This window comes from Anser anser (assembly GCF_964211835.1).
Source record: "Anser anser genome assembly, chromosome: 1".
Taxonomy (NCBI): domain Eukaryota; kingdom Metazoa; phylum Chordata; class Aves; order Anseriformes; family Anatidae; genus Anser; species Anser anser.
Genome location: NC_139720.1, coordinates 110469692 through 110541780, shown reverse-complemented (window position 1 = coordinate 110541780; position 72089 = coordinate 110469692). Strand labels below are relative to the sequence as shown.

The window sequence follows — 72089 nt, the reverse complement described above, 5'->3', positions numbered from 1 at the left end:
TTTGGCACATGCAAACTCGTAACAAAATAGGGAGTTTGAATGCCTGGCTTTCAGTCATGCTGTGTATGCAGCTGTGTTCGTTCTGCCCATAGACAATGCAGGGAAAACCTGAAAAAAAAATGCTATAAAAGGAAGAAAAATTCCCTGACAGATTGGATTGAAGGTGAAAATGAATTAAAGCTACTGGCAGGTCTACATTAGTTATGCCAAGCTGGATACAAAGAGAGAGTGTTTTTTCACCAAACTATAGTGCAGACATGTATCTGGTTAGTAGACAGATAACAGAGGAGCAGAGGAAGTTCAAGTTTTACTGAATTTTATCAGTACATATGAGAAGACTTTGTTTCTTGTGCAATTAGCTGAGAGAAGAATATTCTCGTGAGCATATCTAGAATCTCAGCTTTATACAGGCAGCATTGAAAGAGAATCCTCTTAAAGAGAATTTGCTGAGAGGAGTTTATATTAGCTCCCTCTTGAATTGAAAGCTCTTCCACCTGCTATCTGGCAGAACAGCAATGTGCATAATTAAAAGCAGACATTTCCAAGACTATGAGTACCCAGCAGGGTTTTGAATGCTGGGAGTAGTGAAGGGTTCTACCTCATCTACACAGTATTTCCATGCTTTAAGGACTCTGGAGACATTAAATAGCAATATTTGGTTATTATTAATCCTTTTTACAATGGAAAGAGCATCTCAAATAATTTTTGATGCCAAGAATCTGTTGTTTCAAGCAATTCACTAAGCAGGCTCAGATACCATGATCCCTCCCTATTTAAAGCTTCTTTGGCTTAATTTATTCCAGAAACTGGACCAGAAGTAGCAGAAAGGTGAAAATTTAGTGTTTGGTGTCCAGTTTAGTGGGAATGAGAAGTTGTTTTTCTTTTCAGGCTCAGAAGATAATCTGATTGTCATAGAATAAATTCTTCCTAGTGAAAAGGGTCTATTGGTATCACAGTCAAATTTGCACTTCAGGTAACTAATTCCAAAATACTTTTTCTTCAACAAAACCACGTCATTAGAAACTACAGATTTGTAGTTATTTCACCTGAAATGTAATTTGTGCTTGTTCATAAATTATCTGTTCTGAATAACAGATAACATTGCTGAGCTGGAGAGTCTAACATGTTCAGAGAATATCTTTTTGAATAGAATAAGTAGTAGCAATTAAAAGCAAATAAAAATATAATTGCCTGCCCACTATAAGTTTTCCATACTGGAATACCCATTCAACAAAAATAATCTTTGGATCAGAAATGGAAAAGCATTGAGTACATTAAAAAGCCAAATATTTAAAGAAATTACATGCTGATGGCATCCTTTATTGGCCATATAGTAACAGACTCTTTTTCTTCTAAGAATGTGAGAACTAATCACCAACTAATAAAAGTGTATTTTATGTTAATAAACTTAATTAGCACCAGACAAAGTTTCCCTTTCGTTCTTTCTCATTACAATCTATAACCTCAATGGAGATGTGGAATGGATGACCACTTCATAGGTCTCCAAGGCTAATTTTTATGGCTTTAAATTCAAGTGAATATTTTTTAAAGTATTTTCCTTTCACCCCAGAAATATTATATCTGCACTGTTTTCCTCATATGAAAGAAATTCACATATAGTCTCCCATTTGGTTATTTGTCTGTAAGTAATCCTTTTCTGTCTTGAATATTTTATCTGCAAACAATACTGACTTTTTCTCAGAAGGTCCGATTCTGAAATGCATAAACCATATAATAAAAACCAGCATTGATTTTAAACAGTTATTCATATGAGCATATGTATTTCCATATGAAAAGGGTTGTAGAATCAGGACAGAATCATGCAAGTCACCACAGAAGGATGGATTATAGGATTGGAGATGGATAAATGCATAAACCTGTAAACCCTGTTGTATTTTTTTACTTTATTTTGAATGTCCTTTTGTATTAAAATTTTACAAGGTATAAAGACACCCTATGAGAATTGCTAGACAGTGCTTTAATAAACATAGATCCTGCCTGACCAACCCTTCTACACATGCATAAATCCAATTCATTTCCTCTAGTATCTGATTTCAACTGAAGTTGAAACCTGTCAAGGAACTAGCTAGCCCTCTGCACAACTGGGCCAAGAGAAATGAAACAGAGTACCTCTGTAAATGAGTAAGTATAATTAAACAGGTAATAGTATGCCTTAAATGGGTGATATACCAGAGTGGGACTTCCCTATTTCATCCTCTTTCTCTCCACCATCCTAGGTCAGCCTTGTTCTGCTACAGCCTTGTTTTTCTCCATAGTGTCAACATGGAACTCTCACATCTCCTGAATATTGACTTACAAGCAGCACAACTTTAAAACCTGCAAAGGTTCATTCCCTGCTCAAATATTAGGGAGCTATGAAAGAGTGGTCAGTGATGATGGAGAGAAGAGAGTTTCTCCTGGCAATTTGGGATTGCACTGAGCACTGTAACCACTCACAGAGGTCCTCTGACATCCCTGCCTCTGCTGCAATAGCACTGGGCAGTCAGCAGCCAGAGCAGCCCTTGGCAGCCTAAATGCCCTTAGACATATCCAACTGAGAGACAAGGTTTATGTAGCTGCACAAGTGGAAAGAGTGCTGATGTTTCTATTATGGCATACTTTAAATGTTGGGAGTTATTGCAAGAGTGATCTATTTCTCTATATATGTGAATAGTACATTAGTTGTCTGAATATGGCAGTCAAAAATAGGTGTCTGGCTAACAGAAGAGTTCCTGAGTTTTACGAGATCAATAAAACGTGTTGTTGCACAGAGCACTTGGCTTTCTCTGGTAGCCTCTTACATCATCTTTAATCAGGTTTCTCTCTGCATCATTGTGTGGGAGGCAGTACGATGAGTTTTTTCGACAGCTGTTACAGAAAGTCCAATGTGAGCCCAGGCTTAATGGCCCACTGGAGTGAACGGGGCTTATGGATGAGCTTGAGTGCTTTGCTGAACCAGGGCCAGCATGGGTGACATTACCTCACCAAGGAGCCAGGCGCCTGGTCTCACTTGCTTTGGAGACACTTCCATGGTATGAGGTTTGTTGTTTTTTTTTTTTTTCCTTTTATGGGTTTTTGTTTTGTTATTTTTTTTTTTAATCTGGAATAAGCTCTCCAGAATGAAAATGTGTGATATCCCCTTGTATATGGAAAACTTCATAAATAAAAACAGATGCTTCTCATGCAGAGGCATTATAAAGGCATTTCTTTAGAAAACAACAGTTAGAGACTCTTCATAACTCTCCTCCTTTTCTTGGATGATGAAATCGTTGAGCACTGAGACCTGAGGTGGGAAGGCCCACTAACCAGTTCCTTCCTCTATAAAACAGACACTAAAAGGGAATTTGATCCAGATCCTCTCTTTTGCACATACCACCACACACCTTGGGTCTGAGCTCAAAACCACTGAGGTCAACTGGATGACTCCTCTGGAGTTCAGGGAATATTGTATCTGGTGCAGACTTGGAAAAAATCAAGGAGGTATTCCCGGTTTTGCTAAGGATGTGGGTTGGTCTCATTAATCATGAACTCAGAAACAGACAATTGGTGCTACATTTAAAGTAAAAATTTAGAGAAAACTAGAAAAGAAGCAATTGGCCCATTTACATTCACATTCCGTTTTTCACATCACCAAAATATAAAGCAGGGCCTAAGGTGAAAAAAGATTTTGTACTTGCTTTCTTCTAACACAGCTGTGACAAATGGTATTATACCTTTTATTATTATTATTAAAAAAAAAAAAAAGCTAAAATGAGACAACAGGGAAAAAAAGATCCTTACAAATAGAGCTCATGATCTCCCATACAGTCTGCACAATGGGTGCCTCCCTTGTCCCTTGCTCCTGTAGGATGGATCCCCTCCAATTTCCCAGGTTACTTGTTTAAAAGAAAAAAAGAAAAATAAAAAGAAAAAGAAAAAAAAGAAAAAAAAAGAAAAAAAAGAAAAAGTAAGTAAGGAAGGAAGGAAGGAGGGAAGGTGGGAAGGAGGGAAGGAGGTAGGGAAGGAGGGAAGGAAGGAGGGAAGGAGGGAAGGAAGGAGGGAGGGAAGGAGGGAAGGAAGGAGGGAAAGAAGGAAGGAAGGAAGGAAGGAAGGAAGGAAGGAGGGCGGGCGGGCGGCAGGAGAGGAAGACCTGATTTTTGCAGCAGAATAAGGTTCTGAACAGGCTGGCATATAACAATGCCATTATAATTGGGTTTAAGATGATAGGCAGCAAGATGAATTCATTTACTGCATTATAATATAAAGCATAGTTCAGGTTGGAATGTAACAAGCTGCCTTCCGTTTTACCAAGGGAAAAACTTACATTTTGAGGTATATGAAAATTCTTCTTTTTAATGTTATATTACCATTAAAATTACCCTATTTAGCTGGATAAAGACTGTTTTAGTTGAAACCCGGGCTTAGGTGAGTCAGTAAATATTTGTATGACTAACATCAGTAAAGGAAAAATTATGCAGGGCAAGTTTGCTTTTGTTTAGGCAAACAGAATTATAAAAATAAAATTGTGTCATGTAAAATTAATGCTTTGTGAAATCTTACTTTTTCAATTGCTGTTATTAGGCAAAGCTGTAGATTTGTCTGCATAGTCCTAACATCAAATGCATGAAATAGCAGGACTGTTTTCAATATCATAGTGATAATATTAATAGGTTTTAGAGGCTTTTAGACATAAGTAAGAAAACTGTGCTTGAAATTGGTTGAGTACTAAAGAGCTCATCTGTTCCAAGATTCGAGAACAAAGTGAGGTAGAGGTGCAGGAGAAGATAAAATATGCTAGCTGAAGTCTTCTAGAACTAAAAAGACTAGCCTTTTCACAGGTTTTCCAAAATCTTCTGTGATTTGGAACAATAAATCCACGTTAATGTTTTTTTCCAAAGTATGTGATTTCAATGGATTGCTGAATGTATTACTAAATTATGTGGGGTTTTAGAAAACACCATAGCCATTTCTCAGTGACTTTCAATGGCATGTAGGACTTCCAGAAAGGCCTTAGGCCTGGAATCTGGAATGTGAGTTTGGAAACCTGTGGAAAAGATTTTGTTCAAATTTCCCAAAAGCTGTCATGTACATTATTTGCACACACTCCAGCTTATTGCAAATTTTAATGGTTTTGGTGTTTAGATGAGGTTCTGCCATGTTCAACATATCCTGAAAAAGTCCAAGAACAACAAGGAAAAATATATATATATGTTATGAGTTCTGAAAGATTCCTCATTTCTCACAGCTTCGAGGCCCATCAGCGTATCACCGTTCAGCCAGGATGTCCAGCTGACACTGTACTGGCCTGCCTCTCGTTTCTTTGTGCTTTGATCATCAATGAATCTGCAAGCCAGAAGGCCAAAGACCTGATCCCTTACATAACGAAACAGCAAAAGGCAACGCACAGAGCAGCGTGAAGTACTTGAAGGATTCAATCAGTGGTAAATGAGGAGACCAGAAGATCCTTCGAGGCATCAGCGTTGCCCTTTCACTGCTAGCAGGCAGCTGCCCTGCGTCTGCTCGGGTGCTGCGGCAGGGCGGGTGCAGCGAGCAGGGTGCTGGGGAGCAGCACAGCCCTCCCAGCTCCAGCACCTGCCGTTCCCGGGACTGCAGCCCAGCCTGCTCTCATTTCACAGCCCGTCAGCAGGTCTCAGAGGAAACAATTTATGATAATGGGGGTCACTGTGTTCCCAGGTCAGGCTAATGTATTGGTCCTTGGCTACTTGCTGCGCTTTTTGTTCCTGTTTAAATGAAAACACCTTTGCTGTTGGGCTTGCCTTGGCTCTAGTAGTTTGTTTCTCCAGCCCAGACTTTCCGTGTGACTCTGGCCACAATACCTGATGTTAAAATACCAGCTTTTCTCAGCTGCTTTGCTTCAAAAGGAGAGTAATGTGAATGTCCCTGTGGTGCAATGCCACACTGCAAGTGACTGCAAGAGTCTCAGATGCTGTGATAAAGGGGACCTTGGAAAAATAGATGCTGTTCAGGCTCCTTGCCTGGTGTCAGTCCCTTTATGAATAATTTCACCTGTTATTAGCCTGATTACATGTTTATCTACTGAATCTGTGCAGCTTCCTGCTGTGACTATTTGGTGTCCAGAGGAGTGGAGAAATTGGCAATAAAAGAGCATAGCGGTGATAGGGTATAAAAAGCTAGCTTTTGAATATGCTTGTTTACCAAGCATAGCACTAAAACCATAAAGTCTACAGATTTTTATGTATATTCAAGAGGCAGTGGATATTTCAATACCACTGTGCTGTGGGCTTAGAGAGTTCTCCAGCTTCCAGATCAAAAGCTGCTGTTTCTGAAATCTATAGAAGCAGACAATAGCCTTGCCAGGTACCAAATCTGTACTGGTTTTTAATCAAGGAACTTCTGTTGGTGTCATGCTAAACAAAAACAAACAAAAAACAACAACAACAACAACTGTGGCCATTAAGCTAAGGACAACTTCGTTATTTTGTGACAGCTTATTTGTTTATTTATTTATATTTTTTTATTGCAATTGGTCTCATTTAATTTCAGCTCCTGTTTCTCAACAAGAAGACGCTCCTGCCTCATCCCTGCTCCCTCCCCAGCTCCATGGCAGGGAAGGGCTTCCAGGCAAGTGAGAAGTCAACCTGGCAGCAGCCACCAGCCCTTCCCAGCAGGACACAGCTGGAGGCAAACAGCCTCATGGCCATTGGGAAAAGGTGGAAAGAAGCCACCAACCCACACAGCCAGGGCAGCTGGAGGCCATGCTACCGGCGTTGCCTGAGCAGAGGACACTGTGCCTGTGACTGAGACCAACAGGAATACTGAGGCAGTACCTGTTAGTGACATTTCTCAAAAGCGCTGCTGGCTGGAGGTAAGGGAGCTGGAAAGCACAAAGTGTAGCAAATGTAGTTTCACAAAAATCTCCCTGGCTTTCGGTGGGTTTTCATCCTTTCTTTATGGAGGCAGACAGAGGCAAAGAGGAGGGAAAGCAAATACAGGTTGAACATTCACAGTCACTAGATACTGCTAACAATCATTAAGCACAATCACCTGAGTCAGTAAAATACCTGTTGTCTCAGCCTCTGATTAAAATGCTACCTAACATCCTTTTGGAGTACACCCTTTTTACAGATGAGAGGTTTCATTCTTTTTGGTTTTGGTTTTGGGTGAGTTTTTCCAAAGCTGTAGGCAGCATCAACATAATGTAAAAGACAGACATCCATAAGTTTGACTTTTCAGGGTAAAAGAAGAAAAAATAAAAGCAGAGGAGTTATTCTGTACATTTTTTTAAGTGTAACAAAATTTTCATAATTATTCAGCAAACCTCATGTAGAAAGACTTCCCACTACCACTTTCCTCCTGCTCCTGTAAAAATGTTGTGAAAAAAAAAAAAACTTGGAAATGATAGATTTAAATTCCATTTTGATAAAGTAAGTAGGCTGCCAACGACAAGGAACTTTACCTAAAGTATCTTTCTGAGCCTCAAACAAAACAAAGACTATCTTATCTCCACATCAGTTTACATGCTGTAATCCAGAATGCTTCCATGTTTCATTTTGTTTGAAGTAAAAAAGGTTTTACAGGAATTTCCCTCATTTTAAAATGACCTAATTAGTCCCAAAGTTTGTGTAGATTTTAAAAAAAAAATGTGCAGTGAGACATGGTCATTCTTTGCTTTGTTTACCCATCTGTTTCTCTGCACTGGGAGTAAGGGGGGAATGTGGCAGAACTACTTAATGCAAATGGTACTGAGAATATGGAACAAGTTACCAGCGCTGGGAGTTCGTGAAGAGCATACATGTGTTCAAATTACCGGAGATTTGTTTCTCTGGTAGGGAGGATTGAGGGATGAAAACACAAAACCATAGGATTCAGCTAAACTAAACAAAGGAATTGATACTGTATTTTGGAACGGATGCCTTTTTCCTGAAAAGATTTTGCTTTCCAAATGATTCAGGTGCAAACTTGTTGTCTGCAGAGACCGAGAGCCTTTGATATTGTTTCTGGGTGTGACACGTGACTTCAGGCTAGGGTTTTTTTGTTGTGTTTTGTTGTTGTTTTCCCTAAAGCAAGGCTTACCATTCTTATCTGTGAAGTATGTGTACTAGGAAAGGAGTTCTACAAGCTTCAGTTGAGGACTGGATTTTGGCCAGGCGTGAGTGGGTACAAAGGAAGAGAAAGATGGGCTGGGGGTGGGGTTTGGTAGGGAGCTGCTTGATCTTCCCAGGAGAGGCTGCTGGGTGCAAGCAGGTACTCTCTGAAGCTGGGTGTATGCTGAGCACTGGTTCTGTAGAAAAATCTGTTGGGCAAGAGGAACGGTTATGTCATATGCATAACAGAAAGTAGAGAAACACGTATTCCCTTACATGTTTTTCTTCTGAGGCAAAATTCCTCTGACATCCATGGAGGCAACGTGCTCTATATCACCTGAGGACTGAGGTTTACCTACAAGGCATCATCTCAACCCAGATGATTGCAAGGACTTTGATATCTGCTCAAACACAGAACTGAACTAACATGTCTACAGGACTTCTAAATTAGAGCTGGCTCCTGTCCAGGCAGCTCGGAGCGTAAGCAAAGGAGCCTCAGGTCTGTCTGCAATGTCCGTACAGATGGATTCTCAGATAGGATGCTCTGAAGTGTTGCCTGTTGTGGTTACAGCTAGCATGTGGGTGGCTGAGCTCTCTGAATCACACATTGTAAAAACAGCAGTTTGACAGTCCCATTAACAATATAGATGGTTTTGGTTTCAGTATGAAAACCCTTCTTTCTGGAATTCCCCAGATCTGAGGAAAGGATTGAAGGAAAAAAAAAAAAATCTGATGCAGAACTTGAAAGGAATTCATGTCTTTCCCACAACATTTACTATTGGGAAACATTACTAACTTTTACTATAAGAGCTATTGACCAATAACTCTTCTAGCATTTCCCTGCTATCCCAGCAAAGTGTAAGTACAGAAGCTGGAGTGAGACAGATTTGCTTTCCAACACTGAAAAATAAAATCATCTCCACCATGTGCAGCCAAATATATACACCTACCTACTGCCTTCAAATCTGCAGAAACTCTGAAACTCAAAATAGTGGTTGAGCTTACTAAAATTCACCAGGCCAAGTGAACAGAGGGTGCTTACACCACAACATAATGAAAGCCATCAGAGCTCCAACTTCATGTGGCTTTCATGGACCAACAGTGTCTGCTTACTTTGTTTTGGAATTTTGCCTCTACCCCATGCATGTCACTGCTTCGAGAGAAATATGTGAAGGAGTCACTTTGGGTTTGCAGAGCAGGAGCAGCAGGAACATCTGAGCTGAGTTGTTCTGGGTGCTTGTAAAAACAGGTTTAACCAAATGAGGGAGGAGAAAGGTCCATAAGGGATATACAGCAGAGAACAGACAGTCTGATACACCACTGCCTTGTGCTTTTGTGCAGTCATTAATTTCCTCATGTGCAAACTGGGAGCAAGACTCTGCTGCATCGTAATTCCCTTGTCAGTTATAATCTACTCTGTATCACTGTTAATGAACATGCAGATTTAAAAAAATAAAAAAAAAAAAAAGAAAAGAAATAAAAAAAGGATAAAGGGCCTCAGCTTTGACTCCCTAAGGGAAAATTAAAATGGAGAATACAGTATATGCACAGTGATATGTATTAAGTCTTTTTATTGAGAATATGCAGATTTTCCTTCCCTCACCAAATGTATTTCCCCATAATTCTTAAAACATAACAGGAAGTGAGACAGCTATGCTGCCCTTCACTAGAAACTGGTCTGAGTTTGACTTAAGAGTAGAGTTAGGAGGTGAAGGTCACATGAAAGTGTAGACAGACCTTCTGAGTAAGAGAAAAACATCTGCAATGAGAAATTACCAGGAGGAGTTCTTCAGAAGATGCAGACAGGAAAATATGGGGGTTTGTGTGTCTCTGAGAGATACAGGAGGGAGGTGCTATTTGAGCTCTATAAGTAGAAGCATGTAAGTATGAACAGACAAAACAGAGTTGGAGTGAGGTCACGTCTTTGTCAGTGCTTCCCAGGAAGCATCACATTGCTCAGTGGGACCCCGGCAGCAATGTTCTAGACAGCAGCCATGGGCCTGAATCACAAATGCTCCAGCAGACAGAGGAAAAGAAAGTCACTGTAAGACAGACGGCTATTATTCAGCCTTATTACAGTGTAGTTAGTTGCTCAGTGTGGTTCATGTGGATTTGCCTACGCATAGAAAATATGCAGCAAATGTTGACTGTCGAAAACTGATAGACCTCAACATGTGATTGTAAAGAAGAGCTCATTATCAAGCCAGACTTTTCTGCTGCATACCAAAGACCATTGTTCTTGGCACAACACAATTTTGTATTTTTATCAGTAACCTAGAAATAGGCATAGAATCATAAAATAATTTCAGGAGGCAGTCTAAGATTTAAAACGGGCTGGTCGCTGACATGAATGTAGGATCCTGAAGAATAACTACTGGGCAAAGCAACACATCTGGAAACAAGGGATGTAAGCCCTGACCTTAGAAGAGGGACATGCTCTCCAGAGAAGCAGGAACTCTGAAGAAGCCCCAAGAGGAAGAGGCTGTGGCGGTTAATAGCTAATGTGAGCTCACGGTGTGATGCTCTGCCCAACGGGGTTACAGCAAGTCAAGCTGTATGTGTATTCTACACTGGCGTGAGCAGCATCACTTTATCCAGATGCAGTAGCTGCAGCTTAGAGAGGATTTGCTAAATTGAAGGAGGCTAAGAGAAGGAACCTGAGAATGACCGAAGTATTGAAAAATATGTTTGCATAGGCACAAGTTACTTATTGCATTGTAGCCTCACAAAGAAAAGGTTAGAGCAACATGGCCATTATTTGTAATTTTACAAACTTGGTAAAAAGTAGCAGATTCTTCAGACTGGCAGGCAAAAGATTTACAAAGTGTGATGGCTGAGCACTGAAGCTAAATGAATTCTGACTAAAAGTCAGCTGCAACTTTTAAATGGTGTAGGTTAATATGTGTGGGAACCCCAATGGCTGTCATCTCCTCCCTGGAAATATTAAAATTTTGTTTAGAAACTTTTTTAGAAATAATCTGTTCCAGCTAGGGACAAAATCAGAGAAGTCCAGTGGCATCATTAGGCAGTGGGTCAAGTTCTGTATTTTGGGTGTAAGCATATGGCCCCTCAAAACCAAACAGACACTATGTACACTCACCCACATAACCTGGAGGCTCAGCTTTAAGGCCTTCCCAGACACAGCAGAGGAAGAGGCTCAAGCACAACTACCCCTTAACACCCTCTTAACACCCTTCTGCCCTCTCAGTGCCTAGGGCATAAGGCACTGACCACATTAAAAGGTGGAAAGGCTGACAACAGGATAACTTAAAGTTGCCAAACACAAACACAATGCTAACTCTCATCCTTTCTTATGCAATGGCAGAGAGAACCTTGTGGTAGACCAGGTGATCACAGTGGTCTGGTTTCCTGTGTGAAAAAGTTGGGTTTTGGTTGGGAAGGGTGGGAGAAGAAGGTTTGTTTTGTTTCTTACTGTGTTTTGTTATGTTTTCTTTTAAAACATGTCACCATATGGTTTCTGTGTTTTGAAGTAGCAAACTCCTGCTCTGTGCAAAAGAGAATGGCTTTCCTACACAGGGGATGGGTGAGTTTTTATGAAGCATGGAAAGTCATGCTGTTCATTGGCAAGGGCTTGAGTATACACATTTTTCAGTTCATACTGGAGAATATAAAACCCCATAAACCTCAGGGAGGAAAGCAGGCTGTGTGGTGTGGTTATGATCTGGACCGTGACATGCACATTTCAAAATGTCCTCTTGGGAGAAAAAATATCTGAAAATATTACAGGCAGAGGAGCAGAGAAGCAGAAGGGTTCTGAGAGATGGTAGGTAATTTGGGAAAAAGCTTTGAAGCTATGATGAAATTTCTGTAACTCAGATTAAATAGGAGAACAGAAATTTTGGTTGATTCAGAGGTTTCTTGCCCTTGTCCTAATACCGATATTTTTATACTGTGTTGACAGGTAAGCTGCCTCCATGGGTGCCTGTCTTTTGCACACTGCTTTGTAGATCTATTCCAGGTCAGATGAGGTAGGAATGGCATTATGTAGAATGATGCATATTAAAGGTATGGTTGTTGTCTAGTGGACCTGCTCTGATTTTTCTTTCACTGAACTTCATGGTACATGGATTTGATACACTGGTTGCTCAGATCAACATAAGATCAAGCTATTCTTTGCTCTGCCCATATGATATATCTGCTGGTAACTCCATTTGTTTATTTATCTGCAAATTTATTTGCAGCATAGCAGCTGAAGTTTGTCAAGACTCGTATTTGATGACATTCTGAGTTTCCAGCAGAGTGGGGAATCATTTCCTGTGGTACATTACAGTATCATGTAATACAGCTCCAGTGAGATTTGCCCACTCCTTTAACACCCCACCCCCCACTCCCCCTGGAGCAATAGTGAAAATGGAGTCATGATACTTAGGGATTTCCACCATTTCACTTCCTGAAATGGAAACCATAATGAAATACCATGCATGCTATAATACCATATGATCAGGAAAACTAGACAAAGTCTTCCATTGTACCAGTCTGTTTGTTACTAGAGAGGATCTGCCCACTTCGGTGTAACAGGATGTGCTGCATATTTTGTAGTTTTGCCCAGTGCTCCAACCCCTCTGGGCTAAACCTTTTCAACACAAGCAATAAAAGAAGAAAAAGATTGAGGCCCTTCTCTTCTACCACTTTTATTTTAGGGGGATATTAAATACAAAGAGTTTCACTCTTGGTGGAAATTGTCCAAGTGACTCCAGGATACGGTGTAATCATTAGGAACTGGAAAAACTCAAACTGCCTGTCTGTAGTGGCTTGGATAAGACCTGCTGGGTGCATTCCAGAAATGAATACTGCAGCTGTGATGAGACTTACGCTAGGTCTCCTCTTTTAGGGTGTATTGTACCCTTATGCCCAAGGCCAATATGAGTCTTATGCACCTCTTGAGAACCACTTAAGCCCTCAAAATAAGACTAACATAGCATTTTCATGTTACATGGACCTCCTGGCCATTTTGAAGGGGGTGCATGCCTTACAGCATAAGTGCTAATCATTAAAATGTATGCTTTTCAGCATTAAAGATAGTAAAATATATTCAGAAGACTACCTCCCTGTCTTACGTATGTGTTCTCTTATCATTTCTTTGTGCAGTGTCCTAGCCTGCAGAAGTATCTAAAACATTTGCAACTGAGAAGGAATATTGTGCATCATTTGGCTGATACTGCAGCCTGTTTGAGTCCCTCTGATGTTCCTCAACAGTAGTAACAATGACTGTCTGCTTTAACGAGTAGTGCAGGTGGAGGAGGAGGAGTGCAGAATAGGAGAAAAGGTGGATTTATTTGGGTTATCTCTAGTGCAGTTCCGTGCCTTTTACACCCATTGAAGCATACCTTCTGGTTTAGTTTCATCCCAAATGGATCCCATTTGTGTGCTCGATGACCTCTACCTAGGGTACACCAGAACAGAGCAAGCAGAAATGACTGGGAGAGTCACTCCAGAAGCACATTCATGACCGTCCCACAGATGGCACGTGCCCTGTGCACACCCATGAGCCTTCTGAGACGAAGGACAAGACAAAGAAGTGCTCACAAAAAGCTCCCACCTGTAGGTTGCTGTTACAGACATTTCTGTGGGAGAGGAAGTAAGCTCTCAAACTCTCCCTTTCATGGGAGAGGTTGTATTTTGAGTGAGGACAAGTAACAGGGAGATCTGTGCCAGGCAGTGGTGCCACCTGACAGCGCTCCCCCCTGCCTCCTGCTTCAGAGGACCTGCAAAATGCTCTCTCCTCAAGTTCCAGGGCAACTGGGATTCAGATGGAAAAATCTGTGCGCACGGCAACCAGAACTTGATATCTTAAGTGGTGCCGTGTGTGTATTAATGCCAGGTGAGATCTGGCAATTGAATGTTTGTTTTAAATTTCTCTTTAATCACTCTTTCAGTTTTAACTTTGAAGTCTAAGGAAGTACATTTTCTGGTTTATGCCTCAGATGACATGGAAAAAGATATTCCACCTACAGTACTGGAATATCATTTATAGATGTGTAAATTCATAAAGCTATGCCTCTAACAGTTTGCCCACATGGAACTATCCCAATTTGTATTAACTGAGAACTTGACTTATGTTTTTTTATTAGTAGTATATTAAAAAAAAAAAAAATCAGTCATTTATTTTGTTGTAATTGCCCCAGTATTTCAGATCCAGCTATTTCAGGATATATGCAAGAACATATACCCAGCCTATGTGCAAAAAAAAGAATGAACAAGATTTGGGTAGAGGGGAGGAGAACAGGTTATTTGCCTGATAAATCGGTACTGAATTCTTTTTTGTTTAGACATGGCTCATTACAGCAGGGAGGACAGGGAGAAGCTGAATATACAAATCTTTGGAAAACTGTTTAAAGAAATAATCATAAAAAGGGGTAAGGTTTGGAGGGATACAAGTATACTTGGATTTATTTAAGTTCTGTTTTTCTACTACAGATGTTCTGCTAACTAGAGCAGAGATGTTCAGAGGCCACATACTGGCTGTAAAATTCTAGGACTGAGATTAATTAAATGTCTGCTGCTCTTCATACAAACTAGACTCCAGAGTTTTTCAGGCCTTCTAGTCTTCTGAAAGAACAGCTGTAGAATACATCATGTGCATGTCTTGCACTCCTAAAAGGTATTTTTATAACAAGTGTCATTTTTTTATAAGTTTAACATCTTACCCTTCCTCTGATTATGTTGCTGCTGTTCAGAAAAAAAAAAAAAAAAAAAAAAAAAAAGGATAAAAAGGATAAGGGTCTTATACTTACTACACTAACATCTGATACTTCCTGCAGAACACTACCTCCACCCAACATGTGTTTTTAAACAAAATTCACAGTAGGTTCAATGGTCACAATTATTCATTTATGTTATGGTTTATGTGAGTTCATTTCTTGCATCAGTTGTAGAAAGGTGAGGGACTCCATTCCAGTCTTTTCTCTAGGTCAGTATCTAGGAGATATGATTTGTAATTTGTGCCTTCTTTTCCTACTGACTGGACAATGTCATAGCTTCTTTCAATCAGTAAACACATCCCTCCTCCAGATCCTCCTATGCAGGCAAGAGACATGTTTTTATGATGCGATACATTTTTATATATGATTAATCTTACAAAAATCTTACTATTTTTTTCTTTTCCTCCCTATAAGTGGATACCTTAACAATTTGACTTCTAGCCAGGCCTCAGACAATTTCCTTTTTTTAATTTGATACGGTACCCACAAATTCACAATATTCTTGTGTTGTTACACTAAAACAATACAGCTATTTAAGCTGTGCCCAACCCAGCCTTAACACTACACCCCTTAAGGCTGCCTCCTTAGCCCTTATAGAGAAATGAAGCTGATGTCAAATGTAAAATTTTCAGCCTGCTGGAACTGTTATATACTTGATACATTACTTACACATGCCACTTATAAAAACATAAACCCCAAGCCAAAGGCGTCTCCTTTGCTCCCACATGGCTCTAGTTGAAGAAGATGTCATTGACCATAAAGAAGCAAGTAAAACATTTTGCCTTAAAGCTACAGTGCTTCACACCCAAAAGACTTACAATTTTTACCAAATACAACTACTTTAAGCTCATGATTTTATTGTAACTGAAGACATTTTTATTGTAAAAGTGGCCAATTAGAGCAACCACAGCTGCTGGTCATGTGCAGTGGTGGCTTGTCGGAGGCACGAATGCCATTCGGGAGCTCACACACCTAGGAACACCAGTCTGTGTGTTTTCATTATGAAAATACTTTCTAATTGTTTGAGTTTTCTGAAGTTAAAGTCTGAGTTTTCATTACTAGACCTTTAAATAAATAATTTAGGGTCTACAAAAACTTCGTCCTGGACTCCATAGAAATGACAACCACATACAGAGGAAATGCCAGCCCTGAAAATGAGACAACGTGCAGCCAAGAGCAAACTTCTCACTACTGTCTTTGCAACATGCAATATGAGAAAGAGGAAGAAGTTTGCTCAGTCTGCAGAAGCACTCAGTTCCCGACCCATCTGGTAAGACTGGTGGGAAGGTACACCAGTAATGGTGATGTTGGCTTATTTATCAACCACAATCCTACTTCAATATCAAAAAGCATGAGTTAGACTCAGTCAAAACAACTACCAGGAGGTCTCCATCCTGTATGGATTTCCAAAAGTATTTAAGCCACTTAAAGACACATAGTCCAAATAAGGGACACCATAGACTATGCCATTTTCCTAGGATAAAAGTCAAAAGCTGTATGGCTTATTCCAAATACCAATATATCTAGACCTTTCCAGAACATTAACCAAAAATATATATTTTCAGAAGTTCTTTGCAAAATGACTTATAATGAGTATTTTATTTAATAATGAGCAGTTGAGAAATAAATGTCTTCAGTGGTTTTAATGCATCACCATAGGAAATCTTTAAAATGAATAAACTTGACCATTATAATCATAATGTTTGGATTGCTAAAACTGCTGACAAGACCAATAAACCATGGTGAATTTGAAAGGTGGTTAAGTATCACTGATAGATTTGTGTGAGATAAAGACTGGAACAGCTTCTTGTCATGTAGATTTGTGTGAGATAAAGACTGGAACAGCTTCTTGTCATGTGTGACCTTGATCCTGCTGATATGCATATTTAAAATGTCCCATAAAGTAAACAGAGGCTTTCTATTCTCAGGAGAGACAAAGCTGTCCCATGTTAGGAAGCATGTTGCTGCAGATAGATGCTTGGATTGGTACTTGCCAAAACCTGGGTCCAGTTCCCACCATCAGGTTTGTGTTGATCAAAGTTGTGTTATCAAATGTTGCATGCTTTATATTACTTTAGATCATATTGAGCAGGGGATTTGCTTGTGTTTGATTCAGTCTTCCTATAATTTTATAGAAAAAAAAAATAGTATCCCCCGTATCAATTCATCTGTGCAATTACAGGCATTCTTAACACCTAAACAACAAAACCTGAAGAGAAATTAATTCCCCAAAACAAAGAGTTAATCATACTTAAGAATTAAGTTCCATGGACAAAACCAAAGGCTGAAATGCAGCCTTAATGAAAGCAGTTTGCAGAGTCAAGAGGACTGCATCTTTTTACATCAGGATTTAATTTGGTCCAAAGTGCACAAAACTTTCGTTGTGTCTTAAAGCTAATTGAGGATTTGTGGGTCTCTATCTCTCAGTTGGGAAAGGTCAGTTTTGTGATTTCCAGGTCAGAACTGTTTGACAAGGATTTAGTGCCATCCACAACTCAGGACATGCTAACAGGCTTTCTTGTTTAAAGGGTATGCTGTAACTGTAAAAAGAGGGCAAAACTGGGAGGAAAAAGAAGACAACTTGTTTAAGTGATTTATCCTTCAACTTCAAGAGTCTCAGACTAGAAGAGGCTTCGTCTTGTTATATGAGGCATGACTGACCTATCTTTCCACTGTTGCACTGCTGAGTTATTACAGTTTCGAAATGTAAATAGGAAATACTTCATAATCTATGGGGTAATCTGCATGGGTTAATTTGTATCTTCCTGGAAAACCTAGATCCTTGCCTGGCGAAACAGGATGTTGTGGAAAGTTAGCCAGCTTTTCATCTCAGTTGGGAAATCAAAGACAACACAGCAGACAAGCAATGAGACGCACCATTTAATTACCGTTAACTCATCTAAGCATTTCTCTTTTTCCTAGGCTATATAGCTGGACAGTTGGAATTATGCTGTAGCATAGGAGAACATTATAGTGGCCTCTTGTGTGCTATATGCCTATTCATGGACAAACTAACAGTTTTTTAATGAGAGTTTCTGAGGTTGTTATCCAAACTACATTCTGTATCCCAGACCTCATCTTTAGCGCCTCTCCCAGAGGTATTGGGCAGTTTGGACCCAAACATATATGTGAATCCAGGACTTGATCAGGTCCCACTGAAGTCAATAAAAATTTTGGTGTTGCTGCACACTAGGCTTAAATGAAAACTAAAAGCCATCCAAGAAAAAGTAGAAGACAAATTACAGGTTCTTCTTTTAATCAAAACATGTCTTATTCTTCTCTGTCTTTGCCTCCCTTTAGAGCGAGAGAGAGAAGAGAAAAAGAAAAAAAAAGAAAAGGAGAAAGAGAGAAAAAGAAAAAGAAAAAGAAAAAGAAAAAGAAAAAGAAAAAGAAAAAGAAAAAGAAAAAGAAAAAGAAAAAGAAAAAGAAAAAGAAAAAGAAAAAGAAAAAGAAAAAGAAAAAGAAAAAGAAAAAGAAAAAGAAAAAGAAAAAGAAAAAGAAGAAAAAGAAAAAGAAAAAGAAAAAGAAAAAGAAAAAGAAAAAGAGAAAAAAGGAAAAGGAAAAAAAAGAAAAAGGAAAAGACAAAAATATCTTAACTTTATAACTTTAAAATAACTGAGAAAATGTTTAAATTTGAAAAATGTTGAGTAGCGTTGGATCAACGCCCCAAAAATGTCATGTGACCTTCCTGATACATAACTGAGTTTTGGCATTTACTGACTCCAGTCAAGAACTTTGGTGATGGCAAAATGCTGAAATGCTGAAATGAAAAGAAGTACCAGAAGTCTGAGAAATGAACTTTTGTTTGCAGGTATCACTGTTTCCAGAAAAAAAAAAAATGGGAAAAGAAAAAAAGAACACCTGCAAAACTCTGGTGCGTTAAATATTTCATAAGCATAACCCCAGGGCGATCTAATTAAAGATTGGGTGTATGTTAATGTAATCTTTTACCCGGGAATATTATTTTTTGAAACGTTCGTGGCACCAGTTAACCTGTTCTTTGCAGAAGGGCTAGGCTCTGGAGGTAGAGCACCGGTGTGCCACCCCGGCGCACCCCACCACCACGGGCCTGGCCCCGCATCGCCTTGGCCCCACACACATCGGCCCCTTGCAGCTGGAGCCGTCGGGCCGGGGGGGTTTTGCAGACTCGGGCGAGGCTGAGAAGCTGCCTCCCTCTCGGAGTCCCGCAGCTACGGAGCACCTGTTCCCGGCACCCGGCTCGAGGCACAGCAGGAGCCGAGAGCATCCTTGTGCCTGCGGGGGGACAGAGGCACGGAGAGGCACCGGCTGCTGGGGGGTGCACCTCGGCGGGGGTCGTGCACCCCCTCCTCTGTCCTGAGCGAGCCGCTGCCCGTCTCCTCTGCCTAGGGGCAGTGCCAACGTGGGCAGGGCAGATGAAAAAGTCAGCCCGGACGTCTGCCCTTTGTGCTGTCCTGTCGGAGCGCGGAGCCGGGAGAAAGGGGGCAGGGGGGCACGGCGCGAGTGGACGCGTGTGTCAGCCCGCGGGGGATGATCTAAGCATCTGAAGTCATCCGTAAGGTCAAAGCGAGCGCTAACTCTTCCCCGCCCTCTCTCCTCCTCGGGGGCTCGGGGGAAATCACGGTCCGCCCAAACTAGATGACAGCTTGCCGGGACTTAATGACAGCCTGGGCGCAGGGCGAGCCGCGGCCGCGGAGACAAAGGAAGGGGACGACGAAGCTCGGCGCTGCCGCTGGCCCCGGCAAGGTGCGGGGGCAGGGGACGAGCCCGGGGGGGCAGCCCCGGGGCTGTGGGAGCCCGGGGGACCCCCGGACGGCTCCGGCCGCTTCCCGCCCCCCCACCCGGCAGCCGGGGGCGAGGCTGGCTCAGCCCCCCCCGAGGCTCCGGACGAGCGGCAGCGCCGGGAGGTAAGCACGGCCCGAGCGCCCCCGGCCAGTTGTGAAATATCAAACCGGCGGGCGCCGCTGCGGCTTTAAAGCGATTCAAAGGAAATCTGGTGTTTTCCGTGCACAAACATTTTCGGCCGCTCGCTCCTGCCCTCCCCGGCTTCCTCCCTCTCGCTCGCTCCCCTGCCGCCCTCTCCCTCGCTCCCTCTCCCTCCTCTTCTCCTCCCCCCGCGCCCCCCCCCCCCCGCCTTTCCCCCTCCCCTCAAGTTTCTCTCCCTCTGTCTGATTAAATGAGAAGGAAGTGTGGGAGTGGTGGTTTTGAAGCTCTCCCTTTAAGAGGCAGCCTGCAGTGACGAATTGTTGAAATTGCCATTGCAGGATGGCATTCCGCTATAAATTCATTGTTCCACCTCCTCTCATCTTCACATTTCTCTCCCTTCTCCTCTTGTTCACATCGGCAGACTGGGGATAACAACAACAACAACAGAAAAAGATAAAGGGAGGGGGCTCGCACAAAATTCCGGGACGTTTTCCGCTTCTTCGACTTTTTTTTTTTTTTTTCCTCCTTTTTAACCATCATCTCACCGGAGACGATCGAGACGACTTTTGGTGCCTGATTTTCTTCTCTCCCCTTCTCCTCCTTCTCTTCAAAACAAAAGGGGGCAAAGGAAGGAAAGGGAGCCACCGGAGCCCGAGAAAGTGCCGAGTCGCAGCAGACCTGCCCCCTGCCCCTGCCGCTGCCGCTGCCGCTGCTGCTGCTGCTGATGGTGATGATCCAGTGACTACAGCAGAGAAGTGCAAGAGGAGTGGGAAGTGCTTAAACTTCTCCGCTTGCCGGCTCCGAGCCTCCTCTCCTCCTTTTCCTCTCTCCCCCCCTCTGCCTGCCCACCAGCAGCGATTTGGGATTTTCGCCTCTCTCTCTCCTTCCATGTGCTCCCGGCTCTTCCCTGCAGAGAAACACAAAGTTCACACGCGAGCGGCTTTTGTTGACATCCTTACCTCTCCCACTCACACTTGACTCGCGCTCGGGAGGGACACCTCGCCTCTTCTCTCTCTCTCTCCTCTCCCTCTCCCCCTCTCCCTCCTTCTCCCCGCGTTCCTGTTATCGCCACCGCTGCTCGCTCCGCCGCCGCCGAGCCAGGCATGCTGCGGGGGCTGCTCTCCCTGCTGCTGGCCGCCCAGCTGCACCTCGCCGCGGCCCAGCCGCCGGCACCTGCCGCCGGAGCCCGGCCGCCGCCGCCGCCTCCCCCGTCCCGTCGTGGCCCTCCCCCGGGGCCGCCCCGCGGGGCCAGCGGCGTCGTGCGGCGGCTCGACCCGACCTACGCGGGGGGCGGCAGGGCGGGCTACGTGCTCTACGCCGGCGGGCGCCGGTTCCTTCTCGACCTGGAGCGCGACGAGGCGCTGGGGCCGCGGGTCGGGGCCCCGGCGCGCTGCTCCTACCGCGGCACGGTGGACGGCAGCCCCCGCTCCCTCGCCGTCTTCAACCTCTGCGGCGGCCTCGACGGCTACTTCGCCGTGGGGCGCGCCCGCTACACCGTGAGGCCGGCGCGGCGCGGCGGGGAGGCGGCCGGCATCTACGGGGAGGGCCCGGCCCGCGTCCCCCACCTCTTCCGCAGGGACCGCTTCAGCTTCCAGGCGCTGCCCGCCCGCCACAGCTGCGGCACCCGCGACGCGGTGGCTGTCGAGGGGGCGGCGGGGGGCGGCCGGAGGCGGCGGCGGCGCCGCTCCGTCTCCCGGGCCCGGCAGGTGGAGCTGCTGCTGGTGGCCGACGCCTCGATGGCGCGCAAGTACGGCAAGGGGCTGCAGCACTACCTGCTCACCTTGGCCTCCATCGCCTCCCGGCTGTATGCGCACGCCAGCCTGGAGAACCACGTGCGGCTGGCCGTGGTGAAGGTGGTGGTCCTGGGCGAGAAGGAGAAGGGGCTGGAGGTCAACCGGAACGCCGCCACCACCCTCAAGAACTTCTGCAAGTGGCAGCACCAGCACAACCGCCTCGACGACGACCACGATGAGCACTACGACGCTGCCATCCTCTTCACACGTGAGGTAGGTGAACCTCAACAGCACGACATCTCCGATGGGGTGACCCGACAGCCGCTCGCCATCCCGCAGGTGTCTTGGGATGCTTGCGACGGAGTCCTTGGTCTCTCCCATGTCTGGAGGGCTACCTTGGAGCCTCACCTGGTGGTTGCCTTCCCACTCATGCCCTTGGCCTTTTGGTCCCCGTGTGACCAGCACCCAAGTGTACCACCGCCAGGGATGGATGAAGTGGGACCAGATACCTGGCACGTTGAGGCCATGTCTGTGCGTGTGCCCTCCCCTGCGAGGTTGTCCACACCGCGGTTCTGCGGTCATCCGTGTCAGTGTGGTGCTGGGACTTCTGCCAGGGTGGGGAGGTGGCAACCTGTCTGATCAGGGGGCTTGGCTGGCGCCGTCCAACATAACCCCGCTTGAGAGATGACGGCGTGTCCTTCCCTAGCAGGCTTTTCAAACCTCTCTCTGGGAGGTGGTCTGCGCAAGAGGCTGGCAGCGCTCCCCGCCCTGTGTCAGTCCCCACATGAACCCATTCTGCTGTTAGCAAAACTGCAGAACACCTTAAAAGTACACGCGACTTCCTTGCTGAGTGGGTCGACACGCTATTTCCAGCATGAAAGGGTAGCTCCGCTGCAGTGGAAGCCAGCAGCGCTTGTGGTTCGAGGCTGGGACGTAAATGCAAACCGCAGGTAAACAGAGCTGGAGAAGTCAAGTGAGTTGGGCTGCTGGTGAGGGGATGCAGCCTCTTTCCTGTTCCTCAAGTGAGAAGTGGGTGTCCTGAGCAGCTGCGGGTCACATCCTACCAGTCACCCACGCGGAGCTGTGCCTCGCTCCCTGCCCGGTTGCTAATTAACTGCATTGCCAGAGGTCGTTAAGGGACATTGCTGTAGTAGACATGTGGTAGAGTTTATGCAATGAAGTTCTTCTGTAAGAATATTCCCTCAGCGGTCTGGGTTTGGTGTTTTCTTTTTTTATTTTTTTCTTCCCCAAGTACGAAAAAAATAACTGCATGACTTTCCGTTAGTTCGAGCTCTCCTGCTTTTCTACATCACAGGAGCCTGCCAAAAAGGATGCCTTGGATGGTTTGTGGAAGGAGTTGCTCCAGAAGTGGGGAAAAAAAGTGCCTGGCTTGCTTTTATAGCTGTAAATAGTTGAAACATTAGGTTCTGTGTCAGTCAGGCATCAACTTGTGCAACAGGAGCCTTTTTTTGGCAGTTTAAAACCCATCAGTTCAATTTGCAAGCTTTCGTTTTTTTTTTATCATTACAATCTGAATGAAAGCAGGCTACCTAGGATGGGTCATACTGTTCTTATTTTTTGCTATAAACATCCTTTTTAATGGGTTATTAATTAAGCTTGGGCCAGAATCCATCACTCTTTCACTAAGGGGTGCGTTTCCCTGCCAGTATTCCAATTTATTTCCCTGGGTTTTCTTGTGATTCAGAAACTCTTAGGGTGGCAGACTGTCAATCCTAACGTTAATTATTTAATTTAGTTGGATTAACGTAGGATGTGGCTTTAAAGTGCACTTGCTTTACAGGTACTTATTTGTAATTCTTTGGATGGATGCCCTCGCACCAGAGTAAGAGTGTGCTGATCAGTAATCCACTTTCAAAGACTCCAGAGTAATGCATCTTTCACGCGTAGAGTTACTTCTTTTCGATGCATGTAGTACGTAAACTAAATGTCGCAGTGCCTGTGATCACCTTCCCCTCTTAAGATGCAAATACCATTTGTATTGTTGCTTAGGGACATAAGTACATTGCAAGAGAAAATCACAGGCCTCAGTTTGCCCGGCTTACATTTTAATGCATCTAACAGTGCAATCCAGTCTAACTTAATCTGTTTTAATGATTAGCTGCGTGCACAGGGACATTGTTTGGCATTGTATTTCAGTATTTGGCTCAATGAAACTACAGGACTGTAGTTTCTCTCTACATGTTTTCATGATGTTCTTTGTAGGGAGTCCACGCGATTGTTATATGCTTACAGTCAAAATGTCAACACGAAGCTATCTGCTCTTCCTGGAATGTAAACAAGAAAAGGGTTAAAGAATGAGAAAGGAGCAGAGATGTTTCCCGTAGAAAACAGCCACACTTTGAGCTAAAAAGAGATTTTTTCCAGTTTAGCTTTTCAATGAGAGTGGCAGCAATTGGCAGGAGGATCCAACTTTTACAACTATGTTTTGAATGTATGAAGTGCGTTGCTTAGCTACGAGACGCCAAGCCATGGCTGCGTGTTTTGATGGGCTCTGAATACCATCATGCTAATTTTTGAACATCCAGATGTCTTCCTCTAAATGGCTTGTTTTTGAGGCACGGAGTAAATGTGTGAGGTACATTTTCCATCTTTGTTTACTAACTGAGGCCACCTCGAACTTTGTGTCTCTGCGTCAACAGAATAATATTTGCAAATCGTTTGTCAGTCGAACATGTGTCCTCAGCTGTATGCAACTGTTTATGTGGAGCTAGAACCTGAGTTATGCATGCCTGTTGCTGTACAAGTCTCTAATATAATAATTATCTTTATCCTGTATTGACATTGACTTGGGTGTTATTTTGACACCAAAAAAGGCTCACTCACAGTTCAGCACCATCACTTCCTCCTCTTCTTTTGTCATTACTTGTTTAAAGATAAATGAATAACCATTGATAGACTAAGAATGCTGGCAGCTCTCCCTTATTATAAAATTAGTACTAGTGGTTCAAATCATTATCATCATCATTCATACTAGAAGTATTTCCCATGGAAAAAGATTTTTAGAGGGAGATTTACTCATTCTGGATTAAAACGTCTATTCACTTTTGGTCATAATTTAATCTGAAAAGTGTTTTAAAGCACTCATGCTGCAGAGTATAATAAATAGTAAATAAACATGAGCATGAGTTCAGTTTTGGGTGATACAGGTGACTTGTGTTAAAACTAAGGTAATGCTCTATATTGCTATCAGTGGGGGCACAGACCATGTACCTGTATCCATTAGCTGCAGTGAATCCCATGTTTACTCTGTAACAACCAGAAAACTACAGTAACGTCTGGTCATTATTATCACCTGTATAGGAGACTGCAAAACTTCAGTGGATGCAGAAATTATCTATTACTCAATATTGCAGAAACTCAGTCGGGCTCCACAGTGATTATTTTAAATTCCCCATATCTAAGTTTCCCAATCTGTTATTTTGACCCAGTATGGCCTGTATCAAGCACAACGGTGGTCTGACTTCTCAGTACTGAAATATAACAGAAAGGTAGTAATTTTCTGATAAATCCTGTGAGAGCCCTCATTAGGGCCGTATGGCCTTAACAACCTTAGAGAATACATGGAGCCCCTGCTGTTCAACTACCTCGTGGCTGAGTCCTTGGCAGGAGCTGTAAGTCCATAGGGCACGTGGATCCTCAGAGAATCCTCCACAGAATACAGAGATGCAAGGGTTCAGTCATCTGGAGGACAGGCAAATCCTCCACCCTGTGTGGCAGTAGAGAAACGGCTGCATGGTGGGAAGGAAGAAGAGCTTGTAAACCCCTGTTCCCCTAGAGATTAGCTCACGTTGTTCTCCGTGTCAGTGAAGTCAACAGCAAATTTCATCTGCTTTGGACTCCTTTATTGTCAACAGTTCTCTGAAGCTGGAAACAGGTTATCCTCAGTCTTCAGGTCTTTACCAATGCAGAAAATACGTGCCAGATTATTTGTCATAGTACAAAAACATATTAGTTGTGACTTGCAAACTGCACTTGAACTCCAACTGTTCTTTTCTGAGGTCCAGCCTGCTCTGTAATTATCCTCTAGAATTCTTCCAATCTATTTCATTAGTGACTCTTAGTTAAATTTCAAGTGAACTATTGAGTGCCCTTGGACAAAATCCAGTTCTCTTCCTTTCCTTTTCCCCCAACTCTGAATCATGTGAAAATTAAAACACATATTTCTCACAGTAGATACAGGCAATGAGAAAGAATACTTTCCTAAGTGCTTGCAAGTATCATCTGTGACAGTGCCATCAAGCCTGGCTCTAACACAAAGTTCATACTAGAGCCAAAGGCCACTGTCCTGCCTTTTTCCACACAGTAATTACATGGGTCCTGTGTGTGTGATTTAGTTTAACTGTCAATCGGACAGTGCTGTTGAAGTTTAACAGCAAGCTTTGGATTATCTCAACTCAATAGATAATAATTTAATTGAGTGGAGCACATGCTTTCTTTGGCTCTGGTTCTTTTTTTTTTTTTTTTTTCTTTTCTGTATTATCATTCCCTCACAATTATTATCCTGTATTAGTAAAATAGGTCACCGTACCAATTGTCAATAGAACATATTTCACTAATGATTATTTTTATTACTTTGAGGAAATTATAATGTGATATCGATCAGTTTTATAGGTTTTTCACCAGTTTTGTTCCAAATCTATTACTTTTAGATAATGTCCCAGGGAAAAATAAGGTGGGACATTTTATTTGTGTGGGAGAAGTAGTATGATTCACGCCAACCTACAGAAATTGTGTGGAGTTTCTGCACTAAAGATTTATGGGATAGGAAAGCTAAATCAAATACCAGCCACCTGTTTCACATCTGAAATTGTGTTTGCCCTTCCCCTCCCCATGCAAAGTGCAAAAGCTTTCTGTGCTTTTTGTCAATATATTAAAATAATCTGTGCTTTACATAATGATACTGCATTTTCTTTATATGCTGTAGGAATAAAAGTAGTTTTGTTACTTTGTCCATTCAGAGCACAAAGACTTAGTCCAGTTTAGACCATTTCTAATACTTCACTGCAGGGTGTCCTGGGATGGCAAGGGAAGAGTAAGAACATGTCTAAATTACCAGTAGGTCTCAACAGGACATCAGAGATACCTTGTATTTTCTTGAATTTCTCCTCACCTGGAATTCAGAAAGACTACTCAGTATTCAAATACGCCAAACTTATTCCTGTCTTTAACTCAGTAACGTGAAAGGAAGATGACTTCAGTTTTTAAGTTAAACTACTGAAGGAAAATATATAATTTTTAGTTTGTTAGGTATGGCAGTTATCGCCACTCCTGTGTTCCCCAAAAGTTAGCCAGGCTTCATTCTTTCCACTCAAAATATAGTAGGGGATGACAAAGCAGTGTCTCAGCAGGTCTGACTGGAGTGGGTCTGACCGCTTCACAGCAATGGCCAGGCCTGCTCCCTTATGCCCCTACCTGGATGTCCCCATCAGCCAGACCCAGCAGTTTCTCAGGAGGAGGACTTCTCACAACAGGCTTCCTCCAGAACAGCGTTGAACCATTTGGGCTTGTAAAGTCTCGCTTTTTAAGTGTCATAGTATCAGTTGAAGGGTAAAATAGACCGTTCCCTAAGTACTTTGTTTACCAGTTAGCCCTTGTTTCCAGTTTACCGTTAGTGGTCTGTCGATTTCAGTCTTGCACTCCTTTTGCCCTCCAGACATCATGCTCTCCTGGGGTGATACTGGTAATCCTTTCTGTTTGGATGAGCCTTAGTCTTTCTACTATCTTCTGTTTATTAACATTTGTCTCCAAATGTGCTGTTCCCTGTTGCCGCAACATTAATAAACTTTCACCCACTTTCCGGGGTTGAGCGCGGGAGGACGGATTTGTGGGTCCCGAGAACGGAGCGACCCCACCCTCCTTTTATAGGCCTGCGGTGAGAACACTTGTGCAGGAAGTTGGAAAGTCGTGTTTAATTCCTTCCTCTGCCTGAGGGATTTTAGGTCTGTATCGCCCACCTCCCAGGAGAGGTCCTTAACCAGTAGGTTGTAAGCTGTTCCAGGTGTTAAGGAAACTTTCCACCCCTCTGACCAAAGCTATGTCACTGTTTAGCAAGTAATTCAAGATACATGTGGTGGAAAGGAGAGAAATCATGACCTGAAGCTGCCGATTGGAGTGCACTGCTTCAAGCAAGAAGGCCTGTGTTCCCAAAGCGTAGGGAAGACTGTTTCTGCAATTTACTGAAGGGCTGTTGAATGTAAATTACAGAAGTAGTCTGAGGAACAGGGACCAAAAATGAGGTCCCTCCATCAAGTGCTGGAAGCACTAACTGCAGTCTGGGCTACGGAAACCTTTGGCACGTGGGCTGCAACAGGAGGATCCCTGACTCCCCGCATGCACAGATGCATGCATGACTTCATTGCAGACCATAGTCTGGTGGTTAGGGCACTTTTCTAAGAAACGTGCTTCAATGTGTCCTCATCCCTCAGAGGAATTTGAAGCTGAATCTTTTGGGGCAAAGTCTTTAATTGCTGGGCCATCGTAATGAAAGCAGAAAAACAAGCAAGCAAACAAACACAGAGATATAAAAGCTTTTAGCTGTGATTTAAAAGAAGGTGATGTGGAACCGTGTCCGATAATCCCATCTCATAGATACGGTCTGAGAGCATCTGTAGGCTGGGGTTCCCACAAAGGACAAAGGCTGAGAAACACTAAGTATCTGCGCTTTAGTATAAGCTAAGTGCTAAGCTGCTCAGGACTGTAAAACTGTGGTACTTTGGGGCCCATAAGGTCACAAGCTATAAGCCCCATGAAGGATAGGGAACTCAAAGACCAGGGGACACATGAGCCAGTTTTGTTCTTCTGCACTTACATTCCACCAAACTGTTTGCGTTGGTGCTTAAATAATGTTTTGGATCCAGTCCACAGGCTCTGGTCTAATATCAGGTTCCACTAAACAGTTTATTCTCATTTTTAAGGCTACTGCACAAATGAAAGAATTTCAGGTGTAATAAATGAGCTGTTTCAGCAGGGAGCCACAACAGTTATCTTCATTCACAACAATGCCACGTATACTTGGCTAACAGCCAGCTGTTCTTGATGTACTTACAAATGCCAAGAAAACTTGGCCTCTAATAGGCTGTCTAATTAACTACTAGTCTTATGATGTACAGCTCATTTTTCCTAAGTCATTCATTTGCCAAAGCTTAAGGCTTAACATCTATTGTCTCCCGTGTAGCAAATGCATTTCCTATTCATTCTTCTATTTTGAAACTACTGTAATCTAGATCCAAAGCCAGACTGCATTCCTTCTTTAGAAATATCAAGAAACTTATTCTTAGAAGTTTCTGCTGCTGTTTGGAGGCAATTAAATGAGTATTCAAATCTGAACAAGCAACCAACTTTTTAAATGGAAGCTACACACCATGGAGAAATAATTGTTCAAAACTGATTTTAAGCATCATGTGACTCACTGCTGTCCTAGTGCTTTAGCTGGAGTTTGAAAAATTAAAGAGATGCACACGGATTTTCTTAGATTACATCATTATATCAGGGCCTGTTTTTGAGAAATTGTTATAAAGGGAAATGAGATCTTTTAATGTCCCAGAAACTACTTTAGAAGAGTCTGAAACTGCTTTCCAAAACTGTCCAGGAAAACTAAAAATGCAGGTATTGATTCTGTTAACAGATCATCTGTGATGTCAAGGAGGTGTAAGTCAATAGAAACTTTGCCTTAAAGATCTAAATGAGTGGAAGTGTAAACAGGTGTGATTTTCCATAAGAAAAAAAACATGCTCTTGGGAAAGACTATGTAACTGGGGAATGAGTTAGGAAAGAAAAGACCCAATAGTAGAATTTTCAGAATATTTGTCTCAGAGGTGCCACTTGATACACTTTAATTGCCTGTGTAGTATGTACCATGGGATGTTATGAGAAGAAATATAGTAGAGTTCAAATCATACAGAGGCAAGAGAAATAATGAATAAGTGAGACTGTGAGTTGAGAACACAGTGGAGCCAAGCCCCGGATAATCTGCCTGATTATTGACAATGTCAGCATTAGTTTAAAAAGTTCATCTCGTGCAGTCACTGAGGACTGACATCTGCAATCAAAACCAGAAGGCTCTGTGCATGTTCTCTGTTCAGAGTTTAGTCACACACTGCTCTGCTAGCAGATGGGCAACCTGTAGACATCCCTCCAGTAACAACTTCATGCAAAGAAGCTAACACCAGAAAATATTTCCTGTCCCTGTTTCCAAGACCCTTTACGATGTTGCTCCACCACTGCCCAGCTGGAATTCAGTAGCTGGCTGCAGGACTACCCACGCCGTCTTGCTCAGCAGTCCAGATGTGGTCACTTAGCTGGCTGAAGGAAATGCAGTTTTACTCAATCAGCCCACAGCTTTCTGTGCACAGTGAAGATGTTCTCCTCTCTTCTCCCTTATGGGATCTCTGGTCCCACACCACCACCTTCCCGCTATCTGAGGACAACCATTTTCCAGCTGCCCATGGGAATGTTGCAGGAGCTAGGTAATAGGTGGGATATTCTAGGAGTGACCATTAACTAATAAACTCCATCAAGAAATTCACTTTATCTGACCTGAAGTTCAATTATATCTAAAGAAAGCAAAAAGCCTGCTTTGTTATGTCTAGACAACTATTACACAAATGAGCTTGAAAGTTACGAGTAAGATGTTGGGATGTTTGTATATGTGTCACACTCTGGGAAGTTATGGAAATGGAGGAACAGCAGTTTGATGAAGTGACTGGGCATGCAATATAGTGTAATGTCAGTAACACATAACATATGAAAAGTAACTGAACATTGTTATTTCCTTTCGTGGTTGCAAATGTGCAAAGCTATTTTTTTGATGTCTAAAGAAGGTGGCACAATACAAACCCATGCATAGCTTTGGAAATTTTTAGAGTAGTGTTACTACCCAGCCAAAAGTCAGTGTAGATGCTTATGATTAACAGCCCTGTCATAACTTTCCAAAATCCACAGATCCCATCAGAAGTAACTCTAAAAAAGTTTCTGAGATTGCCTATTTGGAAAGACTGTATTATTTTAATTATACTCATGTTGTTTAATCCAGATAGTCACTGTGAGGTCTGGTTGTGTCTGCTGGTATAGCTCCATAGCCATATCACTGGCTTAGTTTCTTCTTGTATACAAATGGAAATAAATCATGCACTGGCACGAGGCGTATGTGTGCTGATATAGTTGTACCATACTGGGAGTAGTCCTGATGTAAGCAATAAAGAGTAATAAAGACACCCTAGGTACAACCGAAGAGCAAATGACATAGAATCTGTATGTAGAGACAAGGCCCGAATTAATGTATTTTATACCATTCTTGGCACACTCAACATGAGAGTAGTTCAGACCTCCTCTAGTAAGTTGCTTTCTGTCTGATTTATGTGCTTTTTGGTGTTTGCATAAGAATTTCAGTTCAACTACTTGTGTGGATTCAGTTAAAATTGAACTACTATAAAGGTATCCTACTTCCTATACAGCTTACACTCATTCATTTAGACCAATTATATCACCATGAAAAGGTATTTATACTGGTACAATGCCCATGTGTTTTTCTGAGTTTTGTTACCTGAACTATGCTGCTGTAGGTAAACCACTTAAAATCGCCTTACATAAAATGTACCCTTAGGTTGAAAGGGCCAGGTTCAGAGTGGTGCATAGAGGGCTAAATTGATACAAACCTAAGCAAAACTAACACAAATTTAAGTATTGCATCTTCCTTGTTGAATATGCCCCAGATCATAGACAGTATACTAACATGACCTCAATTAGGGCCTTTCCGACCTTGGTCCAGAAATGCTGTAAATGATAATATTTGCCCAAATAAAATTTGAAAAACTATATTTCTTTCAGAGTACTTGGAAACGTGCATCCTTATTCTGTATCTTCCCATAACTGGTGCAGATTCAGAAGCAAAGTCTGGGGATCTATTTGGATGCCCAGGTTAGAGAGGGCTCTGACATAAATACAATTCCCTGCATATTATCTGCATTGCTGCGGAGAGGAAGTTTTGCTTAAGCCATACCTGCAAAAATTTGGGAATTGAAATATTTTTGAACTTTATTCCTTCTCTTCTGGTAGGACTGTTTTGTTCATTGGTGTTTTGGCATTTAAATCTCGACATTAAGTAGCACCTAGAGTGCACTTACAGAAAAGAGTTCCCAGACACCCAGACACCTGGAAGCTGGAAGAACTGATCAGAAGTTCTTGCTCCTTATATGTAATATTGCATGTAATTTGAGCTTGATTTTTTTATTATTTTTTTTGGTAAAGAAATATTCCCTCAAATTATCTGTTAATTCAGTGTTTTCTTTGACTTCAGTGGGACTTGAATGCATTTTCAAACTTGCATGCATTTGAAAGTGCTATAATCAGTGAATATTGTTGACCTGGAGCCTCATACAGGATATCTGCAGATGGATTAATTGTGAAAGGTTTCATTAAGAAATTCTTTATAAAAGGAGATCTGAAGGGAAGAACAGAGTCTTAAAAATGAAGGGGAAAAAAGTACTCTTTGATCATTTTGATAATAACATTTGATGATACTGTAATGCCTTAAAAATGACACTTTCATTCAACCACAATGAAAAATCTAGGAGTGCTCCAAATGTCATGGTACCTACTTTTCCTTTTCAACCAAAAAAAACCCTATGTACATCTGTCCATTCAAACTGGTATTCTTTCCTCTGCTTCAGCAGCCGTACTGAAAAGTTATTACTGACAATTAAAACCCTGTATGTCTGACCAAAGCTGCCTCTTTCAGTAGTAGTGGTATCCTGGAATGGAAAGAAAAAAACTAGTGCTACGTGCATGGTTTCTGGAGACACCCCATATCTGCAAGCAGAAAGTACGTGACCTAGCCATTGAGCTAGTAGGACTAGGAATCAAGGGGGTTTTACACTCTGTCCTGTCACTGACTTTTTAAGCAACTTTTGAGAATTGCTTAAATACTTGGTATATTGGGTAATACATTATTAATCATTGTACTACTTGACAGATGTGACATGAGGTTTAATATATAACAATCTAATTTCTTTAGGTACAAGTATAAGACTTGCCTTTTGAAAAGGAAGGCAAACTGTAGTTCAGGAACTGATTAGGAATATGAAACTTGCTCTCAGTGTCTGGGTTCACCTTCTGTAAATAAAGAGGATATTTCTTCTATTTCTATAGTCAACGGATAAATGTTTCTGTGGCATGTGTTTTGTGTACCTAGCTCAATGCAAGCTTGAGCATCTGTATGCAGAAATACAAATGTAAATAACAATAATTAATTATAGATCATATCCAAACCCCATTAAAGTCAATGAAAATTCTCCCATTGACTTTAGCAGGGATTGGATTGGGACATCATGCTTTTAAACTGCATTGAGATCTGGAGGTGAAAACTTCTTTTGCTGGTTTTATCCGGGTTCTGCTGTTTGCAAAAGGCTAGTGACTTTAGCCTATTCTTACCTATGGGTGTAAAAATTTATTTTAATGACTTTTTTTTTTCCTTCCTGGTCAGGATTTATGTGGGCATCATTCATGTGATACTCTGGGAATGGCAGACGTTGGGACCATATGCTCTCCTGAGCGCAGCTGTGCAGTGATTGAAGATGACGGCCTCCATGCAGCTTTTACAGTGGCTCACGAAATTGGTATGTAGTGCCTTTTCTGTTCGCTTGCCAAATCAAACACTTGTAACAGCTGCATTAGTAACCAAAATACTTTGCAATTAATTCCAGATTTCCCCTGGTCCAGATACTCGCTTGGGGATTAAGGCTGTATACATATGCACTTCAGGGTTAACTAATAAGGGATCAGAAGGCAAGTGAAGGCGCACAGTAGGTGTTTCCTTTCTGACAGTGTCGTTTTTAAGCAGTAGTCAGAGTGAAAATTCAAAGGCTGCTGCTACTGTCCAAAAATGTCAATACATGTCCCTCCAGAGAAGGCGTTTAGCTTATTGGCTTACCTGTTATAATTCATATTCGTTTAGTATACACAGTGGAAAGCAGCATACCTTTTTGAACTACTTGCATGCTCTGTTGTTATGAAACTTTCTTGGGAAGGTGTACTGCCTGCAGACAAGGCTTTAGTGGAAAAGAGCAGAATTCTAATATTTTTCTAATGGTATTGAAATTCCACCTTTATAGTAAAATGTGGTACTAATCTAAATCCTGAAATAAGTGAAGTAGTATTTAGGTGCTAAAGATTTGTTTAAAAAACTGCTTAACTTCAGTTAATTTCAGTCTCTACTTCAGTGCACAGCAATTTAATGTAGCAGCCTTACTTGTACCCTTCAGAAAGATCTAAGATAGAATTAGTGACAGAAGAAATTTTGTATTCTGGCATTATACATTCCTTGAGGGAGACTGCTGCCATCTTGCTTATTTTTAATTTACTAATGTTTCGTGACCTGTATTCACTGGAAATACATACGGTATGTGGGCTATTCATTTTGGTGAGTGAACAGCAATTTAAAAGTGGAGAACTTTCTTTTTTCTTTTTTTTTTTTTGACATTCTTGGAAGGAAATAACAAGGAAAGGAGAACTTTGAGAGAGCCAATTTCTGAATTGCCTTGTACCTCTTGCCAAACCAAAGTAAAGTTTGCTTTGGGAGTATCATTGCAATAGTTCAATTTTCAAGTAGCTAGCAGGTAGAGCCTAAGAGTTCTGTGTTTGCTATATACCTGGCTCAGCAAACAGAGGTCACCAAGTATGAAAAATCAGCTTGCATGTTAGTATCCAGGCCCTTCAGTGATTAGGGATACCAACACTACAGCTTACAGTGCCTCTAAGAATTGAGGTCAGAAGCTGGAGAGGGATCATGTGTTGCATGAAAATATAAAATCTTACAACACAAGGAGTCCCCAGACTAGATACTTAATTTCAATAAACAAGATGGTTTGGTAATAAAAGTAAAGCTCTCTGAAATTGCTAGTTTGGAGCATTTCGAGATAAGTACAGCAATACATCAAAGACAGCTTAACAACAGAAGAGTTTAGTGGCATCAAACCTGGATGACATAAAGCTGACAACTCGTCATGAATCTGATCTAGAACTGGGACAAAACGATAGATTGGCTCACTTAGTCTATCAAGCAGAGGCCGCCAGTCTGATAGAGGGACTGCTTGTATCTTCTGACATCCATAAATGATATTTACTGCTGACAGTTTGTGGGCATTGTCATAGTTGTCTGAAGGACTTTTTTGGGATGCTCGTGTTGTATTCCTGTTGTGTGAAGCCATGGGCAATGTGTCTGGACTGTCATTTTATCAACAATAGATATATGTGCAATAGATTAAAAATGAGAAACATAGATCAGTCAAGATAGGGATGAACAGAAAATATGCATATTATTAGTTTGAATTCCACTCAAAGAGAATGTAAACACAAGTGAATTATTTTTAGTAATCTAGAGGCACATTTTTGAAAAAGAGCCATTTTCATACCTTGGAAGTTTATAGGAATCCATAAAAGCTATAATTTTCAATGTAAAAAAGGCACGAATTGAAACAGTTCGATAAATAAGTACCCTAATGGACAAAAAAACTCTAGTTTGAGGTTGTTTAAAATAACATCCCTTTTTTTTCTCCTCACCATAAGATTTGAAGAAAGGAGGGGTGTCAAATCACAGAATGACCTTTGTGTGTGTGGCCTCAAGTGGGAGATGTTTGGAAGAAAACACAGCTAAAATTGCTTGAGTACTTACATTAAATTAAAGGTCAAAAAAGGATGAAAAATTGAAGTGTGGCACGGATACTCTTTAGTTAAGCACTTTGAGGAAAACCTTACTTTATTTTATTTGGAGACCACATTTCTTCTTCCGATCCAGAAGTCTTAAAGTTCCCGCTTGTCCTGTGGGTAGAGTGTAGTTTTAATTTTACAGCAGCTTAGTTATTCAGTGGAGTTCACCTTGCAGGGTAGGAGATGCCCTGCAAGACAGAGGGGATTCTCAGGACTCAAAGCATAAGCTGCTTCTTTTTGTCAATATGAAGAGCAAGGTGAGCTGCTAAGCATACTGGAGTCACTGTCTGCAGTTTTTTAAATAACTCTGCCATGTGTGCATCTGTAGTAGATGCAGCATCATTAGTATGGACTTGTTCTGAAGAAAGGCTGTGTGTCCTTACTTTGACTTCAAGGTGACCTGAGTGCTCCTGTTTCCTCTCTGAAGGATCCAAGAGCATTTTTGAGGATTGTGTTCTTTCCCTGGAAGGCAACCAAAGTAAATGGAACTGCAGCTCAACCAAACAGGACAATGCACAGCCCAAGAGCTCAGGTTGGATACATGCACAGGAAGCGAAAAAGCAGCCTGCTGCAGAATAAAGCGTGCTGCTTGAGTTGCCAGGGTTTCTACCACATTATGTATTAAATGTTTATTTTATTCCTTTTAGAAAAAATAGATGGATTTTGACTGGTGGTTTTTGAGGGGGAGAATATGAATGAGCAGCATAAACAGGCAAGATCTCTGAAGAGCTGTAAACAAAAGCACAGAAAGAAATAGATACAACCAAATTCTTAGTACACTGGTTAGATGACAATAAGATGTGAAGACCTGTCTATAAAGATTGACAAAGCATCTAGAACCCAAATCGTGTCCTAGTTGCATGTAGCAAAATCAGGAATAATTTCTGTCCAGTGTCAAGTGCATAAAATGAGGAAAATATAACAAAAAAACAGTACTAACAAGGGTATCTTGCGGCTTTGAAAGTGATAATGTGGTCTCTCCTCAGAATGAAGAGTAGCAGTGCTTACATCATAAATGTTATTTTAAAATCATAGCCTGTCAAGACATTCAGCCACTAATGGTAAATCCATATACAGTTATTTTCTCACAGGGGACGCATTGTTTTCAGTTTAGACAGTAGTAGCTTTGCTGTCACAAAAACAGTCTTTTGGATTCTTCCTTGAAATCATGAGTTCAACTCCATGTTGTGGCACAGAGATGTCTTATGGGACTTTAAGCAACTCCATAGTATGCCTCCATAGCTCTGCACTCCATAGCTTCTGCTCAGAACTGTCTTAGGCACAGCATATAGATATTCTCCAAGTCTTTGTTATCATCAGACTACGGACTATAAAAAGAAAAAAATGTTGCTTCATTATTTCATGTACTTCCCTGCATCACAGAAACATCTGGAGTAAAGTGTTAAAGAACCCATGATTACCCATGATTTCAACATTTATTTAACATTTTTTCATAGGTCAGTGCTGGCATACTGCTAATCCATATATCCCTTACTAAAATAACTGTCAGGAAACAAAAATAACTGATTTTAATTTTTACTCCAATACTCTAGTCTTTTGATAGATTTTATTGCTTTTATGATGCTGAATTATAAACCAGCCTGTGCATCCCCTAAAGATCTGTAGTATAACATCTTCGAAAGATACAATCAACCCATTTCAAGTTACGTTGAAACATCTCTCATGGTGGGATATACGCAATATATGACAATTCTCTGTTTAGAAGCCTGGTGTTGTGTTTTGTCATGCAGTAGCTTTCAGAAGGCTCTGATGACTTCAGCCCTTCCTATGCTGGAGTCCTGCATGCTTCAGTGCAAACAATCCACCAGCCTGGAGGGTGTATCATCTACAAAAACAAAATAAGAAGAGTTCAGGAGAAAAGAACTGGAGCTACTGCCCATTTTATCAATCGGTAATTGAGATACAGAAATTTGGTGACTGCCAAAGTCACAAGCTAAGTCTTAAGGAAAGCCAAGGATTAAATTTGCATCTTGAGTTTCAATCTACTCCTTAAACACAAAAGCATCCTTTCTGCAGTCTTTAAGCAGGCAAGACTCCAGTTTAGCTCAGAGAAAATTACATGAGTTTAATAACTTAAATTACATGCATCTTTATTCTTTCCATCAATCTTAAAGATTATTTTTTTAAGAGGGGATACAGAGAAAGCTCTGCCTTCTTGTGCATTTGACCTTTTGCAAAGTTCCTATTTCTCTGTTATGTAATTGTGCTGGCATGCTATTACTCCTTGTATCCTCCTGAGTAATATGGTTTACTGATCTTCTTTCCAAGTATTTTATTTTTAGATTATAGCTTAAAAAATTCTACATGGAACTAATTAAACCTCTGTTCATTAATTTTCTTTATCTCTAACGTGACTTTTGAGATAGAAAGACTAAAGGGGAGACATAAAAGCAGTCTTCAAATATATCTAATAATAGTTGCAAAAATTTACATAATAAATTATTCTCCATGTCCACCTGGGACAGCACAAGGGGTAATGACCTTTGCATTGCAGTAGGGGAGCTTTTCTTTAAGCATTAGCCAAAGTCATCTAACCATACAGACAGTTCAGCACAGGAACGAATTGCCTTGGGAGGCTGTGAAATCTCCATCAGTGGAGGCTTACAGGAGTCAGCTGGCCAAACAGCCATGGCTTAGGGGATGCTGATCCTACCTCATGGCGGAGGGATGGATAAGATGACTTTTCAAGGTCTCCTTTCAGCCTCATTTTTTTATGGTTGTGTGATGTTATTCCAGCCTCCTCTCCAGCTGTGTTACATAGTTGAACACCTAAAATCAAGGACCTGTACAGAAACTATAACTAGAGAACAACATTTTTAGTGGCAAATCTTTTTCTGTATGCCATCATTCTCTGGCATCTACCATCACTGAAGACAAAAATAACATGAATGCTGTCAACAAAGTGTAGTGATTTTATTAAAGAGCACAATTTTATGTAAGGAAACCATTTCAGAAGTGAGGTATCACTCCTGGAGTGAACTGAGGCAGTTCACTAAAATACATCAAAAATACCATTATACAGAGTTCTGAGTGGGGTTGAAAGTATTTCTTCAGGGCCTGAGCCTGAATTAGAGTTGTAGAAAGAGGGCCATGTATACCACATCTAACCTATGTAAACTTTACTAAAAAAAAATGTATGACTCTGACCCTTCTCCAGGAGAAACTGAAACCAAGAACAATGTGTATGATGTTTAAGTAGTAGTCTTGCTTTTGATGTACATAGGAGAACCAAAAAATACTCTAATTCCCTGTTTTACCACACGTGGTCATTTTATATACACTCAAAGTAATTAGATACAGAGTCATCTTTTCTTTGCCACTGCTGAACATTTAGCCCTTTGATTTCAAGGCTGTCAAGATAAAGCAGATAACAGAAAGCTTCAGACTTGACAAGTACAAATCTTTTGTAGCCTTTCATTTCAAGGGGGATACATTGCCAAGGGCACAGAATCTCAGAGGAACATGAAAAGATGGTGAAGGATATTTGACTTTCATATTATGTTTCTTTCATGACAGACAAAGTTTAGGCAAATATCCAGGTAATGATAATTAGGCAGAGTTGCTTTCTTAAAACAACAAAAAAGGGAGTGTGAGAGAAAGAGTGTAGAGTCATCCAAATCTACTCTGATGACATACATCAGCAGTATTATTTGATTCCTTCTCTTTGAACCTTTTTCAAGGTTCTATTTTAAATTCTGTTAGCAGCAGCACTTGATTTAGGCTCTCATCAACATATCCCCTTTGATTAAGAGAGAAGATGGGGAGTCAAAACTTCATGAGAGGTGAAGAGTAGGGCAGAAACTTTAAACGATGTTTCAAAACACAAGTATCTGATGTACAAAAGGGTGCTGGTTAAAAGTTTTGACTAAAAATTCCTCATTTGTCCAACAACAGTGTAATTAACTTCAGTTATATGCAAGGCATAATAATTGTTCCACCTGCAGCACACATGGTGATTAAATCTAGCATTTTTAGTGAAGCTGAGCCAGTTTGTAATGGCCTTTGTGTGGATAACTGGAGATAGGGAAGGAGGAAATTGGTATGATATGGAAAAAAATGAGTCCTCAGGACCTGAATATGCTTGGGCTTTTCTTTATCTACCATGTACTGCTGAGTCCGACTAGGTTAGGGATCTTTGCCTTCTCACCAACTGTGAAGCTATCCTGAAGAGAAGCAAAGGGGTTGAGGGCAAAATTCTATACCAGAGACTTCAGGAAGTGACTCAGACACAGCAGCAGCATTGCCTGAGTTTTCGGAGGTTTTCTGGTGTTATGTTGATCTTTGTATATGTGTAACCTCGTGAAGAATTGGATTAAACAGTGCGATGCTTTGAGAAGCTGCTGTGGATTCTGAAACATCATAACATGAAGCAAAATAGGTGGAGCAAAATATCAGTATCTGTGCAACCATAAGGGAATTGAGAATGAAGCAGGGTTTTGCCTAATGTTTCAGAACAGTCATTATCAATACAAGTTCACTTTGTCTGTGTGTGCCTGAACCCACAGTCTTCCATATTGCAGAATAAAGTAGGGATATTCTTTCCTCCTTGGCAGATAAACACTATCATGTAGTTTTTGTGAAGTCAGTACTCCAACCATATAGAGGAAGGCAGAATTACCCAAAAAACAGGCAGCAGGCAATGTAATGTATTCATTCTTCCACTATCTACTCTCCTGGAGTGCATTCATTTACAATGCGCTACAGCAAATTATATTCCTTGTGAGTTACTCTGAATGGGGAGACATGAAATGGGAATCACCACATCCCACTTCATTAAAATCTTGACTTCTCTTCTACATGGCCCATAGCATAGCAGATGTAGCATGGACCACATCTTTTAATGATAATTTGAGTCTTTGTGGTCGCAGTGGTTTCTATTGCCTAGTCTGCATTGCCTGGACAGAATCTTGCCTGCAAATTGTCTGTCTGACTGGGGTTATGTATCTGTGATCTCCCACAGAAGTCTGTTATAACAGGACATTTCAGTAGAAGTTTGTTTTGTGTAAAGTCTGCAGGACTGGTGTATGAATGTCTGATTGTGGCTTTTTTTATGTCTGCTCCTGAAAAGAAACTGCACTTCAGACTATTGTTTCTTTCAGTCCGAAGAATTCTTTTAAGCCAGAAATATTAAAAACTGCCTCTGGGCTGGGGATTTAAAAGAGAGAGTGATTTTTTTTTCCTTTCATAAGTGATGGATAGCAGTCAAAGAAAAAGAACATTGGAAGGAAAGTTCAAGTATGAAGAAAGGGGAATAGCCGGTTTTACATTCTGTGCATGTTTTTTGTAAGCTTGTGTAATTCAAAACACTGCTGTTTTGTAAAAAAAAAAAAAAAAACAACAACAACAAAAAAACCTTTATTAATTGTTATTGCTTAGGTTCATCATTTGTTACTCAAAATTCCCATGACTTCAAAAGGATTTCTATCTATGAGTGATACCAGTGTGCAGTTCTTAATGAGGAGCCAAGTACTTGCACAAATTGGAAAAACAGTGCATGCAGAAAGAAATGGCTTTATTTTAAAAGAGTTACTGCATGCAATCTGTTATTAGAAAAGGATAGAGCAAGAGGGTTGCGCAGAATGCATGGGGTGGTGATTAGACCAAGGAATGTTGAGCCAGGAGGTTCCTGAATCCTGATCCCAGGAGATACGGTGACTCACTGGGTAACCTTGGGCAAGTCACTTGACCTTCTGTTGTACCTCAGCCATCCCCACTGAAAATTAGGTGAAAGGCATGAGCTCACTAAAAAACACGTGCTTAATCTGCACTGAGCTTTTCTAAGAAAACAAATTACAATGGCTGTAGCATTTTTTAATGTGCTGTATCACTTTGCATGTGTGCTGTGGTCAAATTCAGTGCAAGAGCAATACTTTGGTATGCTTTTCAGATCAAGCTCTAGAGATCTTGGTATGTCCATAAACAAGGGTGTTCCCTCCAAAAGAATGAACCATCATGATTTACATTTTAGCAAAAGCTGACCTTTACTTGCCATACATTGGTGCTTTTTTTTTGCTTTCTGTATTACCATGCTTGAGATATCAATGAGATTATTGTAATTTTTGCACACTATTGACTCAGAGAACCTCTACAGATAGTCTGACAACATATTTTAAGAAAATTCGGAAATATCCAAACTTCTGTTTTGCTTCCCAGTGCTCCTGGGAGGAAAATATTTGCTGTATAATGTGCTTTACCACATTTCTAACATGGTTCTGATGTGCTCCAGATTTACCAGCAGAGCTCTTTGCATCCTGATATTTAGCGAGGACAGAAACTTTAGTTGACTTGCCATAAATGCTTTGGAGTATTCCCACCTTAATTCAGGAATATATACACCATTCCTACCAGATGCAGGAATTCTTTTTGATCCCATTGGGGTTATTCCCTGTTGGGCTGTAGTAGGTGTTGGCCTTCAGTAGTTGTTTGGGTAAGGAAGCTTGTGCAGTGCAAGGTTCACTATCAGGAATGCAGAAAGTGGAGGTGAACTAGGGTCCGGGGGCTGATGGCTGCTGCTGACTCTTTCATTTCTTGTTTGAGGATCTAAACAGACTGAGCTGTGCCAAGAGTCTCTTGCAGATTACATTCCAAAATATATTGGGGTCCAAAGTCTGCAGGTTGCCTTCATGCTGTTCTGACAGTTTACTGATGTAGTCACACCTGCTCTTACCTCAGGGAGAGACGAAAGGCTGTTAGGAAAAGCTGTCAGTTCTTCTAGCCGGTTGGTCTTTTGGCCATTTGGGAAGGGAACGATCTACAAGAAGACTAGCTCCTCTTCATTTGCATGAAGGGTAAACCCCTGCCTCTTCTCCATCTGTTTCTTTTACCATTTTGTGCATTCCTACAGCATAACTGAACTAAACACCATCCTGCTGGTAAAATTATATTATGTCATTTTCACTCAGTGGGAATTGTCAACACCAGTAAGATGCTTCATTAAGTAGAAAACATAGATGATCTACTAACCCATTCTCAATCAGTCATCATTTTACACAGCTGCTGGGAGCCCTTTTTCTTTTTTGAATAGCCTGGTTTGAAGTTCCCTAAATTTGGCATAATTTTTAAAAGCTTTCATTATAAAATTTGTGTTCCTTACATCTCTTAGCTTTTGCCCAAAGCTTTCACTGGAATTAATTCATGCTTACATAGAGGATCTCCTGAAGAATCACCTATAACCTTTACACTTTGGTTCTTATGACAAGAAGCACCCTACCAGTAAATGCCAGTAACTACCCTAATATCCTGAGTAATATGTGATAATACCAGCATGCTCGTGCATGTGAATGGGAAAGGGACAGACTTTTCAAGTAGAAAGGGAAGTGTCCCTACTTTAGTTCTTAGATCCAAAAGGATGAAGGGCACCAGTGCAGAAGTACTCTGTTGCTGTTACATCTGTACTAAAAAGAGCATACCTTGGAGATCACAGGTTGCTGTGATATTTTGAATTTTGATTGTTTCTAATGAGAAGCCAAAACAGTTTTAAGAGTCGTTGGAAGTTTGTCATATGTTTTAATCTGTTTTGAGTCTGGCAGTAATGCTTTAAAAGTAGAAGTTAGGATGGAGAAAAATTTAGGTTGTTATAAGAATTGGGAATTTTAGTTTCATAAAATTCTTTAAAATTTGTATTCTCAGTGTTTGTAAATATACATACAAAGTTAACAGGCAAATCAATATGGAGAAATAGAATTCATATATTTAATGCCATGAACAGATATTACCTTCACTCATGTCACTGATGGCTTATTTAGAAGCTCAGATCCAGACAATCAGAGTTCAATATTTTGGAAATTCTTCACTATTTCTTTTCTTATGATTGTTCAAAGATTTTTTTTGAAAATTTTTAAAGTAGCCAGAGACATTTACAAATACTTTGAGAAGCTTCTCAAAAAGCTTAGGTATGCTGTGTCTAGTGTCTACTGTCTAGTTCTCATCATGCATTAGAACAATGGCCTAATTTAATATGACAAAGTAGACACTTTTAATGAGGTATGTCCTCAGTTCACCTCATTTATCACCATGAAGTTTAGAAGTTACAGTGCACTCTAATTAAAGGTGAAGCCAGTAGCTTGACACTTTCCAGAAGATGACCCTTTTTCAGTTTCCTGTACTCTTGCCAAAGTATTTAGGCTGAAAAGTTCTGTGTTGAATAGTTGCCTGAGAAGCATTTCATCTTATTTATTCTGAACTACAGAGACTGTCCAGCCATTTCCAAGAGGGAGATTAATTTGCAACCATTTTATGGAGAAACTTGAAGCCTCTCTGCTCAAAGAAAAGGTCTTGAAATTTGGCTGTAAGGTTGCTCCTTGTTTATGATGGATATTCTTTTTTGTCCTATACAGAGGAGGAAAAACGAAAGGAAGTAAACCAATTTCAGTATGCAGTTCAGGAGTTAAATTCTGCATTGAGACAGTGCATCTCGGAGGCATTGTAGCTCAGGGCTGTTGAGTTTGGTCAGGGCTTTCCCTCAGCCTCAGCAGGCTGCTCCACTGCCAGGTCCCCAACACCCCAACATCAGCTGTGCTGATTCCTGCTCAGGGAGAGGTCCGTCCTCATTGTGCTCAACTCACAGGACACAAGAGAGGATGGTTGGGCAGGAGAGAAAAGAGTAAAGAAGGACAAAAACTACACCATCTTTAGGCCTGGAAGCCAGGAGCAAGCTCAAGCACGACGTACTCCCTGGCCTGCGCATGGGGCATTCACATTGCCCAGCTATAGGATATCGATGGTTTAATGTGCTGTGACCAGATTGCTCCGACAGCTAGGTAGCCTAAGCTAAGGTTTTTTTACAAATCTCATTGCAAAAGGAGCAGGGGCTAAAAAATGTGGGAAAAAAAGTTTTGATGTAGGATTTCTGTCAGTTATGAATACTGAAGAATGATTAGGCAAGAAAGGGATTCTTACAGAGAGTGAAGTTGTATCCTAAGTAAGAAGAGTGTTGCAGAGTGGTACAAGAGAGTGTTAATGTTAAGAAACTTGAATTCTGCCCTACAAGACTGAATACTTCATATCACTGAGTTTGGAGTAGTTCTCAATGATAGTACAAAATGTTGAGCACTCTGAAGAATTAGGCTCTCTAATTGCTGTTTCAGATCCAACTATTATTCATATCCTACACCAAAAATGCACTCTGTGACATATAATGTTACTCAGACGTACCTTCTAGAACTGTCCTCCAATTTTTGTTATTCACACAGAGCTGTTCAGTATCAAGTCCAGTGGCTTAAAATGAAACTTCTTTTCCACTAACAGAACCTCATTACTTTGTTTCACAAACATGCTGCAGTGAAGTAATTTCTTGCAGTGTTACAACTATGGGCCATCTTCGGACAATAAATACAAAAGCATTCTTCCTGCGACCTTTAAGCATACCAGCTGTCTCAGAGAAGGTTGCTATTGTGAGACTTAGGTCTAATCAATGTGGTATTTTCATGTTTGTTGGGCTTATTTTGTGCAAATATTTCTGTTTAATTGGTTGGAAATATATGCATATTCAAGTGGACAGATTCAAGTAAATCACAAGAAACTGGCTGAAACTCCTGAAGAACTCAGCAAAACAGTGTATATGTAGACCTGATCGAACTGTGGCACCACACTGTATATACAGGGGTACCTCAACAAAAGTTAGTGGATGAGTCTAAAGCCCTCTACAGTAAATGTTTGCTTATGTTTGCAGAATACTGATGAAACTTGCTACAAAGAGTTACGTAATGTCAGCAGAAAATTGTTCTAGTTATATTACTACTAGACATTTGTTGAGGTTCATTAACATGTCAGCTGTGTTTGTTGTTCTTCTCAGAGATGAGGTGTGACCTGGTGCCATTCACTGCAATAGCATGAATACAAGCATAGTGATAACATCGTATATAAAGGCAGCCAAAACCAACACCATCTTCACGTTTCCTGAAGATATTCATTGCCAGCATATTAAGACTTTGGCAAAGTTGGAGGTAGCCCTCATTGGCACAGTAACTGCTGATTCATTAAATGTTTAGCCTGTGACACCCGGAGAATTTGTTTGAAGTTAGAAGTGATGCACTGATTATTTGGTTACTTTGTCAGAGAAATGTGTCTGTTTGAAATAATAGTCCTACTAGTGAATTCTTTTGCTCAACACCAGCTTTTGGCTTAAATAAAACAAAGATGTCATCTCTTCAGAGCAGGTATTTTTATAATGCTATATCAGATTGAAACTTGACGTGTACCTGCTGACATTCAGCCTGTGTGACAATGCAAAATAAAAGTAGCGTTATTTGGCCCATATATAATAAGTATCACCAGAGGAAAGTGTTTTTACCTATAAGAAAATAATAGTCCTGAATCTAGCATATGAAACATATGAGTAATTAGACATGCCTTTCGTATGAAAGTTTGAATCACTGTGTTCTTGTGGGAATATATTTGTGGGTGCTACAGTGCAGCATGGCAATAGCAAATAGCAGCAAGGAAAGGAAAGGGTATTGATTATTTGACTCTTATCACCATTAACCCAGGTAGCTTGAATAAATTCTAGATATCATGTATAATTGTACAGGGCCTTTTCTTCAAATAGTAGCTGTAGTTGATTGATATTGGTTAATTGATGGTTAGACCAGATGATCTTGAAGGTCTTTTCCCACCTTAATGATTCTATGATTCTATGATAATGTGTGCACAGCAGAAGAGAGGAAAAAAAGAGAAATGCTCTCTTCGTTCTCCTTCTCACCTCCCCTCCAGTGCGGATTCAGTAGCTGTGGAAGTAAGACTGGCTGCTCTTTGTCATCACTGGTTGAACTGAAATGACAGATCAAGGTCCTCTTGTCACATCTCTTGTAGTTCCATCCTTAGGTCAGGAACCCAGCATCACTGGGAGTAAGGCTGCCAGAAACCATGATGTCTGGTCTTCTGCAACCTTACCACATATTTCTGGTCAGATAGCTACTTTCCTAATCTCAAGTATGGCTAGACAGTGAGTTTTGCCTCCTCTTTCCTCTTGGCTTCTCTCCAAAAGCAGATGATAACAACATATCAGAAAATTTATATAAGGCAAATAGATATTTACTGATATTCTGCTTTTTCCAGTCTGTATTGTAGGCATTGTAATTATTATTATTGTTGTCATGGCTATTACTGTGGATATCAGAGTATGATATTCTGCCATCAGTGTTCCAACTTTTGCCACCTTTAAGCTAGGGTACAGCAGTTATACCAAAGCATAAAACTATGTCAGATTTATTCCTCTGCAGTGGCTGTGATGGGCTGGTGGTCTTTGCCTTTATTGTTAAAGACCTCTTGGTCAAACTCTGGATGTCCAACTAGCCATCTCCTGGGCTGCATTGAAGACTGTGAATGTTAAGTTCAGGCTTGAGCTCCCTCCAGCTTTGGTATCCATTCAGTCTTCTACCTCTTGGATAGTAAATTGGCAATGAGATAATCCATTCTGGTCATGGAAATGTTAAACGGGATGTTTACAGAGGGTACAAAGTGGGTTGCCTACAATCTGTTATTGTTGCCCAAAGGCTAGAGAAGGTAGGGATCTTTGAACTACAGTGAAAGTTGCTGCCACACTTACAGGAAATAATCTATCACTGGAATGAACTCTACCAGATATTCAGGATTTTTGCAAGTTACAACATGTGCTGTTCTGTGTTCACATTGTTTTGTGTTCTGTAGTCTAAATACCCAATAATATATCCATTTAAAAATAAAAACTAAAGCCCTAACCAAAACAATACTAAAAAGCACCCTCCCACAAAATAAGGCACGATACATGGAAGAGGCTATTGGAAAACATTATTCAGATTGTTTGATGTGTTGTAGAGGGTAGAATCATAGAATCATTTAGTGTGGGAAAGACCTCTAAAGGACGGTGACTCAACTACTGCCCTGGGCAACCTTTTCCAATGCCTCACAACCCTTTCAGTGAAGAATTTTTTCATAATATTCAACCTAAACCTCCTCTGGTGCAACTTGAGGCCATTTCCTCTTGTTCTATCACTTGTTGCTTGGGAAAAGAGGATGCCTCCACTCTGCTACAGCCTCCTCTGAGGTAGGTGTAAAGAGAGATAAGGTCTCCCCTAGGCCTCCTTTTCTGTAGGCTAAATAATCCCATTTCCATCAACCGTTCCTCAAAAGACTTGGCCTCCAGACCCCTCACCAGCTTTGTTGCCCTTTTCGGCACACTCCAGCATCTCAATGTCTTTCTTGTAGTGAAGGGCCCAAAATTGAACACAGCATTTAAGGTGTGGCTTCAACAGAGCTGAGTACAGAGAGACAATCATTTATTTAGTCCTGCAGGCCATGTTATTTCTGATACAATGCCAGCTACTGTTGGCCTTCTTGGCCACCTGAGCACACTGCTGACTCATGTTCATTCAGGTGCTCACAATTGAATATGGAGTGCAGTATAAGAAGTCACATACGGTTTGCTTAGTTACTCCATAAATACAAGCTGTTGTGTTCATTTAGAAAAATCCTGCAACATCTTTCTAAACAGTCACATAACTTCTTTACAGAGTGAAGTATTAGTCTTTCTTGCTGCAGATGATTTGGTAAACATTGAGAACTAAATTCATGGCTAATATAAAAAAGTACTGTTCACTGTAGTGTTCATCAGATCTAAATCAGCACAATTTGATGGCATATAAGCTGCTGGCATTGCTATATGTAATGATATAAACTATCACAGCTTTTTTGTTTTTGAGCAGAGATACCAGATTTTAAGTGGCCAGCTTTGGGCTGCTGTTGGAAATTTGAGAACAAATAATGCATTTCATTTTACTTTGACTATGAGCTCCAGCTGGTAAACACTGTTATGGATAATCATTTCATTTTATTTATTTGTTTCATTTCTACAGGCCACTTGCTTGGTCTTTCCCATGATGACTCCAAATTTTGTGAGGAGAACTTTGGCTCCATGGAAGATAAGCGCCTTATGTCCTCCATTCTGACTAGCATTGATGCTTCCAAACCCTGGTCCAAGTGCACTTCAGCAACTATAACAGAGTTTTTTGATGATGGTCATGGTATGTATCTTTTGCTTCACACACTTAGCGTCAGTTTTTGCTGCAGTCCATTTTTGGAATAAGAACATTTTATGCCAGCTTTTTCATTCCTTGCTCATCTTCAGGACTATCTTGGAAGTGCTTGCAAAAAAAGGCAAAGGTCTAAAAGGCTGTCAGGGTCTCACCCCCACTTTGCATGGTTCAAATGCAAGAGAAAAGAAAAGAGTTGATGGAATGTGTGCTGGCAGTAATTTGTTTTGAAAAATTGAGTGTTTTTTTTTTTTTAAAACATGAAATTAGACTTTTCTTCCCTAATGCCACAGACAGGAGTTCAGAGAGTATTTTAAACAGAGGACACAAGCAAATTCCTTTTCCTCACAGCAATTGAGGTTACTATGGTCTACATAGCATTAGACTACAGATATGAGCAAAGGGTATGTGTTCTTCTTACCATTTACAGCATTTATTATTACAGTATTTATTATGTTTATTAGAGGAGCCATAAGCAAGTATTAAGATTCTTCTATGCTGTATATGAGAAAAGTCTGCTTCTGCCCCAGCAGCTTACCCTCCAAGTCATATAAGCAATATTCGATAAACATGTCATTCACCCTTTGGAGAATAAGTACAAAACTTTCATTTTTTCCAACAAGTAGTAATAATGAAGTATAGTCTGCACTCTTAAATGAATTTTAAAGTCTTCATTGTGCTTCCAAAGCAACTGCAGTTCTTAAACCATTCAAATTCCAAAAAGCTGAGATAAAAATGACATAATTGAATGAATGGATCAAGTTGTTATGGTAACTGAAATACTTATGGATAAAAAGTGTGGTAAGTCTGCTGAATGTAAAGTTTTTGCTTTTAAATATTGTGTTGGCTAATTTTAGTGCTCTCTGAAATACTTTCTCCTTTTTTCTCCTATCTGGAGAATGACTTCATTTTTTCTCTCCAATTTTATTAGATCCATTAATCTGTGCTGTCCTATTTTATGGTCCATATTGCTCTGGCATTGACTTAATATTACCAAGTTAGTTTCCACATGTGAAGAGATCTTTCCTTTTAGAGTTTAGTTACATTCATTGCCTTTCTTCTCACCTGGGAGTTTTACAGTATGTGTTCTCTGGGGTGTAAAAGGGACCTTCCTCACCACCCATATATAACTCTGTACAAAGTGTAAAGATCTATGAATATGTCTATCTATCTATATCTGTTCTCTTCTGTTCATCTCCTATCCAAACTGAAATGTTGTATTCATTTTTTCCTTTTTTTGTGATCTGGATTTTTCACCTCCCTATGCATCCAGCCAGCTACTTCCTCCAACAGTAACAAAAAGAAAGTGTGTTCTCCCACACACCTCACCTTTGGCTTGTTTGCAATGCAGAATGCTCGAAATTTGGACTCTTATCCATGATCCATATCCTAGTCTCAACATGGAAATAAACGAGGCTGTAACAAACTATCCTACAGGTCTAAAAATATAATTTTTCCATTTTTTTTCAGCACAAGTTGGTAGGAGCTTCAAATCCTTCAGGGCTGCATTATGGTCTCCATGTTCAGCATGAGTGTTGCCTTCCTGCACGAGAAGTTTAGCAGTCCTCCATTGCTGACACTTTTCACAAAGTCATGTATTCTTTGCTGCACACAAAGTGCTTAGGATCTGTCAGTTTGTTAACGGATGGGTTAGGGTATATTGCCCTTTCTGATACTCATGAGTAGTTACCACTCAGGCGTGTAGTCTCGAAGAGTTATCAATAGGATGAAATAACTCACAGAAAATGTGAGCTTCCAGTCAGATCTGTGAACTAATTTTGTTACTGACACTATTGGTACAATTTCAAAACTACAATTTTTAGGAAATCTGTTTTCTTGATAGATTAGGCCTTTAGAGACATTGTCTACATAAGAGTTTTCCTTTTCTGTTGAAGTTTATCATTTTTAGCTATTTATTTTAAATCAAAGATTTGTCTTAGCAGAACACAAATACAATCTATGAAATAATGATGGTCAATGATTTAAAGTGCAGTTTCTTCAAATTATTGTGCTGAGAGGACATGCATTATTAAAGGAATGGAACTGCTTCTGGTTTTATTTTCTTCCAGCCAGTGAATAAATCCATAGCTCTGTAATTCTCATTTGTAACACATACTGAGTATACCAAAAGCCACAGAACCCTAGTAGAGCATGACGCCACCTTTCAGACTGCTTTGGGCTGATAATAAAACAGCGCAAATGTGCCATATTTCCATGTTTCCTTCAGAATGAGCATACTTCTGCTTTTGGGGTTCTTAGTTTTTTTTTTCCTTAGCTGTGGCAGATGTACTTACTTACTACTTGTGTAGTTACCATGCTTTCTCTCCCTTTTTGTTTTAGATAAGGTGCTCTTTTGCAGTCTTCCCATTGAAAGGAGAAAATCCTATATCTCTCGAGTGCTGCTAGCAGAGAACAAAAAGATTACCCATTCAGATGTAATTTTGAGGAGTGCTGCAGGCATAATGTAGTCAAAGAAGGCACAAAATATCAGTTACAATAGAAGGATGAGAAAATGCAGGTCTTCATATACCAGGCTTTCTTTTAAGATGCTTGTGAGTGGTTTTTGTATAGTCACAGGAAGTTTATATGGGAAACACTGAGCAAGAAGAGACTCTTCCATTCTTTAATATGCAACATAAGCACTCTGCACAGTGCTTTTGGTCTGAATGGGCATGAGCTTATGCAGTGTGCTTTGTGACAAACCAGGCATGGCAGTATTGGTGTGAGGAAGTAAATATATGAAGTACTTCATCTGCTGCTCCTTATGACTAAACAGAATGAAATGTGAATAAAGTCCAGAAACCTGGATCTTTGAGTGGTATTTTATTATAAACAAGTAGTCAATGTTGTATCAAAGCTTTAAGTAAGTTATCCATATAGATTTAGATACTCACCCCATACCACTCCAACAGCAAACATCATCATCTTAACTCTTGAATTTTGTGACATCCATTTGTCAAGAACTGAGATTCATATTTTATATATTTGGAAAGTTGTATTGATAAGTGGACTCATCTTATAAAAAGTGTATATTTGCTATGTAGGTAGCTACACCTAAAGTGGATATTTAAGTTCCTATCGCATCATGGAAGGGTGTCATCAATGGCATTAGTGGTTTGATGTCATCAGTTGCATTAGTGGCACTGAATTACACCACAGGCTCATTTGCCTGTACTAACTACTAAAACATCTGACAGCTGACTGAATTGAAGACACCAGCATTACATACAGTTATGGTCAGCTAAATAAATTTCAGTATAAATGTCTCACCCAAGGTCAACCAGGAGGGCTGGGGATGATCAAGGTCTCCTGAGGCCCACTCTGAGAATTCTAATCATCGTTATCATCATATCACCATTTGTTTTACACTCATAAGATGACCCCAGACAGCAGTTTGACATTTAGAAAGAAAATGTTCAATTAGTGTCCAGAATACAGTGACATTTATTTCCATCTGTTTTTAGCCAACTCTTTCCTAAGATAATAATTGTCTTTATTGTCATGCCAGCCACTAGACTGTAGTATTATTGCTTGCAATTTATTGTGTTTAGTCAGAGTGTTTGGTGTTCTTTGTAACCTGAAAAAAAAAAAAAAAAAGAAAGGACTATTTCTGTTTAAATTAATTTATATCCTGGTTATCTGCTTCCTGCACAAATTTTATTCTGCCTTCCAGGCTATATTGCACATAACACTGAGGAAAGAGAATGAGGTGTCTTGATTAATACTGTCATCAGTCAAGTATGTTGCTCTAGACCAAGGCACCCTAATGTTCTTTGATACTGAGGACAAAAAATGAGAGTAGTAGTACATACATGTTCTGTACATTATAATGTAGTGAATTGCTGTTCTTGCTTTTAAAAAATAGATTTTTAACAACCCCAGGAAGAAAAAAATCTGCGCTTCCTCACTTTTTACCATGTCTTTAACATTTTATTCTATAAAAGACTTTGAATGCTAGGATAGTTTTAATTGTCTTTATCTCATGGTACCCAGCTCATCAGTTAGCATTGGCACACCTTGTCTTTATTTAAGCTAGCATAATCCAGATGAAAGATAAGGCTAGAGTAAATCTGGGTCAGCAAAGGATAAATAGAACAGCAAGTTTAACAAGATAACTTTTTGGTAGTAAGCGATGATGTAGAAAGACTTTTTGGCTCATGTGGCTAATTGTCCTTAGCCTTAAGAGGAAAAAAAAAAAAAGAGAATAGCTACAGTGTATGTTCTGGAAGGAAAACACAAGGCATTGAGTAATGGGGTATTTGATTTACTTAAATTCACTGCTATAGCTTGAATTTCAGTTCCAGTTAGTTTGAATAGTGAAGTTTTTCTAGATAGCCCTTTTTCACTCATGATCCAACCAAAGAATACTGGTGTATGTTGCAAAGTGATGTAAATTGTGGTAAGTTATTTTGGCCAAGGATAAGTGAAGCTGGCCCAGACCACATATCCCTTTCATGGGGTGTAAAAGAGGTTATGCTGAATAAATAGTTCTGCATGTCAACAACTGAGTTTTTTCAATAGTAAAAAAAAAAAGAAAAAATCTATTAGTAGCTTGTCTAGAACCTAGATGCAAATTCTCATTTTTAGAGTGTGTCAGACAGATTTTTACTTCTGCAGTGTATCTCAACACACATATTCAATTTTGTATTTTATATTTATGCTATTTTTTCCTTGTCTGTCTTTTTTTTTTTGTGTGTGTGTGTGTGTGTGTGTGAGTGCATTTTTGTATAAAATTTATAGCGCTCTTCAAGCTAATTCCAGAAGCTGCTAACTATCATTCTTTACAAGGGAAGCCCAGTCCAGATTTACCACCACCATTAGTTTAGATATGCAACTTCTGTTTTCCCTTTGATCTTTTTCTGTTTTGTTCGTTTGTTTGTTTGTTTTTATTGTTGGTGGTGGGTTCTTTTGTTGGTGGTGGTTGTATTGAAGTGTATTTAAGTGCCTCATGGGCTAGATGTCTGTTCTTTGTGATTTTTCTGGCTTCCCTTTCTCAGCATTACGGATGTTCTGGCTCAAAATTCAAATCGGAATTTTGTTTACTTTGCCATGAGTCTTGATCATTCCTTAAATTGATTCCACATATTGATAGAGTGGAATGTATTCGGAGTCAATTCAAATAAAGGAAAACAGAATGAAAGAGCAAAGAGACCTGAATAAAACTCGTTTACACTCCTGGATTGGAAATAGCTTGGCACCTGGTATACTCCTGGGAGACACAGCAGTTGCAATAATATGACCTTGTACAAAACCTGATGACACCTCAGAGAGCCTTTCCACTGACATCAGTGTCCTTTGAATGAGGTTCACTGTCATTATCAGTTCTTGTAACATGAATGACAGACTTGTAGCACTGCAGAGAAAACTAGGTAATGAGTAATAATAGATTGTATTGCTCTTTTAGGTAACTGTTTGCTGGACCAACCAAGAAAGCAGATCCTGGGCCCCGAGGAGCTTCCAGGGCAAACCTACGATGCCATTCGTCAGTGCAAATTGGCATTTGGATCTGAATACACAGTGTGTCCCGGTATGGATGTGTGCTCTCGCCTGTGGTGTGCAGTTGTTCGTCAAGGTCAGATGGTATGTCTGACTAAGAAGCTGCCTGCTGTGGAAGGGACACCATGTGGAAAAGGGAGGATATGCCTCCAGGGAAAATGTGTTGACAAAACCAAGAAAAAATACTACTCGGTAAGTTACCTGCTATGACCCTAGGGAATTTCAGAAGGAGTAACCCTCAAAGGCACTGATTTTTGTGGGAGTGAAAGGGACTTGACAAAACTCAGATTGAAAGTTACCTTATATTTTAGCATGTAATTGGAGTGTTACTGGTAAGGGATGCAGGAAATATGCTACTGAGTTTCAGGAAGTTTCATTCAGGAGGTTTTCTTCTTGAAGTACGGAAGCCTTCGATCATGGAAAACTGAGAGCACCCCTTCAGACTAGAGGACTCACCCATTCAATAAGTCAGGTCTCAGAATGTGTGGAAAGATTCTCAAGGAACTATTCATAGCTTCCTGACTTCTTGGCAACGGACTCTGAGGTAAATTAAATCTGTAAATTTAGTTCACAGCCCTCATCCAGAAGTCTCCAGGGACCTAACTCTAGTGAAGAGAAAGACCAATGAAATTCATACATGATACAATTTCTGGATCAGATAGTTTGTACGTACAGTGACAGAGTCCCCTCTGTCAACTTAATACCTCTTAAGAGTCCCCAGGCTCAAGAGAGTGGCCAGATTCATGAGATTGCCAACTGCACAGTTCAAATGCTTTGAAATTAACTTGGAAGACAGTAAGTAGCACTGCCCCTTCTGTTATACCTACAGGAGAGAGACAGACTTGCAGAGCTTTGCGAAGATACTTACAAAATACGAGTCATTCAAATCAAGCTACAGCCTTTATAACACTGTTTTTTATAGAATGGTATATTTCTTCATGCAATGTCTGTTAATTGTTGCAATATTGTATTTAGGGAGCCAAAATAGCAGAGTTGCAAACTATCTGACGGCTCCACCTCTTGCCAGTACTCTTGAAACGTTAACTAGTTGGTTCAGAAGGAACTTTTACTCCACTTTCCCTGCCAACATTTTTGTTTTATGCCTTCATTTACTGCCTTTAAAACACTCTGAAATTCAATATGATTTATTTACAAAGGGAAAAACAGCAACAATCACCTAAACTTAGACTTAGGAGACTACTACTGCAATTTGGACAGGTAATTCATTTGGCAAAACTATGGGTGGTTTGTTGTATTTGTAGCATGTGTGTGAAGTAGGTCTTTGGAAACAAAACTCATCAACATAAGGGATTTTGTCTCTTGTCCTTTAGAATTCAACACTGAGGTATGCTTAAGATTGCTTGTATATGTTGTTTAGAGCAATACCTATTCATCATAATAATTGCATTTATTATTTGCAGGTAGCCTTATGAACATGTTCTTGGAGCTAGTTTATGGGGGCCTGTTGGTGGGAATAGCAAAAAATAAGAGAGCAGCACATGAGAATATAGTCCATATTTCTGGTGCATGTGTGTCTTTCATGAATGGGCTGAAGCTGGCTTTAAGAGTAAGGCCTAGATCGCGCTTGCATGCACAGTGCCAAATCAGGTGCCATCAATCTGCAGATAAAAGACAGAAATAAATTTCACTGGGAAAAAGAAGGCTCCAAAGCCTTTTATCCCCAATTAAAATGACCAAGAAAGCGCCTTTTCAATTGTGGGAAACACTATCAGTGTCTCTGAGATTTAGCACCTTTGTTCACACCCTTACCTCCTACTGTTCTGTATGTTTCAGGCATCAAGCCATGGTAACTGGGGGTCCTGGGGACCTTGGGGACAGTGCTCCCGTACCTGTGGTGGAGGCGTTCAGTTTGCGTATCGTCACTGCAACAATCCAGCTCCTAGAAACAATGGCCGGTACTGCACTGGCAAGAGGGCCATCTATCGCTCCTGCAATGTTGCACCCTGCCCAGCAAATGGTATGTTACATACTTGCTCCAGCCTCTGTTTTCATAGATAGTAAATATTGAACATCTACTGAAAAAGGAAACAACAAAGATCTATTGTATTTTCTCTAAAATGTGCTTACCAAGGCAAGACATTAATCGTTCATACAATATGGTAATTCTTCCCCCATCCCTACACTGACCACAGACAGAAAGGACATTGAAATGAAAAGAAATTTGTCCTGGAAAAATGAACCATCATGCTAGCTTTAGTCCTTCATAGCATGGGAAGATTGCTAAAAAAAGTTAAAAAGAGGTGAAGTGTTATAACTTCAAAAATTAAGTTAAAAAGAAATTGGAATAATAGGTGTGAGTGCATAATGATTTTTACAGCATGGTCTGCAATAATCACTAATGATTTGAATAATTCTACAGCTAAATCTTTTCGACAAGAACAGTGTGAAGCAAGGAATGGCTATCAGTCTGATGCAAAGGGTGTCAAAACGTTTGTTGAATGGGTCCCCAAGTATGCTGGAGTGCTTCCTGGAGATGTTTGTAAGCTCACCTGCCGAGCCAAAGGAACTGGCTATTATGTGGTATTTTCTCAAAAGGTAATGGCATCTTCAATCATGACTTCATGTTCAAGCTGAGAAGTGTCCTTTATCTTAGAAATCTTTCCCTACAACAAGCGAAAATAAGTTAGTCATATGATTCGAAGTTTTAAATGTGTGATTAGATATAATGGTTTGATCCAGAGCTTATACAGTAAGACCAAAATTGACCTCTGAAATTAGTCAAGTATTTTCACATTTCAGTATGCATGTTCATAAAAATACGGGTCTGATAGTGGATTCTGCACTAGTTTCTTTTCATTAGTGGATAAAGGGGTTTCTGCCTGCAGACTCATCCGTGTGTCTGGTGGCTTTTGGAGGAGACAGAGTGCCATGAGTAAAAGAATAAATTTTACCCTGAGTTATGTTAAGGGAGTCTAGAGTAACTCATACAAAGCCAATTAATATAAACTATTTAGCCAATTATCATAGATGTGACTTGTGGTCAGTTTGTTATCTCAGATGCAGTTTGAACTAAAATGTCTCCTACACTTATACTATAAATGTTATGAGGATATATGTATTAATAAGGTGAACTGAAATGCTCAAGTGAGAGGCTATCTACAAGTACTGATATTGTTATTACTAATAAACTGTAAGCTCATCATTAAAGTCAGGGTCATTTTAGTGTTTTATGCTAGAGTCATCTGTCACTGCTTTCAGCCCCTGCCTAAACTTCATCTGCTTTAGTGCTGTGAATGCTAGTGAAACTCAGTCTGGGCTGCCAGGATAGGAACTCTGTTCTATATGGGTCATGTAAATAAGTAACTTTTTTCCCAGTCAGATTCACAAAATTTATTTTTGAGATTCACTTTTTTTTTTTTCCTGTGGTAATTTTTAACTAACAGGCATTTGATTACCTAGGTAACTGATGGTACTGAATGTCGACCGTACAGTAATTCGGTCTGCGTCCGGGGAAAATGCATCCGAACTGGTTGTGATGGCATCATCGGTTCAAAGCTCCAGTATGATAAGTGCGGGGTGTGTGGAGGAGACAATTCCAGCTGCACAAAGGTCATGGGAACCTTTACCAAAAAGAGGTATTGATCTTGAGTATTAGTAAATATTTCAAAAATACTTGCTGTGCAAATAGTATCTCTACTTATCTGTGCCCTCCTTCCTTCCTTCCTTCCTTCCTTCCTTCCTTCCTCTGAATTCAATTTACTTTCATATGAAGATTAAACAAAAATGTGCATTGCCTGTGCTTTATTGCACTTTTCAGATGTTTACAGCTGGCCTCTTAACAATACCCTGAAACTTACAAATAATCACCTGTCAAAACACTGTGCCCAGTTCATTTCTGACATAAAGTACCAGTGATTCAGGTGAGCACCCAGTAATAGGAAGTCTGCCTAGACTAAGGCATAGAATCTTATGTTATTTGCCAGTTTTGCTGTGGCAGATGGCTTGTGGTTTGTAGAGGAGAGAGAGAAGGGAAGAGAGAGATGCATCAGACAGTTGTTGAGGTCAGAATAATCTGTATGTATCTGAAACTCTGCATTTCCCAGGTGGTGCTGCATTAGGAAGTTATGCACTGGGAATGTGTTTGATCTCATCTAACTTTGAACAACACTAAAGATGTCCCACCTGATTAAGTGGCAGACTCCTTGTTAGTGGAGAGAAGCATTAGACAGCGTTAGAGCACAGCTGTAAAAGTCATCCTTGGCAGCTGAGAGGGATTACACCCTAAAAATACCTTTTCACACCACTCAGTATACATGGAGCTTAGATGACTAGATGAGATGTCAGAAGTGGCATTTTCTACATCCCTTCATGTTCACTAGGATCATATTGATCTCCAGATGTACTTTCTTTAAGTTAAAATATTTATAGCAGTTATCTGTAAGACATTTTTCTGTCAGAATTCAGCTTTTAACTACAATACATCTTAATATGAACAAAACAAAAGCAACATCCCCATGGTTTTTCCTAACCATATTGAGAGCAGCAGCAAGCTTTTTACAGATTACCAATGTCAAATAAGTCTGCCTTCTGTCTGAATTCTTGTTTCCCTCCCCCTTCCATTCTTAAGGTTTATAAAAGGATGAGGATTTTTTTACTATCATTTGTATAGATGCCAATGTTTTAGAGGACCGCTGTAGTGACCTACTCTTAGAAACTTTTAGCTGAACATTTATACTCAGCATCTTGCAACTGAATTAGTGTACCAGCTTTTAAAATTTACAGAAACTTTATTTTGCTTAGTATCTTCCAAATTCTTACATAGCATATGGAATGCTACTAGAAGTTGAAATCTGACTCCTGAAATGACCTTTTATTTCTATACATTTCAATATACTGATTAATAGCAGTCAAAAATATCTTTAAGAGTGTTTTTTTTTTTTTCTAAAAATAAACATAACCAATCTTCTTCTCAGTAAACCAATGATTACTCACCTAGGGATGACAAAACACCTCTTCCAAAAAGAATGACTTTCCATCTAATTTAGTACTTATATAAACCAGATCTGTTCTAATCTGTAAATATTGAAATGTCTGAGATGTCTAAATGAAGAAGACAGTGCAAGATATACTTCATGTGCTTTAGCAATGATCCTTGTGGTGCATACCGGGCTCCAGCAAAGATGCTAAAGGGACTCCATGAATTTTAGTGAAGCCAGATTTGTAGTGTAAATATACTTGGAATCAGTGAGATTCTACTGTAATTATTCCTATGAAGGTACCACCTTATTCCAAAAATCATGACTTTAACTGAAATGAGACCAGTCAGAGAATAAAATATTAATTCAACCTCAGTGCATTTAAAGAGCTGTTCCATATAGAAAGTAATAAATAATTGAACGGTTCTAACTTGATTTTGATTGAATTTGGGGTCTCAAGAATTTATTTTTTACTGGGAATATTGTTTGAGATGACTCCTTTATGCAAGTAATTGACTTCAAAAAAAGAAAAAACAAAAACTTTATTAAAATAGTGAAATCTTAATTGTCTGCAAACTGTTTTTGTATATAAAAGGGCAGTGGCTCTAGTAAAATTATCTTTCTCCACTGAAAAATAGCAGCTCCCTCTTTGCTATCCACTATAAACCAAACTGTAGCAACCTGTATTTTAAATGTACAGGGAAATTATTAAATGTGTAAGAGGAAACTAGTATTTTCCATTGTAGACAATTGCCATAACAACATTTGTTTGTACTTTTTTCCCTTAAAGCAATCAAAACACAATCTTCTGGAAAACTCTTTCGTAAGAACTTATTTTAAAAGGCTGTAAAGTTAAATAGTCAGAAGTTGGGAAATAGGAGAATTAAAGATGCACGTGCTTTTTGCACATGAAATATTGAAGAAAATGTTGCATTCTCTAGCATTTCTTTTAATTTTTGAACAAATGATTTTGTAACTTTAATAACTTGTTTTAACAGAGCTCTTTTGGCAACTGTTAAGTAAAAATATTTGTGCAGTGCTGTGGAGCAGAGTCACCCAGCCTGTTTTTTGCACCGTATTCCTTCATGTTTATAGAGGTGCTAAATCAAGGGACTTTTAGTAGTTGTCCTGTAACTGCTTGAAATAGCATGGGAATAGCACTAGTGTTTAATCTGCAGTCTCTGCAGTCTTTACTTTTGCAACCAAAAATTTGCAAAGGTAGTAGTCTATTCTTTAAACAATTCCAAGGGACCCCATTCACTTTTATACATTTTAAGTATATTTTCTCATTCCCTTTCCTCTAGATGTTTCAGCACTAACCTTTTTAGATATGAGGTACTTGCAGAATAGTTTTATCACAAAATTAGAAATGAAAATAAATGTTTCCAAAGTCCAGCTGGTAGCTTACAGCTTTGTGCAGTGTTCAGACTTTTCTCTGTTTATCCGTATAGTTAAAACAAATAATATACTTGAGATAGTAAAAGTTTTAGCACACTTGCAGGTTTTAAATGCTTGTCACTTTTGGTAGAAAAGTTAAATATCTTCTTCTAAGTCTGCATTAAAACATTTCATAAGTAGAAACTAAGAGAACTTTGTGGTACAAATTAAACATTTGAGTGTACCTTGTGTTAGACACTTAACAATTAATCTTCAGCTTTATGAATTTCAAAGTAAACAAATTTTTTCTCAGTGATCAAGATTATTTTTAAATGTTCCCAAGGTACCTCTATCCAGCTGTTACTCTGCTCATGCTTCCCTTAATCATCATTATAGCAAAGACAGCAAGAAACAGCTGTAACCAATGCATATCTCATTATCTTTCATTGGCAGGCAGAACGTGCATCGTATTTTATATCTCCCACCCTTTGTTGAAATATATAAGCTATCTGTTATTCTTCATTCCTTTTGTATCTGACTCATGTAAAATCATTACTAATGCTAAAGATTAAGCAATTTGAAGTAAGTGCAGTAGAAATTTCTTCAAGAACATAAAGAACAGTACACAAGACAAATAATGAAACCTGGTTAAACTAATCTTAGATGTGCCGCTAGCCAGATGGATTCAAGTAAAGATGCATCGTACCAGTGACTTCATTAGACTTAAGGTTTATTTCACACCAGCTACTGAATACTTTCTTTTTTCTTTTTTCTTTTTTCTTTTTTCTTTTCCCCCTCATTCAGTAAGGGCTACACAGATATAGTGAAAATCCCAGAAGGGGCAACTCACATCAAAGTTCGGCAATTCAAGACTAAGGACCAGAGCAGGTTTACTGCCTACCTGGCCCTGAAAAAGAAAAACGGTGAGTACCTTGTCAATGGAAAATATATGATCTCCACTTCAGAAACAATCATTGACATCAATGGGACTGTCATGAACTATAGTGGCTGGAGTCACAAAGATGATTTCTTGCATGCGATGGGACACTCTGCGACAAAAGAGGTTCTTATTGTGCAGATACTTGCGACTGACCCAACTCAACCCGTGGATGTCCGTTATAGTTTCTTCGTGCCAAAGAAGCAAGGGCAAATGACTAACTCTGTCACCAGCAGTGGCAGCAACAGCAAAGTAACTCCACAGCTCATGCAACCCCGGTGGGTTACAGGGCCATGGCTTTCTTGTTCTCGAACATGTGACACAGGATGGCACACCAGGACTGTCCAGTGCAAAGACGGGCATGGAAAACTAGCTAAAGGATGTCTTCTCTCTCAGAGACCATCAGCATTTAAACAGTGCTTGTTGAAAAAGTGTTAACCTGTGGTTTTGATCTTCTTTAAAAGAGGTTTGATGAAGCCATTGTTGACATACTGGTATTAGGTCTGCCCAGACAGAGAGAAGCAAAGGCTTCAATGTACTTACATATAGTCTCAAATTATGGGCAGAATCTGCCTATTTGGACCAAATGAAGATGTGCACTGCTTTAAAAAATAGTAGGGTGATCTTAATATGTCAAAAACCTAAGCATTAAAGTTGTTATAAGCCCTCTGCGTCTGCAAAAATATAAAATAAAACAATAAAAAAGAAGAAAAACTAGTGAATGGAGGATCCTGGGATATTTGAAGGTTACAGAATCATCTCCCCCTTTTTCACCTACCTCTAATACAGTATGTCCTTAGAAAATGTCACATGTACCCATGATACCACAGTAGCTTACTTTATGCTGTTTTGTAAATATATTTGATTTGGTATGTCACTTTATATCACTTGGTTCTATTAAAAAAAATCAAAAGACAAACTATATAAGCAAAGTGATTGACCAAAGTATATCTGCAGCCCTGTGGACTTGGTCGAGTCTTCAGAAATGGCTGCAGATGTTTTACTGGAAAATGAAGAGCTTGCTGCTGGTTTTAAAAAGTAATACCTTTTGGTTTTGACAAAAGGAAATGCATTTTTGTTCCAGGAATTTCCTGACAGCAGATCATAATTCTGACAAATACTGTGTTTCCACCAAGAAATTCTCAAAAGGAGCATTGCAGCAGTTCACAGACCAGGGATCCCCACAAGTACATTGCTCAAATACCAGCACCATCAGCAGCTCCTTACTATGTGTATGTCAGATAGCAGGAGGTTTTGGCTGCTAGAAAGAATGTGTGTACCTTTGACTTGGTAAACCTTCCATTAGCTCCAGCTGTGTCACAGCACGGGGTCCTTCTTGTCGATGAACAATAGCTGCTAGTTCCTTCTTTCCATAAAACAAAGGCATACTGTATTTTGTAGAAACTAGTTAGAGAACCAAAAATTACAAGTAAGGTAAACAAGTGTCTTCTAACTCAGATATTCTGAGGCTGTATACAACTGCTTTCTCTGTTATTTTCTCTATGGCTTCCACCTTGAATCTAACAATGTGTAATGTACCTACATCTTTTGAAGAGGCTATAAAGGTCAAAAAACACAGCAAGCAGTTAATATTTTATCACTGTTTTGTCCATCATGTCTAACTCTGGTATTCATCTTACCAGCAAAAGTTTGTAACTATTTGTCTTTTTGTTTGTTGATTTTTTTGTTTTTATTTTTTTAAGCTGTAGAAGTTATTCATATTTTGTATATCTACCACATTTGGGAGGAAGAGGGGTCATTAGAAAGTCAAACCACATCAGGATGTGGAGGACTTACTCAATATCAATAAGACTGTTTCCACAGTACAGGCAGTAGCTAGTAAAAATTTTCTTTGGCAGCAGCTTCTGAATCCCATTATTGTCCGGTGGAAGTTGTGTGACCGAGGAAGGGTATATCAACATATGCAGGTTAACAGGTGGAGGCTTGACACCAACCCTGTTAGAATTGCTTCCTTTTTATCACCAGGTTTTGAATAAAGCTCTAGAATAACAGGTACCAAAAGAAATGGTCGTGATCTGCAAATGAAAATAGAAGCCCATCTGTCTTTTATTTTTCAATTCATCCACCCAGGATAATGTGAAACTGTAGGAGCGTTTTCAGACACTGCTGTGAGTCAGTGGTACTTGAGCACTGAACCTCCCTAGACTCTTCTAGGAAAAATCCCAGTCATGAAATCAGTAAAAAAACATGTTGGTTTGTGTAGCGAGGTCAGATCTCACTCCAGGCGGACATAAACATGTTTTTGCAACTGTGGCGTGTTTGTGTGAATTCTAGAAAGCATGTGATGATTTAAAACAGCATAGCGTTGCTACATCTACCAGTATGAAACTGGAGAAATATCTGTTTTTGTGCTCTATTACAAGTAAACAGGAATAGTGTTAGGGCCTCATCCTCCCTAAAAATGAATTACAAAGGAATGTTACTAGTCATCGTCAGCTTTCAAGAATGGTGTGACCTAATAGAAAGAAGTAGTCCTATAAAAAAACATGTCTTGAGGAAAATTCCCCTGTTAATAACTGATGTCATCCTAATAACTTAGATCAAGGCTCTGAATATTTGCAAACTTCTGGAAAGTTAAGATTTTTGCCTCCTCTACCTGTTACTATGTTTGAAGTGTCTTATTTATGATCATGTTTGAAGTGTCCTATTTTCATTTAAAGTAATCTGATTTTTATACTTATATATATATAAACACATGTTCCAGAACCTCTCACGAAAGTTCATAATAAGTAGAAACCATCAGGAGAGGAAAAATAAGGAGATTTAATGTGCATAGACTTAATATTTGTCTTGGCATACAGCTGCTTTATTAAGTGGCATTTATTTCTCCCGTGTTTTATCAGAATAGAGAGAGAATGTAAAGTATTTATGTTTGCATCATAGTAATAATTTATTATATAGTGAATGAAATGAGTAAAGCTTTTGGATGCTACTCAGATTCCAGAAGAATAATACCATAAGCTGGTATAAATTTAAAGCTTTCTTAGATCAAGACTATCTTTTTCATAGAAAGATTATTTATAAAAATTAAATAAATATGGGAACTAAAGAAAGCAAATATACGTGCAAAATAAGTTTCCTTTATATGTTGAGAGAGCAAAGGGGACAGACAAAGGAAGCAATCCTAAAAATGCAAGATGAACTAGACCAGCCTGCTCTGTTTAACACTTGCCTTTTAGCTGATCTTTGTAATCAGACTCCAATTCCCAACCTTGCTTTTTTCAGTCATAGCTATTTCATGTAACTGATGAATGAAAAATTGATGCAAGGTATGTGACTTTGTCATTTCAACTTGTGTTCCAAACTAAATTCTTTGTTGGTCACACTGTTATGTCATTGCTTATATTACTACAAAGTCATGCCAAACAGGATTCATAAAATGCTTCCACTGGATAGAGACACTGTCTAAGAAGCCCAGAGTATTACTCTGTGCATGGAAATAAACAACAGTCAGTGTTGAACTCACTGCAGGCTTTTGGGGACACATCTCCACAATGCCTTAGGTGGAGTTGGTCCCCTTAGAATCTGTGTTGTTTAGAGCATCTGCTTTTCAAATATGACAGCATCATTAGGAAAAAGCCTATAATCTATCATCTTATCGTCTGTATACCTGAAATTCAATTTAGCTACCCTCCTGTGGAAACAGTTTTATCACAAGGGAGAGAGGGAATAATCTTGTGGATTAATCACAATTGTTTAAAAAAAAAAAAAAAAAGCAACACAGCACTGAAAAAAATAAAATAATTTATTGTTTTTACAACTGGTATGTGAACGGATGTAATGAATTTATTTATTCTTATTTAACAAAAATACCAATTGTGCAAATTCTATATTTAAAATGTTTACTATCGTCTCTGTCTCTCTCTTTCTTGCTCTCTCTCTAATTTATGCTTCAAATTTTGTGTTGAAAGTACACCTTGTGAGTTTACATAATGTATGGCACTGGTTATTTTTTGTTTGTTTTTATTTAGAAAGCTTTCTGCATGAAACAGGAGTATATGTGTATACGTGTGTGCACACTGTATAGATGTATATTCTTTTTTCTGCTACCACCTTTCTTAGACAAGTTGTAGATTTCTAAGTTTGGGACACCTCATGCTCAAATGCTCAAAGGAGCTTTGTTACACTTCAGCTCTAAAATCTCTCAACTAGCAAGTCATAGAGGTCTGTGGATCACCAAAAAAAAAAAAAAAAAGATACAGGCTCCTAGGCTCCTAAAGCGATCACACAACAGACTCCATAAAAGTGCGTGCAATTCTTGTTACGCACCTCGGTAATTTACCACTGAAGGTGGTAGGAGTCTTACCATTTGCACCAGTGGGAGCAAGCTCAGGCTTGTAGTGAATTAGAGTCCTCCATATGTGAATGAGGTTTCTCTGAGTTTTCAGGGTGGCAAACGAGTATTCTCTCATGCAGCTTCTTCTACTTAAGGGAAAACTCTGCAGAGAAATTCTTTTGTGTGCCGCTCTGAAAATATAGCTGAAATTATGTGTGATTTGGTTTATGAAGACTGAACCATTAAAAAAGCTACCTTTTCAGTCTTTTCACCATTTATATACTTACATATGTATTTATCTGTAGCTATAAAAAGTCAAAAGCACAATTTGGGACGCTTTGCAATGTTTTGCTTCATTGTACTCCAGCTCTTCACACCATGTCAGGCAAAGTTAGACACTAAAATCCAGCCAAGCATGCATTCCAAGTATTTCCTTGAAAATAATGGTATCTGCTTACTTCCACTTTCCGTCTAGTCCAAATTCTGCTGAACTCAAGGAAACTTGCACTGGACTCATTGTGAGGTAAAAAATGCAATATAGATAAACCCATAAAATCAATTTATTTAACAATACAAATTATTTCTGTAACCACTTCACTGTAAGGACAGTACTACAGACAGCAAATAATCTATTTCAAATGACCAAAAAGTACCTTTCTCATCAGTGCCCAGATTCACACAAGTTAAATTCCAGCTCAGCCTCTGTGCCCACTGTTTGCTGCCGTCAAGGCACTACCCAAGACCCTGAGCCAGCCACAAGGCTTTAGATAAAATTACGAGAACCAGTGGGTAATGGCCTCCCTTAAGACCCACTCCAAAAAGTGCCAGGAAATGACAGTAAGCCTCGAATTTGATAATCTTTACGGCAGGCTTTAAATAGGATTCATAAGGATGAAACATTAATAATGGTGGGTTTTCAGCAAAACGTTTAGGTGACTGTTTTTTCTCATGGTCATGAATGCTGTGCTGTTCTTTGTCACTGAGGAAGATGGAGCCTACGGCAAGAGCCAAAATTAGATTCTCCGAGCATGGGCTGCAATTTTCAGGGAAAAAAAAAATAAGAAAAAAAAAAGTTGCTGATATTGAGGCCTTTGTTCCTTTTTTTAATTAACTGATTAGTTTTTATAGAGTTGTGAGAGTACATCATTGCATTCATACTTGTCATTGGTAACATTTTCAAGAAGGTTTTTTTGTTCTTTTGTTTTTTGTTTTACTGTGGGTACACTGAATGCTAGCTTGTATAGTAAAGGTAGTTCAACATTCTTGTTTCAAAAAACATTGCTAGCGCAAATGTTTATCATTTGTAGTGGTAATGACTCTTAACCTGAGACAACTTATCAGATACTCAGTTGGCATCACAATATATAGCTCTGGAGTAGCTCTGCCAGTTTTCAGCGACAACATACAAACACTGAAAAGCCCCAAACACCTTGTTAATCTTCTAGGTAAATGTCTGCAGAACTTCTCTCCAGATACCCTGTATCAAACATCTTGATAGCGTCCAGCCACTCTGCACAGTACAGAGTTACAGATCGAAACCAAAACTCACAATGTTGTTTGCCCTGAAAGCTGTCTGCAGAGGCTCACAGTAGCTGTAAGGACACTAAAAACATTTCCACATATGTCAGCTAGAATCTTGCATAGTCTGTGTTGAAACACATAGGTGGACACACAGAACTTAGCTATAGCTAAATGGAAATGTATATTTTTGTATGTGTGCTTGCACATACATGTGTATGTATAAACATGTTCACATACATATACACACGAACAAGTATTTGGGTCTCCATTACTCCCATTCACAGGGCAAAATACATAGGTATAACTAACACCAGTGCAACTAAATTCAGAGTAATTTTTTTTACATCATTTGGCTTTGCAGGAGCTGCTTCAGACATATACCACTTCAAGTGAAAACATAGTTTCTCTTGTAATTTATAGGAACTGGTTTACACAATTTATCATATGAACTGTGAAGTTTCCTAATAGTTTTATCGTATGAAATTTACTCCTTGACAGTCAAGCTTATATGGATTGCTAAAATCTCATCAGATACGGGAAATAATACACTGTATTCAAGTAAATTGCAGACAGTGTGTACCCCTGTATAGCAATAAATATACTTAATTTCTATTGTCAGGAAAATTGCCTAACATCAGATAAAATTAGAGAGGTATTCTAGGGAAGACTAACAGGAAAGCACAACCTTTATTTTTTCTTAGTTTATTTCATGTGCCTCTTTGTACACTCTATTGGTGTCAACATATTCTGGAAAGTGTCACTTTGTGCATTATAGATAACTTGACTGAAATACCGGTACCCTTTGAAAACTAAGATGTGTCACAAAACTTTTTTTCATTCTAATTTGTGTCTAATCAAAGAGAATTAACATTTTTAGAGCACTACTATGTCAGCCAGTTTACACCGTAATTAATATGTTATGCAAAATATAAATTCATTTGAACTGAATTGTACAAGGTCTACACTGTACTATGACACATTGAAGGCCAATATTTTGTTTTGTAAACTATTACATATGTATAATTTACCAGTTGTAATCTTAAAACATTTGATTCTGTGATTTCAGTAAAAGTAATAAATATAAACTGTATTATAGGTCCAGGTACTTGTTCTATATGGTATATTTGTGGGCTGTTGTTTGCCATTTGTGACCCACTAAAATCAGGTAAGCTAAGAGAGACTGAGCTGATCACTAAATTAAGGCATATATATTACTTCTATATGAAAATATTGCACTTGCAGAGTTCTGTGAAAGTGTTCTTTTGAGTCATGAAGTGTAACAGAAGAGTGCAGAAAACAGCATGCGGTACCTTTCCAGAGCCTTAGACAAAGTCCAGTAGAGATGGTACACACTGGTGATCTCTTGAGCCCCTAGAAAGTTCCCATGAAATCTGTGAGACCTGTCCAAAAGCATCATCCAACAGATTTAGACAGTGGATTAAGATAGTCAGAGTGAGATTCATAGTTATCAATGTAAACCTAACTAGAGTAGTAAAAAACAGCCAGAACGGGTAATGGAAACATACAGTGTGTGCAAAAATGGTAATAAAGCATGTATCGAAGGAAAGCAACTAAGGCGATTGGGCTGGTAAGAAAGAATCACATACACACTCCAGTTGAAGCATGGCTCTTAAAGCACTTTAGTACTGACTCACTTTTCCAATAGAACTGTACTATTATATTATGCATTATAATTTAATTTCCATGCTGATTTCTTGCTTTTCCTTTCTAATTCCATAACACTAAGTTGGAGTTTTTCTTGTTCCCTAAAATGATGTGCTCTTTCCAAAAGTGTAAGCAAACCCAACTCAGAAACTGTCTCACCCCATCCATGTGCATGTCTAATCTATTGTTTGCTTTTTTTTTGAATTTTGAACTTTGCTTTTTTGTTGTTGTTGTTGTTTATATTGTTTTACAGATTCTAAATTATGTTGATTCTTATTTACAGAAACCATTTATTCATGCCAAAGAACAGCTTTTCTTCCTAGGTTGTTCATACAATGGCAGTGAAGCTTTACAGAGTGGCCAGTACCTATAGAGACAGGCCTGAGGTCTTCAGAAAAAAATCTATAATAATCTGTTACACTACATACAAGTTTGCTTGAACCAAACTGAGAACTGTCCTGCTAGTGCTTGGTACAGTACATGTCCAGATATACATATATATACACACACAATATTATATATTTGTATATACTATGTATGTATATAAATGTTTCAGAAAATCTTGTTTACACACTTACACAAGATGTTTTTAAGACTGGTCACTGAGCATCAGAAAGAATACTATGTTCAACATCAGTAAAGGATGCAGTGAAAAACCTGTGCAAGAGCGCATTCTTACTGTTTATCCTGCCTAAAGGGCTGAGGGAGGTGATTCACCTGCTCCACAGTCTCTTCAGTAATAGCTGACTAAACAGGTTTTCTTCCTTCCCTGCATCTTTCCTCAGTCAGGATCCTGGGTCAGGGCAAAGCCTCCACCCGTTCCTCACCTCCCCCTGCCCACCTGCAAGTAGAAACAGCAGTTATACAAACTATTCCATAATTTCTTCCTCTACTTTTAAGTGTTTTTTGTCTATTACAGGATTCCACAAGTGTTAACACCTCAGTGATACTTCAGTACCTCCTTCATATTTTTGTCTGCAAAACAAGCTGCAGTGTCACCAAGTGATTATGGCAGGTGCTATCTTCCCAAAATTATGTTTTTATTTCCCATTTTAGAGTTTGCAGTAGCTCAGAGAAAGCCATTAGTGGGAATGGAAATCCATTCATATACAAATCAAATACAGCAGAGACAGCAGTATAGACTTCCTCAAACGTCCAAGGCTGTCATAATTCCATTACCGTGCAGGGACTGTTCTGTATCAGGAAGATGAACTCATTCTCTCTTAATGTATTTTCCATCCCTTCATAATGTGACATTTCACCTCTTCAGAAACCACACGTAATTACATATGATGGGGGAGACTTATTCCCAAGACTCAGAACTTTTAGACCCAAGTCTCATTTTTAGTTTGGGATGCAAGATGCATTTGATTCAATTTTAGTCTTCCAGCCAAACTGATCCTTTAAAAAATATTTTGGAAACCAAAATATATGAAATAGTCAAACAAGAAAATGCTCAAGTCTTTCCACATTGCCTACACTGTTACCTCACTCTTCTTATGCTATGCTCTGCAAAGTCCGAAGTAATGAATCCATCGTGCTTACACCACTCAGCATTCTACGCTGACCCAGCAATAGGGTTGAAGCAAAAATGTAGGGGAAAAATATAACAAAATCCATGGAAAGAAATCATTATTTTCCATGCTTTCCCTTGATTATTCTGGGAAAAGTATGCTTAAAGGAAAATGCACACACTTAAAAATCTTAAGATTTTAAGAAAATCTTAAGCAGCTGCTTGATAAAGCTTTGTTGTAGCAATCATGCAACCTAAGGATTTACTTATTAAAATGGCCATGGTGGCCATTGCCACCACAGTCTCACTACTCTAGGTGTTGCAGTTATGTTCACTGATGTCTCTTTACTGCTTCTGTTCTTCCCATTCCTCTCTCCCAGTAAGACTCTACCTAAAGAGCCCATGTCTACAGAACTAAAAGCCAACCCTCTGACTGCTGCAGTCCAAGTTCTGCTGCCCAGACTCACATTAGTACCAATGCTTCCAAACAGCCCTCAAATGGAGCCAGGTGGGTGCCAAAGGACCCAGGCTCCCTGCCCTTGCAGCTGCCAGAGGCACAGCAGTGGGGAGGTGTGAGCCCAGCACTGTCAGGCTGTCCTAGCAGGTGAAGCCAGCTGAACCTGCAGATCCTGCATATGTGCAAGGACATGCCTATCTCCAGCACAGCTGAGTGCTTCACACAGGTGTGCATCATAAATACGTTCTTTTTATAGCTGCAGCTCTGCTAGTTACTGTTTTTCTCCTGCTTACACATTTGTGGTGTGGTGTGGGTTTTTTTGAGAGAGTGTAGTCAAGATGGTTTTTACATTTTTTGCTCTGGAGGCACTGGGGCTCCTTTCAAGCTTGCCTGCCCAGAGCTGCTCACTTGCAGAACTGATGTTGAAATAACTCAGACACCCGTGTGTGCTTATTAAGCACTCGGAGTTGAAACTTCCCTGTTTTCCACAGAAATTTAGTAGAGCATGAAGCGAGTGCCCTGGCAGCAGGTGCTCTGCCTGGACCCTCTGTTGATGGAAGCTGGATCTTCTCATGGTGACTGATAATTTTGCTTATTTAATAATAGAGGGCCATTATGCCCTGATGAGGTTTGCAGATGTAAACCCTGCTCTAGCCGTGCGGATAACTACTGAGGGGCACACGCCTGGGTCAGACACACAGAGATTTGCAAAGAATGTGCAAATTACCCTCAGCAGGCAATCCTGCAGAGGCCCGCTGGAAACCCGCTGCACGCAGCCACAAAGCAGTGAAGGTACCACAGAGAAACATCTGCTGGTGGACCAGAAATGCATCTGAGAAGGGAACATCACCCCGGTACCGTCCCCAGCAGTCTCAGGTAACTAACATCTTGAAATAGTTGAAGCCTGGCGGCCGGCCACCTCAGCAATTGCTGACATGGCAGCGACCCAAAGAGTTGGCAAACAAGCTGCTATGCTACCTAGTAAAGGTGGTCTGTAACTAAAGGGTAACAAAAATTATACTGGAAACTTTCTGAGCACTTTAAAGTGGTCTATTTAAGACGGGGCCCTGCCCACTGGAAGTGGTCCTTACTGCAGGCCTCGCTGTACTTACCAATGTTTTTGTCCAGAAAAAACAGCGTTACAGGCATACTGTGTGGGCTGGGAGGAATATTTTCACGCTAATATTTATGTGGCATGCTGAGATCTAACAGCCATCCAGAGGCTTTTTGGCTAATATTTCATTTAACTGCATGCTGCAGAGAACTTCCAAACAAAAGCACGTGAAATGGCAGGCTCCTCGGGGGCAAACCAGGTGGCGGAGGGGCCACCACAGATAGCGGTGACAGTCTCTGCATGATGACCCAGTGGCTGTGGAGAGATGGGCTCCTTTGATAGGAATTTGAGTTATGAAAGGATTTAAGGGGAAATTACCAATCAGTCTGGCATTCAAATGCCAAAATACACAATCAGACTCTTGGCCATACAGGCAAGCTGTAATGTTCTTCAAAGGAAGAAAGGAAATGGCAGGACTTCTCTGTGCAAAGCTCAGCCTCTTAATGTATGCAGGAAATCATCATCAAAATGCTAGCCCTTAATCAGGTTAAAAGGAGGTAGTGAAGTGAATTATTATTTATGAAGAACTTCTCCTTTGGAGGAGAGGAGAAGGAACCAAAGGATGTTTTATTTCTCTCTCCATCAAAATAATTATTATTTTGGAATGAGTTCATTATATA

At 40.0% G+C, this 72089-nt stretch overlaps 2 protein-coding genes across 2 annotated transcripts; both read left to right on the top strand.

The window, feature by feature from the left end:
- Nucleotides 1–3761: 3761 nt before the first annotated feature.
- On the top strand, nt 3762–18379 carry LOC310901625 (uncharacterized protein). The gene is made up of 3 exons (XM_083841583.1): nt 3762–16037; nt 16696–16790; nt 18068–18379. Exons 1-3 carry the CDS (start codon nt 15885–15887, stop codon nt 18369–18371), a joined length of 552 nt encoding a protein of 183 aa, XP_083697709.1. The 5' UTR covers nt 3762–15884; the 3' UTR covers nt 18372–18379.
- Nucleotides 18380–20578: 2199 nt separating this feature from the next.
- On the top strand, nt 20579–69045 carry ADAMTS5 (ADAM metallopeptidase with thrombospondin type 1 motif 5). Its single transcript, XM_083841452.1, has 8 exons — nt 20579–21678; nt 32906–33038; nt 47979–48146; nt 53560–53843; nt 55446–55629; nt 56032–56207; nt 57072–57247; nt 60770–69045. The coding sequence occupies exons 1-8, from the start codon at nt 20776–20778 to the stop codon at nt 61338–61340; spliced, it is 2595 nt and encodes an 864-aa protein (XP_083697578.1). The 5' UTR covers nt 20579–20775; the 3' UTR covers nt 61341–69045.
- The last annotated feature ends 3044 nt before the right edge of the window (nt 69046–72089 follow it).

What these genes read in the sequence shown, in the direction of transcription:
- ADAMTS5 (XM_083841452.1), top strand. Translation starts at nt 20,776, where the DNA reads ATGCTGCGGGGGCTGCTCTCCCTGCTGCTGGCCGCCCAGCTGCACCTC. An exon ending in TACAGTGGCTCACGAAATTG is followed by an intron (nt 33,039 to 47,978) that starts GTATGTAGTGCC and finishes TCATTTCTACAG; the next exon opens with GCCACTTGCTTGGTCTTTCC. An exon ending in CCAAGAAAAAATACTACTCG is followed by an intron (nt 53,844 to 55,445) that starts GTAAGTTACCTG and finishes TGTATGTTTCAG; the next exon opens with GCATCAAGCCATGGTAACTG.
- LOC310901625 (XM_083841583.1), top strand. Translation starts at nt 15,885, where the DNA reads ATGACAACCACATACAGAGGAAATGCCAGCCCTGAAAATGAGACAACG. An exon ending in CTCAGTTCCCGACCCATCTG is followed by an intron (nt 16,038 to 16,695) that starts GTAAGACTGGTG and finishes TTCTATTCTCAG; the next exon opens with GAGAGACAAAGCTGTCCCAT. An exon ending in GGTCCAGTTCCCACCATCAG is followed by an intron (nt 16,791 to 18,067) that starts GTTTGTGTTGAT and finishes GCCTCCCTTTAG; the next exon opens with AGCGAGAGAGAGAAGAGAAA.